Genomic DNA, 72,089 nt, shown 5'->3' with positions numbered 1-72,089 from the left:
TGCAAGTTTAATTTAATAAATCTAAATATATTGTAAGTATTTTGGGATGGCACACTGTGGAGAGTCTGGTGACATGTGGCTGTTGTTTAGGGCTCCCACACTGGACATCACCATAACATAGACACTTCTCATTTAGGTCACAGTACATTTGCTGTATGCCACTGCCAAGTCAATCATTGTGTCTTGCAAGATAAGATGTACATGCAAGTTAATAATAGGAACCTCCTTTGCGCTGTGGGTTGTAGTTTCAGACGACACTGAAACTGACAACCCTCCACAATCCTACCTGTACTTTCCATCTCTCTCACACACAAACACACACACACACACAAAGGTATGTATAATAAACTGAATTAAGTAATATTTGTGAATGCTTACTAAGAAAGATTTGGGAAAGAAACAGGTTTGGGGGGGGGGGAGTGTAGCCGCAGGAACAGTGAGTTAACCTCACACCCAGAGACTTTAAGAGATTTGCTTGCGACCAATGGGTAGTTGCTAGTATGCCCACCTTCCATGTCTGAGGTGGTGAGTTCGACTTCAGTGCAGTGCAGTCTACACAACGCAGGTTACACATACACAGCAGAACAATGGGCCTCATTCTCGAACGCAGTTGAGAAGAATTTAAGAAGGAATTTCTTCTGAACTGGATTTAGGAAAACATTTGGCATTCATAAAAGTTTTCTCATCTGGGATTTGTTCCGAACTTCAGAAGACTTTCCGAACTCGAAATAGCAGTCGTAACTCGGCCGAGTCGGCGGAATCGCATTCAAGAAAACTCTGGCCGAGTTACGACTGCTATTTTGAGTTCGGAAAGTGTTAATGAATTTGTGAGAAATCGTTGGTGATTTTGTTCACATCAACTCTACAGACATCCTCGGATTAAAATAATTATAATAATAATACATACGAGAATATTTGTATCATTAACAATTACGTTTCACATGTATAGTCATGATTCTACGAGGCACCGTGATGTCATAAAATAAATAAAAGGACTACACCAGAATGCTGCGCTCGTGTAGTGAGCGTCGTTTGGCACTGCCGTCTGTGCAAGTACGGCAATCCAGACTATTTTCATTTGTAGTTCCACAGTGGTGGAACGAACTGCCTAGCACTACCAGAGCAGGGGCGTCCCTCTCTACCTTTAAGAAGCTTTTGAAGACCCAACTCTTCAGAGAGCACATCCCTTCCTAACTGGCACTTCGACTAGTGCTTAACTTGCACTTACAGCAGTTACATACCTGCACTTCTTTTTTATTTTCTATTTTGTTTTTTCCATTTCTTATGTAAAGTAGTATTTATTGTTACACTAGGTCTCTATTGCTCGTAGCTTGACTGTTCTCTCCCTTGTACCTACGTCGCTTTGGACAAAAGCGTCTGCTAAATGACTAAATGTAAACGTGAATGTACACGAACACTGCAAATGTAAGTGAATAAATAAATCGCGTTAAAATAGCCATAGTGGAATAGAATGGACATCTACATCCTGCAGGCATGAAAATCCCTCACCTTTCGGCGAAATTCGCCGTTTTGAAACCAAAATAGGTGACCTACGTGAATCGTGTAGATTCGATGAGAAATGTTTTTTTGGGGGGGGGTGTAGGTATTCATATTCAGTGAACTGCGAACAGGTGCGCATGCCAGAAGGGAGCGCGAGATTCAGTGAATTGCGAACAGGTGCGCGTGCCAGAAGGGAGCGCTAGTGCATGGAAATATTAACGCGAAGTTGCCTTGCATCACCAGTGCAGACCACCATCACAAGCTGAAAGCCTGCTGAAGAAGAGAAAAGGGCGAGGCTGAGACGTGGCAAAACAGCGAAAGCGGGCCATGAAAACACTGGTGGTTCAGGCAAAGAAGAAAAAATGATCTGGTTCTGAGAGTATTACGAACTGTAATGTAAATAGTTATCTTTGCCAATAAAATGTATTAAAATTAGGGCTGTCAAAGTTAACGCGTTAATCTATGAGATTATTGTGGCCGAGATTAATGCGATAAAATATTTTAAGGCAGTTAACGCAACTTTGTTTACTTCCGATGTGCATTGACACGTGACACGAAACCGCGTGCCTGCAGTCAGGAATAGGAGAGACCGAGAAGGTAGTTGAAGATGGAGAGAGCAGAGGGATTGTTGGGCGGAAAGTTTCTGTTTAATAGGGAAAATGACGGAACAACCGACAAAACTAAAGTTGTATGTAGCATTTGTCAAGCTGAATTTAGCTATCACAGAAGCAGCTCGTCTTGAAGTTATCACCTTAATGCAAAGCACCCGACAGAAAGCAGTCCCAGGTTAGATGGTCGCCAACCCACACTCCACGACTTCACTAGGAAAATAACTAGACCAATCCGTGAAAAGGTTACCAACGCTTACGCAGTTTAGGTTGCTGGTGACTGTCGGCCCATCAACATAGTTGAGGACGGTGGGCTGTCTGAGGTGATTCGAATTGCTTCAGGGGACAATTACTCATGTGTTATTATTACCTCACTATCTAATCTAGATAACATATTAACATTGTACATATTAACATTGTAACATTGCCACACGTCCACACTGCCCAGATCACCATCAGGTTGCCAAGACAACATGCCACAGCGATCAGCACCTCCAGTACTGTGTAGACCAATTCTGCTCTTCGTGTCATGGAGAAAGAGAGAGGGACGACATTAAAAGTTTCACTCACACAGGCACTCAGCAAAAAGAGAAGTGGTGTTGAAATGTCTGACAGATTGACACACTCAAGCTTCACTCTGGTAAGGAACTGTATGGTGTGAATTTGTGGGTGTGTGTTTGTGTGCTTGCTAGTGTTGGATGGGGTGTTTGTGTGTATCTGTATGGGACTGCATGTGTGCATGCTAGTGGAGATGGTTTTGTGTGTGTAAGGCCCTTGAAGAAAATAATTTATTTTGTTAATGTCTTTTATTGATAATGCTATGTGGTTGAAATTCATACTGTGTGCTGTGTGTGCTTGAAGTAACTACAGTTACCATGATGCCTTTCCCCTTGTTTGGTAACAGTGTATGTTTCCCGCTGGAAGTTTTTTTTCTCCAATGTTGTACACTACGGTGCCTGATGAAGAGAGGCTCGGAGGAAGTTTGGGCGCTAGGTTCACCGTTACAGAGCTGGGAGCTGAAGCTAGTAAGTTAGCCTCCATGAACTTCATCCTGTCTGTGAAGCATTTTTCTTTGCCTTCTTTGTTTCTTTGCCTTCTTATTAGAGACCAGTCACGATTCAGGTTTAATCTTGAACAACGGCGGCCACACATTGTTGAGACAGAGGCTGAAGTTCCACACTCACTCACAGCGCTTCACCTAAGCTTATCTGATTTTCCATTTGAAGGAATGTCTGCTAAATACACTGAGTTTGAGGGGTGTTACCGTCTATTCAAATAGGCTTCGGAGACAAGGTACCTGGATTTGACCTGGGGGGGAAGGGAGTTGAGACCACTTGTCACACCATATTCCTTTCTCAGGTCAACCCATCAAAGTATATTCACCAAGAAATGCTTACATACTAGTTAAATCCACTAGGTATAAGAAAGATTGAATTATTGACTATGGCATATCATTATTAAATATAAATCAAATGCCGGTCCCTTCAGGTTGCAAGAGTTCTCTTGATACTTTTCAGTTTATCACACAAATGTGACCAAATTGAGGTGAAACTTCTATTTTCATATTGCAGGTTCCCTTATTTAGACAATTGACATTCATGTGACTTGTATACATTTTACACACATCCACACAAACACAATTTTTTTTATTTAATTTGTACATTAAAAGGAAAATAAATGTTGCCTATTTGTTTCATCAGACTGTGCCTTTGGATCACTATTGTTTAACTAGAAGAACTGGTAATAGAATCAGAATCAGAATCACGTTTGCACAAACAAGGAATTTGACTCCTGTTTAATTGGCTCTCAGGGTACTTACACAAAATATACAACACAACACAACAAAATACAACACAACAGCACAACGGTCTAAGAAATATAATAGGAGCTACTCTTTGCATTAACTTCTTCCATCGAAACTCTATCTGAGGATTTTCATATTTCCTTCCAGGTACACTGGTATAGCATTTCTTCAGAAGAGGCACCGCGCTATTTGCTTAATTTATTCACATGCTATTTATTAGTTTGTTATTACTTAGTGGCTATATAAAATACCATTTATAATGATATTGCTAAAATTCCTAAATGTATCGGTAGAAAGGAAGTCCAATCCACTCACCAACAATAGCTGGGAACACAGAATTCTGTTCTGTTTGATGTGAGTGACTCCTGCGTTTTATTTATAAAAAGAAAAGCTGTTACCAGAACGCTTTACAGCCAGAATTAAATAAGGTAAATCCCATACCATTACTTCTGGAATATTGTAATAGAACAATAGTCTCAGTAATGGAAGAAAACGGTAGGATGCTTGTTTTACTAACACGTGATTTCTCGAGCTTACTTTCCCTGAAGTAAATAGTTTGACCTTGTTATCTTCGGCACTTGTCTGTTGAACTATCAAAATTGTGAATCGTAAAAAAAAAGAATGAGATGCATTATCTATGGATATCCATATGGATCCATCCATGTAGCTAATGTGTGCGTTAAATGTTTAAGAGTTCCATACTGTATATTAAACTATAAAACAAATGATCAACCTTCCCTTGTTGTTTCAACACTTTTAGTATCCTTTTCATCTCTAGTTTTCCTGGGGTTGCTGCTGTTATCACTTCCTGATGTCTGGCTGCTCTGTGGTTCATCTTTGCACCGGAAGAACCTCCTCCATATCTTTTTCGAGGCAGCTCGTATATGCTGGATCTTGAGGGCGTATAAGACAGGGTTAATGGCTGAGTTTGCCTGAGAGAGTAGGATGCCCACATAAAGGGCCGGGCGGGGAACTGTGAACTTTGTCCCGTAAAAAGTAGCCATGTTCATTAACTGGATCGGGAGCCAGCAGACGGCGAACAACACCAACACCAGAACGAGGGAGCGGGCCAGGTTCCGCTCCTTGTGGTAGTAGGAGTGGGACACTACGGTGCTGGTGCTTCTCAGCTGGCGCTGGATAAGGATGAAGATGCAGCAGTAGACTATGGTCATGATTAGCATGGGGAGGAGGAAGCAGGTGTACAAGCTGAAGTAGACCAGGAAGGACATGGACATGACGTTCAGGAACTGGCACTCGGACCGGTTGCTCTGAGACATGCTGGTGTGGTTGTTCCAGCCCATGAGGGGAGTGAAGCCAACTGTAGCAGCCATTAGCCAGCATGCAGCCACCACCCACCAGCAGCGATGAAGGGTAACCGTGGTTTTGTACCTGTCAGGGAAATGCACAAGAATGAAAATGAACCACCATTATTTTAGGCTTTAACATGGAATTTGAACGATAAAAAAAAATCATCATCAAGTGTGGGCTTATGTCTTGAGCCACCCTTTTGGGCTGTTTTCGCCTCACTGACTCACTACCGCCTCTAGAGGCACAATGTGGTATTACGCGAGAGGCTGGACCAATGCTAGATGGTTAGCATGCTAACTTTAGTAGACGTCCCAGCAAGACACTACAGTACAAGTCGCTATTTCTTCCCCATTTTTAAGGAGAATTCTTACATATAGACCCTTTAAAAAACATACTACTGACAGATGCTAGCAGCTTCTGTGGGTTTTAGCTTAGCCTATAGCTTTGGTGTACCTGTGCCTAGGATGTAGCCGAATATAGATAGGCCTAAATTATTCAGAAAGGTACAAATAATGGACAACTTTCTAAATATTTTGATTATTATTTGTATCCAGATGTAAAAGTTTTCAGTTGTTTCTCATTCCTATTTGTTTCAAAGAAACTTTCTTTGCTTGTCCTCTCCTCCTCTTTCTCTCTCCTCAGTAGGCAGGCACGAGGCGTGGTGTGCTTTACTACAGCCACAATAAATGACAGTGTAATACAGAAACTTTTATAAATGTTTTGTAAGTATACATCTTTCACAGTGTTCTCTCTTCTGATATGGCAAAACCCATGTTGGGCCTGGGAAACACCAACGTCTGATTAACAAATGCAAATTCTATTATGTATCGCACAAATACCAATATAAATAGTAGTGTCTCTGAACATCCCTTAGTGCCTGTTTCCTTTGTCTGACCTCAGACTGTAATAAATAGCTGTAATAGAGGCTACTTATCATATACAGAGCAAATATCACAGATCAGGCTTGCGCAATGTTGTTATTAAAGGTGTTCCATCTGTCCCCCTGTTCCGACTGCACTATGTCTACCCTAATCAGACCTCCAACACTAGAATTGAATTATCAAACAAAAGAGGGTCGGTAGACATCTGCACATCAAAGACACATCTGTCAATATTACCTGAAGGGGATGATTACACGCAGGAAACGATCAAACGCCAGAGCCAGCTGGGAGAACACCGACACCTGAGTTAGGAATATCACCACACAGCAGAGGGTGAGGCAGCCATAGAAAGACATCTGGACCCGGCTGTCCGCTAGAACTCGCAACGGCGTGGCCACTGCCCCCACCAGAAAGTCGGCTGCGGCCAGAGAGGCGATGAGGCGGAAGGTGGGCTGCCGTCGCATCCCGCCACACGTCCACACTGCCCAGATCACCAGGAGGTTGCCAAGGCAACATGCCACAGCGATCAGCACTTCCAGAGAAGTATAGAGCACCACAATACTGTCCTTGGCCATTTAGGTAGATGACAGAAGAACATATAAAGACTGACGTGGCAACCGTGAATGAACGTTTTATCAGAGACAGAGGTTGTTCCCAGGGCACTCGCCTGTATGTGTGTGTCCATGGGTGTGTGTGTTCATCATCTTTTTTGAAATACACGCCACACTACAGAACTGTGCAATCATTTCTGTTCCACAGTGCAGGCGTGTCTCTCGCCTAAGTAAACATGATGCAAATACGTCTAAGATCTTCTCATAGCATGCAAAAAGGGGAAATGGCAGTGAGATAAGAGCATAGCGACCTATTGACACTTCCCCTGGCTTATTCTTCAAAACCACACAATGAAGGAAATAAAGACTGGATGTCATTGTTTTTAAATAACCAGTGGGTGAAAAAAGGTTGAATTTAAACCCTTTATTTTTTATCAATGCACACAAGAAATTATTATTAATAGGGATGCACGATATTGAATTTTAGCCGATATCCGATATGCCGATATTTACAAGCTCATTTTGGCCGATTGCCGATGCCGATATATACACCTCTGCTTTTTAATTATTGAAAAGTCTCTCCTGTACTAGAATTAATGTGTTATTATGATAGGGTATTGCTGTAGATACGGGACATTAAAAACTTGATTTGTATCATTTTAGAAATAGACATTCACTCATGAAACTATTGAAATGATTTAAAATATGGCATTTATTTATATTTTCACGTCACAATTTTCATACTTGAACAGTACCAACTTGAACAACTACACTCTGGAAATGCAACTTGGCAAGCTAACGTTGGTTAACTGACTTACAGTTTAATAACATCCCTTCTAGGATTTCTAGACTAATTTATGTAAGGTTATTGCCAAATTAGCTATATAAATTCCCTATATGCAAAAGTAAGCCATGTACAGATAGCGTGGGCTCGTGACATAACGTTTCACATCCCGTCAAATGAGATCATCAACTTCGCTGGTGTCACGTAGCATGCAAGCTAACTAGCTAGTGTTGTCTAGCTAACTAGCAACTTATTAACTTCTATTAGCGTGCAGGTAATGTTGCAAAGCGTTGCACGCGGGTGGTCTGCATCTATGCATGCAACCTACGTTACGGCCAAGCTGTCGTCTCCTCTTCCATCTCCTGGAAAGTTTCCTGACAAATAGCATGTCAACATCTTCTGATACTGTGAAGTACTGCCACACAGCCGACGTGTTGAATTACGTTGTTGACGCTCATAGTAACCAAAACATTTGCTTCGCGTGCGCATAATTTGAACGTCACTTTATCGGCCAGGTACATCGGCAGAAATGTTCATATCTGCCATAGGCGGAGATCCCGGGGGGGACGTGTCCCCCCCTACCATAAAGTTGTCCCCCCCAACAATAATTGGAAACAAAACAATTGTTTTTGAAAAATATAGTAATATGAAATAAATGCACGACGACACAAGCGGTGTATAAACGTAAAACAATGTGTTTTTTTAAGTGTTGAAAAATCATGATCCCCCTATTCCTTAAAGTGGTTTGGTTCACATGCTGTTACCAACGGGCGGGGCTACTGGCAGCTCCGTGTTTCAGTCAATCAGCCCAGTACACGGTCAGACAGTGAGACTGTTTCCTCCTCTCTCCCACTGACGCAGTTAAGAACATGTAATAAAGAAGTTTTTTCTAAACTCCTTTAACGAAGTTCCAATCGATATGCACAAGTATACATAAGTTTAATAATGGATTGACATGACAACGTGAACGTTTGCTGATAACACACGCATGCCGGTAATTAACACTGTTACTATAGCTAGCTAGACAGTTAGGACACTGTCCTGTCAGGGGCAGGTAATGCTAGTTAATAAAGGTAGGTCTACATCTCAGTGCCTCTCCAGATTAGTTAAATTAACTGAAGGTAAATTAATTTAATCTTTCCCTGCGGTGCATGAACAATGCTGGTATTGGATATATTTATCTGCAATCGTGATGACCGTGAGATGAGGCTTCTCCCTCTTGTATTGTGTAATCTGTAAATTCTCGCCTCAAATGTAAGCTTGTTATCCATCATATCTAGTTTTAAATGTTATGCATATCCCTCCATTGCAGTATGAAGGCCCTTTTGATGGCTTCTAGACGAAATCAGGTCTCTTGGGATATCGTTTTGACACTGATAGCTGCCATTGTAAACTCTAGTCAGCTCTGATAACTTGTCCGAGTTAGGAACAGTAAATATTGGTGGCGGGGCTTATTGATAGGTCAAATTGAACTGTTTTAGAACTTATTTTGAGCATCAAGTTCTCTTGAACTTTGGACATTATTTGTCTGTGAGTAGATATTTTGTGTTAGTATATTTAATGCCGTTTAGAGGATTTAAAAATGACTTCGAATTTCTGTGTGTAAATGTTATTGAGAATTCAGTATTTAGCAGCTAAGTTATGCTAGCTCTCGTGAAAGCAATTTTTTCATGTCCCCCCCCTGGAATTACTCTCCGAAATGTTACCATGTATTGTCCCCCCCCTACAATGAAATGGGATCTCCGCCCCTGAATCTGCAGATGCCGATAATTAAGTTTTGAAGCTTTTATCTGCAGATACCGATGTCGTGCCGATATTATCGTGCATCCCTAATTATTAAAGTTAATACAACTGTGCAAATACATGTTTAGATGTTTTCCTATAAGGCATTGCAGCTGAGGACCACTAAATTGTAGATTGTGATGAGACTTACTGACTGATGCACGCTTCATCCCAAACCAAGGCTGAACAGAAAGACTAGATGAAAGTGAAACCTAGTGAAAGGGTTTCTGTTACGACCGGCTCGTGGGTCGCAACATAAATACGGTAGAGACAGACAACGGTGTAGTTTGTAACAGCAAGATGATTTATTAACTACTGAGATTGATCCAAGGTAAAAGTCTAGGGGTTCTCAAAGATGCGTGGATGCGTGTCGTGGGTATGTAGGTGAGTAGGAGCGTTGCCAAAAGTGTGTGTGAGAGTAAGCAGCGTTCAGTGAGCAACTTTAGGCAAATGAGCTCGAGCGACTTCCGGTTACGATTTTTCTAAATAAAAGTCCCTTATTAGCCCCATGTTTTCTTAAACTATCAGAGATATTAATTTCATAGTAACATCAAAATGGGTTAAAAACGATTCACTGATGTTACAAAAGTATGGTTTTCTTGTTTTAATATAATGAACAATGACTAAACAGACAATATTGTATTAAGAAAAAGTAAAACACACCCCAATATGCTGATAAAAGGATTATGCCTTCATTAAAGTTGGTTGAACTTGTTCAGAACTGTAAAGAAAGGGTAAAATATGTTTAGCAGTCATTATTCTGGTCATTCACTGTGAAAAAACACTTGACACACAGATCACACAGGTGAAAAGGGATTATCTCCAATGCCAGGGTATTGCCATGTGACACGTATCACACTTTGCTGATGAAACTAAAGATTGTGTCTCAATAAAAGTGGGGTGGAATATGTTCAGGACACTCCAAACATTAAATAAAATGTGTGAAGTAGTTGAGATTTACGTCCCTGAATGCTCCACAATACTTTAAACATAGGCCTACACACAGGCGAAAATGCATTATCTTCAATGGCAGGGCCATGTGACATGTATCACTCTTTGCTGAAAAAACTAAAGATTGTGTCTCAATGAAAGGGGGGTGGAATATGTTCAGGACACTCCAAACATTAAATAAAATGTGTGAAGTAGTTCAGATTTACGTCCCTGAAGGCTCCACAATACTTTAAACATAGGCCTACACACAGGCGAAAATGCATTAACTTCAATGGCAGGGCCATGTGACATGTATCACTCTTTGCTGAAAAAACTAAAGATTGTGTCTCAATGAAAGGGGGGTGGAATATGTTCAGGACACTCCAAACATTAAATAAAATGTGTGAAGTAGTTGAGATTTACGTCCCTGAAGGCTCCACAATACTTTAAACATAGGCCTACACACAGGCGAAAATGCATTAACTTCAATGGCAGGGCCATGTGACATGTATCACTCTTTGCTGAAAAAACTAAAGATTGTGTCTCAATGAAAGGGGGGTGGAATATGTTCAGGACACTCCAAACATTAAATAAAATGTGTGAAGTAGTTGAGATTTACGTCCCTGAATGCTCCACAATACTTTAAACATAGGCCTACATACAGGCGAAAATGCATTATCTTCAATGGCAGGGCCATGTGACATGTATCACTCTTTGCGGAAAAAACTAAAGATTGTGTCTCAATGAAAGGGGGGTGGAATATGTTCAGGACACTCCAAACATTAAATAAAATGTGTGAAGTAGTTGAGATTTACGTCCCTGAAGGCTCCACAATACTTTAAACATAGGCCTACACACAGGCGAAAATGCATTAACTTCAATGGCAGGGCCATGTGACATGTATCACTCTTTGCTGAAAAAACTAAAGATTGTGTCTCAATGAAAGGGGGGTGGAATATGTTCAGGACACTCCAAACATTAAATAAAATGTGTGAAGTAGTTGAGATTTACGTCCCTGAATGCTCCACAATACTTTAAACATAGGCCTACATACAGGCGAAAATGCATTATCTTCAATGGCAGGGCCATGTGACATGTATCACTCTTTGCGGAAAAAACTAAAGATTGTGTCTCAATGAAAGGGGGGTGGAATATGTTCAGGACACTCCAAACATTAAATAAAATGTGTGAAGTAGTTCAGATTTACGTCCCTGAATGCTCCACAATACTTTAAACATAGGCCTACACACAGGCGAAAATGCATTATCTTCAATGGCAGGGCCATGTGACATGTATCACTCTTTGCTGAAAAAACTAAAGATTGTGTCTCAATGAAAGGGGGGTGGAATATGTTCAGGACACTCCAAACATTAAATAAAATGTGTGAAGTAGTTCAGATTTACGTCCCTGAAGGCTCCACAATACTTTAAACATAGGTGATCAGACAGGAGAAAATGCATTAACTTCAATGGCAGGGCCATGTGACATGTATCGCTCTTTGCTATAAAAACTAAAGATTGTGTCTCAATGAAAGGGGGGTGGAATATGTTCAGGACACTCCAAACATTAAATAAAATGTGTGAAGTAGTTCAGATTTACGTCCCTGAAGGCTCCACAATACTTTAAACATAGGCCTACACACAGGCGAAAATGCATTAACTTCAATGGCAGGGCCATGTGACATGTATCACTCTTTGCTGAAAAAACTAAAGATTGTGTCTCAATGAAAGGGGGGTGGAATATGTTCAGGACACTCCAAACATTAAATAAAATGTGTGAAGTAGTTGAGATTTACGTCCCTGAAGGCTCCACAATACTTTAAACATAGGCCTACACACAGGCGAAAATGCATTATCTTCAATGGCAGGGCCATGTGACATGTATCACTCTTTGCTGAAAAAACTAAAGATTGTGTCTCAATGAAAGGGGGGTGGAATATGTTCAGGACACTCCAAACATTAAATAAAATGTGTGAAGTAGTTGAGATTTACGTCCCTGAATGCTCCACAATACTTTAAACATAGGCCTACACACAGGCGAAAATGCATTATCTTCAAAGGCAGGGCCATGTGACATGTATCACTCTTTGCTGAAAAAACTAAAGATTGTGTCTCAATGAAAGGGGGGTGGAATATGTTCAGGACACTCCAAACATTAAATAAAATGTGTGAAGTAGTTCAGATTTACGTCCCTGAAGGCTCCACAATACTTTAAACATAGGTGATCAGACAGGAGAAAATGCATTAACTTCAATGGCAGGGCCATGTGACATGTATCGCTCTTTGCTATAAAAACTAAAGATTGTGTCTCAATGAAAGGGGGGTGGAATATGTTCAGGACACTCCAAACATTAAATAAAATGTGTGAAGTAGTTCAGATTTACGTCCCTGAAGGCTCCACAATACTTTAAACATAGGCCTACACACAGGCGAAAATGCATTAACTTCAATGGCAGGGCCATGTGACATGTATCACTCTTTGCTGAAAAAACTAAAGATTGTGTCTCAATGAAAGGGGGGTGGAATATGTTCAGGACACTCCAAACATTAAATAAAATGTGTGAAGTAGTTGAGATTTACGTCCCTGAAGGCTCCACAATACTTTAAACATAGGCCTACACACAGGCGAAAATGCATTATCTTCAATGGCAGGGCCATGTGACATGTATCACTCTTTGCTGAAAAAACTAAAGATTGTGTCTCAATGAAAGGGGGGTGGAATATGTTCAGGACACTCCAAACATTAAATAAAATGTGTGAAGTAGTTGAGATTTACGTCCCTGAATGCTCCACAATACTTTAAACATAGGCCTACACACAGGCGAAAATGCATTATCTTCAATGGCAGGGCCATGTGACATGTATCACTCTTTGCGGAAAAAACTAAAGATTGTGTCTCAATGAAAGGGGGGTGGAATATGTTCAGGACACTCCAAACATTAAATAAAATGTGTGAAGTAGTTCAGATTTACTTCCCTGAATGCTCCACAATACTTTAAACATAGGCCTACACACAGGCGAAAATGCATTATCTTCAATGGCAGGGCCATGTGACATGTATCACTCTTTGCTGAAAAAACTAAAGATTGTGTCTCAATGAAAGGGGGGTGGAATATGTTCAGGACACTCCAAACATTAAATAAAATGTGTGAAGTAGTTCAGATTTACGTCCCTGAAGGCTCCACAATACTTTAAACATAGGTGATCAGACAGGAGAAAATGCATTAACTTCAATGGCAGGGCCATGTGACATGTATCGCTCTTTGCTATAAAAACTAAAGATTGTGTCTCAATGAAAGGGGGGTGGAATATGTTCAGGACACTCCAAACATTAAATAAAATGTGTGAAGTAGTTCAGATTTACGTCCCTGAAGGCTCCACAATACTTTAAACATAGGCCTACACACAGGCGAAAATGCATTAACTTCAATGGCAGGGCCATGTGACATGTATCACTCTTTGCTGAAAAAACTAAAGATTGTGTCTCAATGAAAGGGGGGTGGAATATGTTCAGGACACTCCAAACATTAAATAAAATGTGTGAAGTAGTTGAGATTTACGTCCCTGAAGGCTCCACAATACTTTAAACATAGGCCTACACACAGGCGAAAATGCATTATCTTCAATGGCAGGGCCATGTGACATGTATCACTCTTTGCTGAAAAAACTAAAGATTGTGTCTCAATGAAAGGGGGGTGGAATATGTTCAGGACACTCCAAACATTAAATAAAATGTGTGAAGTAGTTGAGATTTACGTCCCTGAATGCTCCACAATACTTTAAACATAGGCCTACACACAGGCGAAAATGCATTATCTTCAATGGCAGGGCCATGTGACACGTATCACTCTTTGCGGAAAAAACTAAAGATTGTGTCTCAATGAAAGGGGGGTGGAATATGTTCAGGACACTCCAAACATTAAATAAAATGTGTGAAGTAGTTCAGATTTACGTCCCTGAATGCTCCACAATACTTTAAACATAGGCCTACACACAGGCGAAAATGCATTATCTTCAATGGCAGGGCCATGTGACATGTATCACTCTTTGCTGAAAAAACTAAAGATTGTGTCTCAATGAAAGGGGGGTGGAATATGTTCAGGACACTCCAAACATTAAATAAAATGTGTGAAGTAGTTCAGATTTACGTCCCTGAAGGCTCCACAATACTTTAAACATAGGTGATAAGACAGGCGGAAATGCATTAACTTCAATGGCAGGGCCATGTGACATGTATCGCTCTTTGCTGAAAAAACTAAAGATTGTGTCTCAATGAAAGGGGGGTGGAATATGTTCAGGACACTCCAAACATAAAATAAAATGTGTGAAGTAGTTGAGATTTACGTCCCTGAAGGCTCCACAATACTTTAAACATAGGCCTACACACAGGCGAAAATGCATTAACTTCAATGGCAGGGCCATGTGACATGTATCACTCTTTGCTGAAAAAACTAAAGATTGTGTCTCAATGAAAGGGGGGTGGAATATGTTCAGGACACTCCAAACATTAAATAAAATGTGTGAAGTAGTTGAGATTTACGTCCCTGAATGCTCCACAATACTTTAAACATAGGTGATCAGACAGGCGAAAATGCATTAACTTCAATGGCAGGGCCATGTGACATGTATCGCTCTTTGCTGAAAAAACTAAAGATTGTGTCTCAATGAAAGGGGGGTGGAATATGTTCAGGACACTCCAAACATTAAATAAAATGTGTGAAGTAGTTGAGATTTACGTCCCTGAAGGCTCCACAATACTTTAAACATAGGCCTACACACAGGCGAAAATGCATTAACTTCAATGGCAGGGCCATGTGATACGTATGACACTTTGCTGATTAAACTAAAGATTGTGTCTCAATGAAAGGGGGGTGGAATATGTTCAGGACACTCCAAACATTAAATAAAATGTGTGAAGTAGTTGAGATTTACGTCCCTGAATGCTCCACAATACTTTAAACATAGGTGATCAGACAGGCGAAAATGCATTATGTTCAATGGCAGGGCCATGTGACACGTACGTTTAAAGTATTGTGGAGCACTCAGGGACGTAAATCTCAACTACTTCACACATTTTATTTAATGTTTGGAGTGTCCTGAACATATTCCACCCCCCTTTCATTGAGACACAATCTTTAGTTTTTTCAGCAAAGTGTCATACGTATCACATGGCCCTGCCATTGAAGGTAATGCATTTTCGCCTGTGTGTAGGCCTATGTTTAAAGTATTGTGGAGCATTCAGGGACGTAAATCTCAACTACTTCACACATTTTATTTAATGTTTGGAGTGTCCTGAACATATTCCACCCCCCTTTCATTCAGACACAATCTTTAGTTTCATCAGCATAGAGTGATACGTGTCACATGGCCCTGTCATTGAATAAATGCATTTTCGCCTGTGTGTAGGCCTATGTTTAAAGTATTGTGGAGCATTCAGGGACGTAATTCTCCACTACTTCACACATTTTATTTAATGTTTGGAATGTCCTGAACATTTTCCACCCCCCTTTCATTGAGACACAATGTTTAGTTTCATCAGCAAACTGTCATAGGTATCACATGGCCCTACCAATGAAGACAATACATTTTCGCCTGTGTTTAGGCCTATGTTTAAAGTATTGTGGAGCCTTCAGGGACGTAAATCTCAACTACTTCACACATTTTATTTAATGTTTGGAGTGTCCTGAACATATTCCACCCCCCTTTCATTGAGACACAATCTTTAGTTTTTTCAGCAAAGAGTGATACATGTCACATGGCCCTACCATTGAAGATAATGCATTATCGCCTGTCTGATCACCTATGTTTAAAGTATTGTGGAGCATTCAGGGACGTAAATCTCAACTACTTCACACATTTTATTTAATGTTTGGAGTGTCCTGAACATATTCCACCCCCCTTTCATTGAGACACAATCTTTAGTTTCATCAGCAAACTGTCATAGGTATCACATGGCCCTACCAATGAAGACAATACATTTTCGCCTGTGTTTAGGCCTATGTTTAAAGTATTGTGGAGCCTTCAGGGACGTAAATCTCAACTACTTCACACATTTTATTTAATGTTTGGAGTGTCCTGAACATTTTCCACCCCCCTTTCATTCAGACACAATCTTTAGTTTTTTCAGCAAAGAGTGATACATGTCACATGGCCCTGCCATTGAAGACAATGCATTTTCGCCTGTCTGATCACCTATGTTTAAAGTATTGTGGAGCATTCAAGGACGTAAATCTCAACTACTTCACACATTTTATTTAATGTTTGGAGTGTCCTGAACATATTCCACCCCCCTTTCATTGAGACACAATCTTTAGTTTTTTCAGCAAAGAGTGATACATGTCACATGGCCCTACCATTGAAGATAATGCATTATCGCCTGTCTGATCACCTATGTTTAAAGTATTGTGGAGCATTCAGGGACGTAAATCTCAACTACTTCACACATTTTATTTAATGTTTGGAGTGTCCTGAACATATTCCACCCCCCTTTCATTGAGACACAATCTTTAGTTTCATCAGCAAACTGTCATAGGTATCACATGGCCCTACCAATGAAGACAATACATTTTCGCCTGTGTTTAGGCCTATGTTTAAAGTATTGTGGAGCCTTCAGGGACGTAAATCTCAACTACTTCACACATTTTATTTAATGTTTGGAGTGTCCTGAACATTTTCCACCCCCCTTTCATTCAGACACAATCTTTAGTTTTTTCAGCAAAGAGTGATACATGTCACATGGCCCTGCCATTGAAGACAATGCATTTTCGCCTGTCTGATCACCTATGTTTAAAGTATTGTGGAGCATTCAAGGACGTAAATCTCAACTACTTCACACATTTTATTTAATGTTTGGAGTGTCCTGAACATATTCCACCCCCCTTTCATTGAGACACAATCTTTAGTTTTTTCAGCAAAGAGTGATACATGTCACATGGCCCTACCATTGAAGATAATGCATTATCGCCTGTCTGATCACCTATGTTTAAAGTATTGTGGAGCATTCAGGGACGTAAATCTCAACTACTTCACACATTTTATTTAATGTTTGGAGTGTCCTGAACATATTCCACCCCCCTTTCATTGAGACACAATCTTTAGTTTCATCAGCAAAGAGTGATACATGTCACATGGCCCTACCATTGAAGATAATGCATTTTCGCCTGTCTGATCACCTATGTTTAAAGTATTGTGGAGCATTCAGGGACGTAAATCTGAACTACTTCACACATTTTATTTAATGTTTGGAATGTCCTAAACATATTCCACCCCCCTTTCATTGAGACACAATCTTTAGTTTCATCAGCAAAGTTTGATACGTGTCACATGGCAATACCCTGGCATTGGAGATAATCCCTTTTCACCTGTGTGATCTGTGTGTCAAGTGTTTTTTCACAGTGAATGGCCAGATTAATTACTGCTAAACATTTTTTACCCTTTCTTTACAGTGTTCTGAACATGTTCAACCAACTTTATTGAAGACATAATCCTTTTATCAGCAGATTGTTGTGTGTTTTACTGTTTCTTACTACAATATTTGCAATGATGCCTGTTTAGTCAGTGTTCCCTATATTTAAACAAGAAAATCATACTTTTGTAACATCAGTGAATCGTTTTTAACCCATTTTGATGTTACTATGAAAGTAATATTAATTGTCAATTTTCAGCTACATCTTAGTTATTATCAAAGTATCCTGTACGCTTAAAATGAACTCACTATATCTTACCTTGTTTTAAAGCAAGTTAATATAATGCACAGTTAACAAAATACCATTATAAAGTCTGATCTAGCGAGTAGACAGATTAGGACTTTATAATGACAAATAGGCTACTATAACTTTCAAACACGCTTTTAACTATTTTCCCGATCATTAGGACAAATGGAACAATAAAACTCGTTGCATATAAAAGGTTTTTATATTACCCAGTCGATTAACAGGGTTGTTTGTTGTAAAAACCTTTCATTTGATACAACAAACTCATTTTACTTCCTCGTTTCGTTTTACTTCCTGGGGTTATTGTGGGTTATCGTTGCTAGCAGAACGGAACTGTGAGAGTAGCGGAAGCTGAGAAGGGGACTCCATCAGACGTAGCAGTGCTTTTATATTCTGGCACCAGGTGTGGATAATCACTGCTCATCATGCTGGTTGTAGGTCCACAGCCTGCTCCCTCCATATGGCCAGTATAGGGACTGCAGGCAGGGTGCGCAGGGCACAGGGGGTCGTAACAGTTTCTATCAGTAAAGGAAAAGGAAAAAAGGGGTTCATGCACTGGACTCTGTAAAGCGCCTTGAGACAATAATATTGTTTTGTCACTATATAAATAAAATTTAATCGAATTGAATTGAAATGAAAACTAGTGGAACAGGGGTTTTATATTGATGGTGAGGTGATTCCTTCTATTGTTGAAAAACCTGTGAAGAGTTTAGACAGGCGGTACTATTCCACATTGAGTGATCGCGGACAGGTTTCAGAGCTTGGAGAATTAATTAAGGCTATCAGTACTATTGCTTGCCCGGTAGACCGAAATTGTGGTGTTTGCGGTTTGTCCTTTTGCCCGTGAATGTGGCCTTTGACTGTGCAGGAAGTTGCTATTTCAGCGGTGGAGAACTTTGAGGTAGTAATGAATGAGGCAGTTAGGTAATGGCTTGGGGTGCCACGTTGTCTAACTGCTGTTGCTTTACACTAGCTGCTCGGGAGGAGGGAGGAGATAAGAACTCAGAAACTCAGGGTTTGTTAAAGAAAGTTAATTTCACAGAGTCAGTTACCATGGTATCTGAACCAAAGTTAGGTTACTATGGTATCTGACCAAAAGTTTGAGTCACCTCTCTTTCTAGAATGGACAACCCAGAGTTTCCCTCATCTCAAGGTGAACAACCAGAGTTTGAACAAAACCCGGACCTCCCAGGTCCCATAGTTGGGCAGTCATGTTGTTGTGGGCTACAGACAGCTCATGTTGTGCTGTGAAGGAGGACCTATATGGATCCAAGGTGCAACAAGCGGTATGTGTTGAAGGGAAATGAACAAAGTCCCGGAAGTTGACCAAACAAGGTAAGGGGCGGGGCAACAAACACATGGAAACCAAAACAAAAGCACATGTCAGAATATAAACACATAGCACATGGAACAAAATGAGGAGATGGCCACCTTGGAAATTATTTTTCTACATAAACAAGTAGGCTACTAACAAACGTTGTGAGACTAATGTGTGCTAGATAACTCCACGTGGCTACCGAGTTTCTGTCACATCAACAATAGCTGAAGTCATATTTATTTATATAGCACATTTGAAAACCAAATCAGTTGGACCAAAGTGCTTCCCAGTTGAGGTGTATCAGTTGACAGTAAAAATAAACAAGATGAGAGTAAGAGATTAAAAATATAGACATTATAAAAAGATATGTAATAAGTATATTAATAAGGTATGTAATATTTATAATATTGTCCCCAGTTATTAAACAGCCAAGGCTATAATGTCTATTACAGCTAATAAGCTAACGTTAGCTACTTACTGCCAGGCTAACATTAGGCTACCTAAGAAGCTAATGTTACATTCCAATGAATGTATTCACAATCACTTATTTATTATTATAACAACTAACTATTGCAATAACTTATTATCAATTCATGACATTTTTTAATACAACAAAATAATTCAAGAATAAATAATCGAATTAAATTAAATAATTCATTAAAAAAAACATCACAGAAACAGTTAATGTAACTTGCACAGGTCTTAAAACTACTGTTTTGTAGTGTTGTAAATGTAGGTGGCTGACTTGGCTGCCCTAAGTGTTTTTTTTAGATGGGGTGTACTTTGAAGCAGGCTTAGTAAAGTTAATTTTGCAAGATAAGAGAGCACACAAAGTGCTGTTATTCAAACTAGTTCTATTTTCTGTAACAATTTTTTTTACCATACTGAAAGTCCTCTCTGAGGAGGCATTGCTGTGTGGAATGCAAAGTAATGCCTTCATAAGCCTAGCCAGCTGAATGAAGCGCTCATCTTTACCTACAAGGCCCCAGAATCTGTCCACTCTCTGTTCCTGAGGTAACTCCTTGCTGTCTGCAACCTGGTAGATAGTCAGTTCCTCTCTCAGCTTATCAGGATCAAGTCTCAGTTGAGGAAACAAGCACCCTAGCCTTGTCACTACACAGTATGAACAAATTTGCAAACATCTTATTAGTAGGGTTACTTACAAAATGCTGAATGTACTTAATTCTTATAAAAAAATCTTTGCTCAGTTAGGTGACTTAAAAGTCTGAAAGTTTTTTTTTTTACAAAAACATGATAATTTGAAGGGCAATGATAAAACAAGAAAGTCAACCTGTTTCAGGAGAGAGGTCTAGGCGAGAGGCTCGGTCCAGCACGTCCAGGTCTTTAAGCAGTGGAGAATCTAGGGGGAAAGCCTTAAGCATCTTCCTTCTTTCAGTCTGCCCCAGGGCAGCTGTGGCTACTGAGGTAGCTTACCACCACCGGTATGACTGTGTATGAATGACTGCTGGACTCTGGACTCTGTAAAGCGACTTCGGGTATATAGAGAAGCGCTATATAAGATTGAACTGATTGATTGATTGATTATGACTTCAACGTAGAAGGCCCTGACTGTCCTAAAAACACAATTGTGACAGGATAACACAATATATTAACCAGGAATCCCCAAAAAATACAAATGAAGCATCAAGGTATCGTTATAACTGAAGCTATAACTTACTGATATATTTTCGTCATTGTAACCGAGGGCAGTTCCTCTTTTTCAAGGAATGCTCTGGCCTCAGCTCCAATGAAGAGATCCTCATTTTTCAGCTGGTGTTCCTGACTGAGTGACACCTCTCTGACTGGAATATTTGCAATTAATCTTGCTGGGAGAATGTAGCCCAAATACCTCTTCACCAGTCTTGTCATTTCATTGTGTAGTTTGTGTATCAGCACCCCCTCTCCCTTTTGGTAAAAATGGGTAACATGGATTAGAAATGTAATGTGAAAGAACAATTTCATGTATATATAATGCTAGATGTCCAACATTCATCTTACCTACCTGGAAGGCAGTGTTGAATGTAACCAATGGCTTGAGAGCAGCACTCAGAAACAGGAAATCGAATTTGATCTCAGGATCATTGAGGTAGTCTGCCAGATCCCTAACTTTAACACTCGTCTCATCCTCATAGCTGTTGAAGTAGGCCTGAAGAGCTGGCCACTGATTTAACATTCTTTGAATGCACGTGTGGAGGCTGAGCCATCGCGTTGTGCAGTATCTGAGCAGCTTAAGTTTGTCTGTGTCTGTGAACTCCACAAACTCTTTGTAAAGCTCATTTCTCTTTGCACTATACCAGGAAACACAAATAAACAAATATGGACAATAGTAAGATGTGATGATAAAATAGCCTAGTAAAGATAAACCAGGTCATTAAATACTCCAAGTAAAATTACCAAGAATAGCCTCTCAAGCTTCCTTTTTTTCTTTTAAACTCACCTTTTGTCCTAGCGCTAGCCATTATAAACTGTTCCCTGCTTACAGGTATTTTCCCATCAGAACTTAAAACTGCCCTGGTGAGACCCCTCCTGAAGAAAAGCAATTTAGACTCTTCAGTTCTAAATAATTTTAGACCCATCTCTAACCTTCCCTTTCTAAGCAAAATCCTGGAAAAATTGTCTTTAAACAGTTAAATAGTTTCCTAGATGCTAACTGTGCATTTGACACCTTCCAATCTGGTTTTCGTTCCAATCATAGCACAGAAACGGCATTAGTCAAGGTTGTAAATTATCTCAGGATTAATGCTGACTCCAAAAAACTATCTGTCTTGGCCCTTCTGGATCTGAGCGCAGCCTTTGATACTGTTGATCACAATATCCTTATTGATAGACTTGAAAATTGGGTTGGCCTCACTGGTCCGGTCCTAAACTGGTTTAGGACCTATCTAACTGGCCGGGAATACTTTGTCGCCCTCGGAGACCACAGCTCAAAAAACATTTGTATGACCTGTGGGGTCCCTCAAGGATCCATTTTAGGGCCCTTACTTTTCAGTCTATACATGCTACCCCTTGGTAGTGTAATTAGGAGGCACAACATCGACTATCATAGCTATGCATATGACACCCAGCTCTATATTTCTGTAACACCCAACAACTACAGCTCTATTGATTGTTTGGTAAATTGCATTTCTGATATAAATGTATGGATGTCACAAAACTTTCTCCAGCTAAACCAAGATAAAACAGAGGTATTAGTCATTGGTGAAAAAAACGAAAGAGAGAAACTATCTGCACACTTAAAAACACTAGCACTTGACACCAAGCACCAAGCCAGAAACCTAGGCGTCATACTTGACTCAGATCTCAACTTTGAAACCCATATCAAAAATATAATTAAAACATCTTTTTATCACTTAAGAAACATTGCTAAGGTGCAACCATTTCTCGCTCAGGCTGACACCGAAAGACTGATGCACGCGTTTATCACGAGCAGGCTAGACTACTGTAACTCGCTTTTGTCTGGTCTACCAAAAAAATGTTGAAACCTTTAAACATGCACTTAAGACATACCTCTTTGATCTCGCTTATCACTCACTGTAAAATGTATTTAACATTTATGGAACATTTATTAATTTACTTATTTCTGTCTCTTTTCAAGTGTTTGTACCTGCCCCCCCCCCCAGCAGCTGTCTCTTAGTTTGACGATAACTGTGCTGAGCAGTCCTTTATGGTGCCAGTGCGGTTAGTACGTCATTTCCTGTTTATTTATCTCTGGCATAATCTGTGTCTCTTTATAAGTGTTTTGTAACCTGTAAAATGTATTTATTTAACATTTATGTAACATTTATTTATTTACTTATCTGTGTCTCTTTACAAGTGTTTGTAACCCCCCCCCCCCCCCCCCCCCCAGCAGCTGTCTCTTAGTTTGACGATGACCGTGCTGAGTAGTCCTTTACGGTGCCAGTGCGGTTAGTACGTTTATTTTATTTTATTTATTTATCTCTAGAAAATCTGTGTGTTTTTTACAAGTGTTTGTAAACCCCCCCCCTTTTCTTTCCTACTGTGAGGCGCATTGTGTTACCTCCTTGTATGAAATGCGCCATACAAATAAAGTTTGATTTGATTTGATTTGATGATTTTGTCAAAGTGGGAGTATACCCCGACCAGCAAATTTTCCACTGGGGCCTTCATGGCCTTGATGCCACAGCCTGTGGCAAGTTGTGCGAGGTGGCATACACAGCCCACATCCTGGATGTGAGGTTGCTTGGCTTTTAATTTAGTGATTACTGAATTGTGCCTTCCTTTCATAACATTGCAGTTGTCTGAGTTGAAGGCCACCAGGTTATCCCATGGAATTCCTCTGGTTCTGTCATTAGACAAATGCATTTGTTGAAAACATAGGATACAAAGAAATTGAACTGAGCCTTAAGTGCATTCCACATCATTCCCTTGCTGAACTTTTAACTTGTTCAGTGACAATAAAGATGAATCTGATGTTATATAAATCTAAATCGCCAATAAACTTACGTCAAAGAGGTTGCCAGCTTCTCAAAAACGCTGTCTGCTGTTCCCACGTTGCAGACTGGCATATCAATAAATTTGGTGACAACCTCAAGACTTATCTCGTCATATTGTCGAGCCAAAATTACAAGTTCCTTTTCTTTTTGAAGTGTGGTGGACTCATCACATAGCAGACCAAATGGCTGGGTCTGGCAGGTGTCTGTCACCTCATCATTGAGCTCTGGGGCAATGGCACCTAAAAAAAGAAATAAGTAACAGTGACTTTCAAATACTACTACTAATGTTTTGTTTTAATTATGCTGGTGCTTTGGGACTATCTGCAACCAAACAGGGGCGTAACTATAGGGGGTGCAGCAGGTGCGGTTGCACCTGGGCCCGTGGGTATTGGGGGCCCGTAGTTGTGGGCATTAGACATATCTACGTCAATCTAAATAGTCTGAAGGCGAAATATGTGGGCGGGGCGAGGGGGCGTGGCAGCGGCGGTTAGTGATCCACCCTGTGTCAACTTCACAGTTTCAAGTGTTATAGGCAGAATATGTGTGCGGTATGAGGGGGCGTGGCGGCGGTTATAAACATGAAAAAGGGTAAACTGTAAAATGTTTGGGAAGCACTGCCTTATGCCACTGACTAGGGCCCGTCGTAACTACGGTATGCCACTGAACCAATAAAGGAATACACCACCGTTTTATGGAAATTGTGAGAAAAAAATGATAACTTACCTTTAAGAAGTTGGGTGGTCTTCGTTCTCCCAGACGAATACTTTTTGGCAATTGCGGAGTCCGGGAACATCGTTGCCACAGTGGCTGAATATTCGTCACAAAATGAAAATGAGAGGTTGTTTTTGGCAACCAACATTGCCATTTTGAGTTCAGCCTGGAGCACTTGGTCTTGTTCGATCTGTCCCTCGTTGATAAAACCCGAGATTGCCTGAGTGCCCTTTTGTGCCTCGGCAGCACGGACATGTTTCTGAGACTTTAAATGTTGACAGACGTCATTCCTACCGCCGTGCCCTATGTTAAAATTAACACGACAGGCTTTACAAAAAGCATGACTATTATTCAGGTGACTATTTGATATGCCTTCAAACTCTTTTGTCCAACACGACTTAAATGTACACATATATTTAACCTTCTTCGCTGGTACACCTGCTTCTGCCATTTTTCGTCACTTTGAAAATATCAACTGAAATATCAACTTTTCGCGGCAATAGCCTGCGCAGAAAGATCACCTGCGCAATAGAATGTAGGTTGTCAGATTGACAAATTGGTTGAAAATGGTATAGTGTGTTTATTGTACACAGAATGCGTTGATCGGTCAAACCTGACGGATCCCCATTCAAAGTGAATGGGAGGGGGCATAGACACTTCGCAAATCCTCTCAGACGTATTTTTCAGTTACAATAATTGGGTTTTTACATTGTACAGTGTCTATTTCTCGGTAACTTTCTAAAAATATAATCAAAGAAAAGTCAAACAAACAACTTTTGGGTACAAATACGACCATCTACGGATCTTTTTTTTTGAGCTTCGCGCTCTTGAGAAGTGACCATAAACGTGATCTGATTGGCTACAGCCTGTGCTGTCGTATTTGCATGAAAGGCATTTGATTGGCTGACGCTTGTGTTGCCTATCATGATTGCGTTGCCTCTCATGATTGCGTTTCATACATGATCTGGCAACTTTAGAACATTGGACACACATTTTGATTTGATTATGAATAAAATAAGTTTGGACATCCTGAAATACGGGAGATTACGGGGAGAAATGACAAAACGGGAGGGCGGCGGGAGATGGATCAGAAAACGGGAGAAACCCGGGGAAAACGGGAGAGTTGGCAGCTCAGCTTTACTGTGGACGTGTTGATTATAATGTAACAAAGATATTATCAATGCTAGACAATCACTCACCTGTTCACACCAGAGTTATATATAGGCACTAAATACCTAAATATATATAATATGGGACTAATACAAATAATCATTCACCATATAGCACAGATAACTATTTACTTAGCAAAATGTATATACATATGTACACAAGTATCAATTAACACAATTACGGTCTTTGACAGTTCCACAACCAGAATAGCAATCAATTTAAACACACACAGTATCAACAATTCTAATCCTATAGCCGGCATTAATAAATAAATACTTAGGGTACCCAAAATGTTGCAGGGGTCTTACGTTGCAAGCTTGATTCGTCGCTCGTGTTCGTAGTAGCCAAAAACTCAACAGCTATTTCGCGCCAATTGCACTGAGGAAAATAAAACACTTAGCTTGCAACAATGGCCGCCGCCTCCGCGAGCGTGCCGAGTGGATGTAGAGGAAGATGTTGTCCTTGGTAGCTCACCCACGATGTCGACCAGAGTTGTCTACTGCCTGGACTCCGCTGTCTCTTTCCCGTTGGGGTTTGCTGGGCAGTAGGGACGCTGTGATGTGTAGGTTGCCGAATAAGCCACCCTTGTCCAACGACCGTTAATGCTAGGCTAGCTGTAGCCAAGTTAGCAGGGGCGTGGCCATGTGGTGGCCAGGGGGGGCCACGGCCACCATTGGTCAGAGAATGACCACCCTGCCGGCCCCCCCAACCTCACGGCACGGCAAAAAAAAAAAAATACAAAAAACCCACCTGAATAGAAACGGTATAAAGCTGAAATAAATGCATTCATATTTTTTTTATCAAGTCGTCTTATATTGTCATTTGCCATATTTGCAACATGTTGGGCCACGCCTCCATCAACAGCGCAAGACACAAACCAACGGGCCGGCATTCTGACTGCGCTTCAATGGAGACTAGCAGCTAACCACTGGATACCACTGTAACTAACAGGTGAGTAAGTTGGTGATACTTGAAAGGATCATTGAAATGATAAGATCATAAAGTTATCTTCACACTCAATTTAATGTGTAAGAATGTGTCAACATTGAGGAATTGTGGCAGAGTGAGTTGAGTTAGGCTGCTGCTGTTATTTTTGCAAACTTGTAAGATTATCTCTGGCTAGCGAGCTAGCGCTAGCTAGTTAGCTTATTTCCATTCCCAGGTGTCACTTAGTCATAGATAACACACTGTCGCTAGTTTACACTTGAAATTGAAATAAAAGCAGTCTATAGTTAATGTTGTGTAAAACTTTTCTTTAAAGATGACACAATGAAAAGGATAAGTGCCTCAGGGGGAGACAGGAAAATCCATGCTTATTTTGCCAGCACGCGTAGCTGAAGAATGGGACAGGGTCGGTCGGGTTATGGCAAACAAAAATAATTTTAAGGCTGGCCACATATTAAACATGTATTTATTCAATCTGTAAAATGTTAATGATTGCATGTTTAGTCTTAAAAAAACAACAAAAGAACAACATGTAATTGGAAGTGGATAGCACTAAAAGCTGATACTAATGGGCTTCTTTGGTGTTTTACAGACATTTCCAAGTCCAGGGGTGAAGCTCCAGCGCAACCTCAACTAAATTTCCCCAAGACACTCCAGGGAAACCGAAACAGGAGCTTCAAGGGTGACTGGTATGTAGTCCACCCCTGGTTAGAATACTCCATAAGTGAAGACTCTACCTCTAACAAACAAAAAAGAGAATTATGTAAAATGATTTACATGGATCTACCTACACTCACTGACTCACTCACTCACACACACACACACACACACAAGCAAACAAAGCGTGCCCCTTGTAGACCTGGTTTGTCAGTGCTCTGTTTTCATTCAGCACCACAATCTGTTTGATGTAGTAAGCTAGTGATATTGTTCACTGTTTGTAGTGATACTGTTCAATGTACATTATACATATTGTTGATATTTTTTTTCTTTATGTATTATGTGTGTGGGATGTAATGTTTTTGCTTTTCTTTCTCTTTATATATTGTGGCATCACGGTGGGCCAGCTAGCAGAGGGGTGTGGTGTCCGTGTGGAGGTCTGGCTGCCACACCACAAGATGGCTGCCAGTGGCACTACATCTCCCAGAATGCAGCAGCACCCAACCAGGTGTAGGTGCTTAAGGCACCTGATGGAAGGGGCATTTAAGACAGGTGGTGCCTGTTGTGAAAGAGCGAGCCACGAGAGCAGAAAGAGCCAGGAGGGAGAACAGAGAGCACTTGACGTGCGGGTGAAGCCGTTGTGGAAACGCTTGCTAAAGCGCATCCGGAAGGGGGAAGGCTAGCCCCAAGCCGGGAAAGACCTGGACGGAGAAACTTTAAACTGCAACTACAGTGGGCAGGATGTAAGTGAGGAGCAACTTTATGAAGCCTATGTTTTGCCTTTGAAGAACTTTTATGTTTGCTTCCTGAAAGACTTTGTGTTTGGTGAATAAACCTGATCCTCGTTTGAAAGCACTTTTGCCGGCTCTGTCCTGTTAATTACGCACTGCCCTACACCCAGCTCAGTGGTAAAGCCTCTCATGATACCACATATGGTGGAGAATGCGGGCATAGGGCGTAAGTGCGAATGAGCAGAAGTGAAGGAATCGACGACTTGGTGGAACTTTTTTCAGGACATGCAAAGGAGCACCAAACACAAAATGGAGGAACTGGTGATGATGCTGTGGGAGAGCCAGAGGGCCCAGCAGGAGACCAGTGCAGCCTTGCTGCAGATGCAGCAGAAGGACAATCCAACTAGGGATGACCTAGAGGAGGCCGAGAAGAAGCACACCCGGTCTGGTGAGATGTTCGAGAGGGCCCAGGAAAAGCTAAGCCAGATGCGCAGTGCAACAGTGGTGGTCCTAGCTGCCGGTGGTGAAGAGTGGGACGATGATGATGGCGATGATGATGATGTCTATGGTGAAGATGTCAGTGATGAAGAGGTCGGTGATGTCGATGATGATGAAGATGATGCCGATGATGAAGCTGACGATGGTGATGATGAAGATGATGACGAAGGTGATGATGAAGGTGACGATGATGAAGGTGAAGATGATGAAGGTGAAGATGATGTCGATGAGGAAGATGAAGGTGATACTGATGGTGAGGAAGATGATGAATATGATGTTGATGATGAAATTGCTGAGGAAGAGGTGGAGGATGAAGATCCTGCGGAAAACGAAGATCCTGCTGATGACGAAGATCCTGTGGATGATAACAAAGCAGGTGAAGATGACTCTGAGTCAGAGGTCCCACCAGGTAAAAAAGGCAGCTCCAGCCAAGTCTGCTGCCAAGGCAGCCCCCTGCTAAAGAAGAGCCTGGGGAAGACCACAACGGTAAAGAGGCAGATGACCCAGACGATTGGTGCCGAAGGCGACAACGACCTCGGAGAAGAGGGGGATGTCTTGACCAGCACCAAACGTGTCGACTTCTGCCCAAACAAACGTGTCTGACTCTGCCCAGAGGAGAAAGATGTGTGCCGGCTACCAGCGCAAGGTGGTAGTAGTGTGCCGCACAAACGAGGCCTACAAGGAGAAGACTCCTAAAAAGACGGAGACGGATGGCAAAGATGTCCCCGAACGCGCCGTGCTCAAGAGGAAGGGACTCTACGCCCTGCCAGAGGTGGGCGATTACTTCCCTGAGGTGACGTATGTGGAGCGGAAGAAGCTGGAAGCAAAGGCGCATTTGAATTGGCAACTTTCGGTGAATTGTCAGGAGATGGCGACTGAGGAGACGGCAGAAGATGGGAAAGACACTGGCATGGTCCCCAGTGCACAACAGGAGCAGAAAGAGAAACCAGGGGAGATGGAAACAAACGGCAGGGTGAGTAGATGGTTTCTAAGCCACCATCCGGTTAATGTCTCTGTCGTTCACAGGCCAGGAGAGCGCCGTGGAAAAGCAGATGTCCTGTCCCACTGTGATGCCTTTTGGACCTGGGTTATCCTGCCGAGGGCGTCAGGTCCGGGGAGAGGGATGTGTGGCATCACGGTGGGCCAGCTAGCAGAGGGGTGTGGTGTCCGTGTGGAGGTCTGGCTGCCACACCACAAGATGGCTGCCAGTGGCACTACATCTCCCAGAATGCAGCAGCACCCAACCAGGTGTAGGTGCTTAAGGCACCTGATGGAAGGGGCATTTAAGACAGGTGGTGCCTGTTGTGAAAGAGCGAGCCACGAGAGCAGAAAGAGCCAGGAGGGAGAACAGAGAGCACTTGACGTGCGGGTGAAGCCGTTGTGGAAACGCTTGCTAAAGCGCATCCGGAAGGGGGAAGGCTAGCCCCAAGCCGGGAAAGACCTGGACGGAGAAACTTTAAACTGCAACTACAGTGGGCAGGATGTAAGTGAGGAGCAACTTTATGAAGCCTATGTTTTTGCCTTTGAAGAACTTTTATGTTTGCTTCCTGAAAGACTTTGTGTTTGGTGAATAAACCTGATCCTCGTTTGAAAGCACTTTTGCCGGCTCTGTCCTGTTAATTACGCACTGCCCTACACCCAGCTCAGTGGTAAAGCCTCTCATGATACCACAATATACATATGTATATGTATATATTATCGCAAATGAATGGAATATTGCACTTAAAATGCTACAGTTTACCTAAATAAATTATCGCCTAAAATGACAATTCATATTGTGTCTGTCACTTGCACTAAAAACATCCCTGTCTCGAACCCCCTCACATAATCATGACACATCGCACTCGCACATTATCTAAGCACCCATTCCAATAACATGGGATTATCAATAAGACATCATTAGTGTCCATAAGAAGGTTCAATCCATTGTTTATGGCTAGATGAGCCGTTAGAAAACTGCTGCTCTGAGTGATGCAGTGTGTGAGTTTTAAAATAGTAGTTTTGACAATCAAGTGCCACCCCAAATAAAAGACTGGCCAGAGCTGGCCCCCCCAGAAATAATGTCCTGGCTACGCCCCTGCAAGTTAGCCTTCAGAGCTAAGTGGTTGCTAGGTCCTCCTAATAGTTTTCTGAACTATAACTCAACCCCGACTAAATAACTGTCACTGTCATATACGGTTAACTATTAGTTAGTCTAACTCACAATGATAATTATTGGCTTAATGGAGTGTAGTTCTCACATTAAATGTAGTCAGTGTTAGTTAAGTGTTACAGAGCAAATCTCCAATACATCTTCTCTTGTTCGTTGACTCCTCGTTCTCTCCCGTTTCCTCTCCGTTCCCCTTGCCTTACCCTTCACCCCTGACCTACAACTACGATCTCATTGGCTTACAAATTAAAACATCATATAAACTCTTACATTTCAATTTCTTATTATATAGTAATCAAAATAAAATACCTTGAAAACATTTACAGCATCAGGAACTTAGAAAAGAAAATATATATTCACATGGGTGTATAACAATACATGACCTTAGCCAGGAAACATATGCAATAAAACCGTATTAATAGTTTTTAATCTTTTAAATCCTATTTATTCTATTTATTAACTTATTCTATTTATACTATTTATAACCCTATTCTATTTATACTACTAATGAACTTTAATCATCTAGCCTACTTTTCCAAAGGGCTACAATTAGACTACCTAATAAGCTAATGCTAGCTACTTACTGTCAGGCTAACATTAGGCTACCTGTTGTGTGTGATGTATGGTTATGATGAAGCATAGACTAAATGGTTCTCAAACTTTTTCTGTCATTCCCCACCTTGAACAAGGGGGCCTTTTCAAGCCCCACCCGTCCCTCATCGCTCCAATAAAATGGTAGGCCAAGCTTAAAATTGTCAAATTTATTGAAATAACGATAAGTTCTAAATCTTAATCAATAACAAATAACATCAGTTCAAAAATAGAGAAAATCAATAACAAATAACATCAGTTCAGAAATAGAGAAAATAAAAGTGCAATAGTGTCAAATAGTGTCGAGTTCCAAAAATAAAGAAAAAGGACCTAGGCTACTATGCAATTGTGTTATCAATGGTAGGCCAAGCTTAAAATCTCCCTTGTACATCAGCTGTCTTTTTCACCACTGGTACTGAATCGCCAACCTTTGTATTTCGTGTCACAAATGTATTCATAACGTCAATATTAGCCCACTACACTTTCATGCTCTTGCTTGATTCATTATCCCGCTGCAATTAATACGCAGACGTCAATCAAAATGTTCATCCCGGTCCCCCATCTAATGTTAATACAGTGTTGTAAAATGGTGCGGCTGCTATAATGTATTATGGAGCAACACGTAGGCTACAGGGTGGGTGTGGTAGAGCGAAAGACAGAAAGATGCACACGGATAATTCAGATGTAGCGACCGGAGCAAAGTTATGTTGCTGTAACGTTGAACTCTGTGTAACCAGTGTGGAGAATAAATCTTTGGGCCAAATCAAGTTGCCATTAATTTGCTCATCAGCCGCAGACCGAAGGGAAAGGGAGATAACCCTGTAGTTATATAGAACACTTTGGCCCTGGAGCAGTACACAAAAGTCTCCCCTGTAATCTCCGACTACGACTAGCAGGAAAGGTTAACAACAGGCTAATTAATACAATACAATACTATACTTAATAGGCTAATAATTTCTTTGTTTGAGTCTGGTTGTTTAGTGCGATGGGGTATATGATTGTTATTGTCTATAAAGGAAGGCATTGCAACGGGAAAATCTCCCGTTCATTGCGTCCATTCGATCCTCACCTGTCACGTCTCTGCGCCCCACCTGTCACGTCTCTGTGTGTCGCGCCCCACACTATCTTAATCTAATATATTGCAATAAAAAGTTTTACGATGACACACGTTGTGAGTTCATGCTCGTGTTGAGCAGCACACATTCAATCATTGACGTGAACGGTGGTTTCCGCTAACGTAATCAAATTGGACTTAGAGCATCATGTCTCTGTTTCACTCTATTTAGCTACATCAGCTAATTGTGGTGCCACTGTCAGTGTTTTCTTTACAATTATTGAGGTAAGCAGACACAGGTTGTAGGAATATTTTTTCTATAAGATTGTCTTTGCAATTATTATAAGTAAGTTGTCAGTTGTCTTGAAATACACGGCACACTACACAACTGTGCAATCATTTGTGTTCCACAGTGCAGGCGTGTCTCTCCTAAGTAAACATGATGCAAGATCGTAAAAATGTTTTAATGACAGCGATCAGCACTTTTGGTTCTGTGTAGACCAGTCCTGTTCTTTGTGCCATGAAAAGAGAGAGAGGGGGACGGAAAGAGAAACAGAGAGAGGAGGAAGAGATCGCTCACTTGGTAGGAAACAGTAAAGATGTGAAACGGTGAGATGACAGATATGCAAGTGTGATAAATATGAAACTTTCCTTAACGTTGCTTGGTGTCATTAACAGGAAGTTCACACTACAGTTAATCTGGAGACCACACTTACAGTTGCTGAATAATAAACACAGGAAGTTTACACATTCATAGACTGGCTACGTGATTTGCTAATTGGGTGGTTTAAATTTTCACAGCGAAAGGGCTTTGTACATCAGCAACAGGCAGGGACATACATTTTCTTATTCCATTGACACAAAGCAGACAGCAATCAAGCATAAATGGGTTGAGTAATTAGTGGACATGGCAATGAAGCATTGATTCAACCATACCTTATTAATGTTCACACAGAGCTCAGTAATTGTGCTACCATAGAGCAAACAAGTTTGTTTTTGTTGGAGATGGTCAGCATGGTCTACAAACAGGGGAACAGCGCAACAGGATGGAGTTGGATGCTGCTTTTGTAACAGCGGGTGGAGGCCAACAGAGAGTGCTTTGAGTGATGTTGAGTCTTGAGTGACAGAGAGTGCTTTGAGTGACGTAGAGTCTTTGAGTGACAGAGAGTGCTTTGAGTGATGTGGAGTCTTTGAGTGATGTTGAGTGTTTGAGTGACAGAGAGTGCTTTGAGTGATGTTGAGTCTTTGAGTGACAGAGAGTGCTTTGATTGATGTTCTGTCTTTGAGTGACAGAGAGTGCTTTGAGTGACAGAGAGTGCTTTGAGTGATGTTGAGTCTTTGCTGGGATCGTTTAAGAATATCAGCGATATGTTGATCAAAGCTGAGTTTATGAGTGCAAGATATTTGAAGTTGTTGACCTGTTCTGCTCTTTTTGCTGTGGGTGGAGATGGGGTTCGGCCCAATGAGGAGTGTGTTTGGTGTGTAGATGACCCACCCAGAGATGTCTCAATCATGTCGAATACAGAATCCTAAAGCCTGAAGCATCCGTACTAAGAATTTTGAGACATTTTATACAGATAAAAAAAATGTGGTCAATAAATATTAAGTTACAAATCTTGCAGAGACAGGGCACTGGTAGTCTTAATTGATGTACTGGCCGCTATCCAAGAGACAGGATCTAACAGACAGAAGTGATGCTGGCGATATACTTTATCATACAGTGTATTGCATTACACACAGATGCAGTGACACACACAGATGCAGTGACACACACAGATGCAGTGACACACACAGATGCAGTGACACACACAGATGCAGTGTTTAATACGAGGTAACAGGTGCATGTCTGTTCAATATACGAGGTAACAGGTGCATGTCTGTTTTTGGTGGATGTATTTTCTTTGTCTTCTGTTTTGTTCCATTAGAAGTCTTTGCATCATTGCATTTCAAAAATGCACACAAGGCTGAATAAAATACATCCAGTATGGACACTTAATACAAACGAATGTATTGACTGTTATTACTTCTGTGTCCGCAGCAATCTCTTTCAAATCCAATTGATCTTTTTCAAGACTTTTGTGTGGGTGGGAGAACTGAGACAATCTAAACAATGCACACAAGGCTGGATCAAATACATCCAGTTTGGACACTCAATACAAACAAATGCATTAACTGCTATTACTTCTTTTTCAAGACTTTTGTCTCAGTGTGGTTAGGAGTACTGAAACATTCTAAACCAATCCGATGCCCTATTGAAGGCAGATATGCTAGAGGGGCAGACCTAAAGCAGAAAAGAGCAAAGGTGATTGGTGCCTTTGCTTAAGCTGTGGGCAGGTTTAATGGGAACAGCTAGCTTTGTCACCCTAAGCTCTTGACAGCAACTACTGCCACAACTTCCCAGAGCTTTCGAGAGAGCAAGAGAGAGTGTGTGTGTGTGTCACGAAAGGCTGAATGTATGTCATGTATCACCCTGTGAGACAATGGTCCTGGCAGACCCCCTATAGCAACTACTGCCACAACTTCACAGAGCTTTTGAAAGAGACAGAGCAAGAGAGAGAGAGAGAGAGTGTGTGTGTGTGTGTCACGAAGCGCTGAAGTCATCTATCTCCCTGTTAGGCAGAGCCCCTATAGCTCTCTATGCAAATAGTGAAGTCACTCTGAGAGACAGGATTCCTTAGGCTTTTCAGCAACTCTGAAGTCCCAACCATCCCTCTGAGACAAGGTGTCGGATCCCAGCCAGGACATCAACATCAGTCTCCCAACAATCCCTCTGAGTAGACAAGGTGTCGAACCCCCAGCCATAAAATACACGTATCTTATAAATAAGAGTGATGCCTGAAGTGAGTTTTATTTGGCTGCGAGTGTAAGTGTATGTAAGACTTGGAACAGGGAAGACTCTTACCTAATTAACTTCAGGGTGTTAAGGGCTGTCAGAGACTTGGAGGATTTGGGGACACTCTTTAAATTAAACAAAAGTGCACACTGCTTTTTCGCATGACTTCAAAAAAATCAATGACTCCCTCAAGCATACCGATATGGAGGGACTCATTTGTTTTTTATGTGCGTGAGGTTGGCCATACATCCAGATCTGAGTGCTCTCTACACCGCTGGTCATGGTCACCAGCTTCATATCATAACTCTACTCCAGAGCCAACTCATTAAGCTGGAACAGCCTGTTATGCACAGGCAGCGATTGCCTTGGGTTTCCACAGCCTTGGGTTTCCACAGCCTTGGTCCACTGCTGCTCCTGCAGCTCCTGCAGCTCCTGCAGGTGGAATCCGGTGAAAATATTTATTTTAATTGCATCCGGTAATTTCCCCATATCACATTATGAGCGCTGGCACACGTCGCAGCGGAACCCTGTGCTTCGTTAACACGATTCAATTCCAACCTTTGCACTGCCCCCATCTCTCCAGGGCTCAGCCACATGACAACCAGGACAGACCAGTGTGTGTGTGTGTGTGTGTACATGTGTTTGTTTGTGACAGTGTTTGGTCTGGTTGTTTGTGTGTGTGTGTGTGTGTGTGTGTGTGTGTGTGTGTGTGTGTGTGTGTGTGTGTGTGTGTGTGTGTGTGTGTGTGTGTGTGTGTGTGTGTGTGTATGAGAAAGAGGGAGAGAAAATGTTCATGTTTATTTCTGTCAGCTCAATTATCTTTAAAATGAATCTCCTGAACAAGTCATATCTTCACTATTCCCTGGTGCATGATATGACCATGTATATTCCCTGGTGCATGATATGACCTTGTCGATGGATTGAACACAGCAATCCTGGACTATATATGTACACAGCCTTTTCTGTTGGTTGTGTTAGTTTGTGTTTGTTGGTTGTGTCTGTCCATGGCCCATGTCATTGCACAGTCACTTACCCTGCCCATCACTTACCCTGCCCACGCACACACACACACACACACACACACACACACACACACACACACACACACACACACACACACACACACAGACACACACACTCACACTCACACACACACACACACACACTCACACACACACACACACACACACACAAGAATCCCACTGGGCTCCGCTAATGACATCTTGTCCCCAGACTCATAAATCTCTGAGCTCATGTGTGTCATGTTCGCAGTTTGCCTTTTTTATGAATGCGCTGCGTTATGTGTAGTCATGTATATCGGATAATCTGGGTGTGCGGTCTGCTCTACACGCACATAAATGAAAACTACAAGTTTATTTTGTAACCCATCTTAGGAAATAATAAGATTGCATTTGTCCCATCATGTTTTTTGTTCTGTATCTCACATTTTCAGCGAATAAAGCATTATTCACTGTTTTTTGGGGGGGTGGGGGGTGGGGAGGGGAGTCCTAGTATCTGCCCTTGCATCTCTCTGTGTGTTTCTGATGTCTCTCTGTGGAGATGGATGATGTAAGTGTTATTAAACTGACTCAGCGCTTCATACCGCGCTATGCTGTGTCATATAGAGAATGTCTGTGTCAGGCGGCATATGACAGCCTTTAAACTGGACATAACGGCTCTTTCTGCTAGAGAAAATAATGCATTTATTAGATGACATTTACATGTCTGCTTCTTCTTCAAACTGCTTGATAGCTTCACTAGCATTGCCCTTTCAACAGTACAATTTTTAAGCACTTAAAATGTTTACAATACACACGCATATGTCACAGGAACTCAAAAGCTTATGCCTGTGTATGCCAAGTGCATGGATGTGTTTGCTTCACAACAAGTGGTTGTAGTCAAATAAGCAATTAGCAGTGACTCTGCTGTAATGAAATTGATAGATGATCGACTGACAAGGACATCGCTCATTGATTTCAGGATGAGGCGAAAACTCGTTGTTACTTCCGAAATGAGTTGGAAACGACTAATCCGTGGAATATGAGTTCTAACCTTATTATATAAAATCCTGGAGCATCCTTGCTTAAGGGCTGCAGATCAGCAGCCGTCCATCCTGGCTAATGATGCAATCTGACTGGTAGGGCAGAGCTTGACGCCGGGCTAGTTGAATCTGGCTGGTAGGAGAGAGCTTGACACTGGGGCTGGTTGAATGGAGATGGTTTTGGAGGGGCCCTTCATGTTTATTGGATGGAAATTGGATTGCTAAAAGAATATTGTATGTTTTAGAAGCTTGTCACTCTGATTTGCCTTTAACAGGGGAAAGTTATTATATTGAGTTAAATAAAATACAATTCAATTCAATTAGATTACATTATATTACTATTTTTATTATTATATCATTAAGGAAGTATGTCTGAAGATGGCATACTTAGAGCCACCAGGAAATGGGCCTATCTTAAGAACTCGTTGGACTGGCAGTCGGTCATGGTTGCTGTGAAGAAGGTCTCTCATTATTGTTTGAGGTGTATCTTGAGGTGTGTCTGTTGTTGGCTCTGGTGTTGACATGTGCCCTAACCCACTGTGAGTATGGAGGGGTGTGGGCCTGGGGGTGTTGCCCTAACCCATCGTGAGTATGGAGGGGTGTGGGCCTGGGACTGTTGAGCCTTCTGGATGTGTTGTGGGCCTAATTCAATGGAACACTGAAGAAGGAAGGAACCCACTGGACAACCCCAGTGAAATGCTCACAAAGGCGTCTTTGTTATTGTTGCTGTTGTTGTTGTTGTTAAGTATTGGTATGATGGTTGTCATGCACCCTGTTGTGTTATAATGCTTAGGCTAGGTGGTTGGGTTTGAGTACTTGCATGTGACAGTGAGAGGTTTGTCCGGTGTGGGAAGTCCCCAACCAATAGCACAAGGAATTTAACATCTTTTCCTGTGTGAAACTAAAACTACAGGGACAGGCTGTCGGGGATGCCTGAGACCATCAACGACCCTATGCAAAATCCACTCTTGACTGACTGACCTGAAGTTAGTTGTATATCACTACAGGAGTTTGCACACTGCACTAACCTATATATGAGTGATAACATATCTCACTACAGGAGTTTGCACACTGCACTAACCTGTAAATGAGCGATAATGCACCTCACTACAGGAGTTTGCACACGGCACTAACCTATATTTAAGCAATAAGGTACGAGAGGCAGTACTGTATCGTCAATAATGTACTGTTCAAGGGTGTTGTTAGGCCCGACGCGAAGCGGAGGGCCGGCAAACCCTTGCACAGTACATTATTGACGATACAGTACTGCCTCGAGTACCTTATTGCTTTTATAATACGGTTGCCAGCAACATTATAAATAGTAACTAAATAGTAAGCTGCCTTTCAGCACGAAATAGTTGTAATAGCCACCAAACGTTGTGTATCGCATTTCAGTAGCCTAGACTCTAGAGAAAATAGTCCCCGAATGTGTGGCTGTTGCTATGCAACAGACAAACAGCATTGGGAACGTCACGTTTGTTAGCCTGTACTCTCCTGAGCAAGCTAAAGTGGTAATAGCTAGCGAGCTGTTTACGGTCACAACCCACAGAAAGTTCAAAATGCCCGGGATATGTTGTGCTGATGGATGAGACAACAGTCGCCAGAGAAAACCTAGATATACCAATCGTGAATAATTGCTGTGTCTTATTAGAGCTAAACTCCCCTGAGCGAGCTAGAGTGCTAATAACTAGCGAGCTGTTTAGCCCTTTGGGATTTGGCTACAACTCGTTAGCCCATATTGGCACTCTTGATTGCTCAAGAACGGTTAGCTTTGATAAGATCCAGGATACATGTCCTGTGATCTCATACATATTGTTTTTGTCTCCAAATGCCATATCTTGGTGTCGTTCACCCATCCTGCAACTGCATATTGAAAGGCATCTCTACTCTTGAAATCTCCAGTTTATGGGGATGGAATATGTACAAGATAAATGTAAATGTCGGGAAAAGAAAGTTGGGGCAGATGCTTTGCAAAAACACAGAGGAATTGCTAATCGCTAACGGCTAGTAGCATGCTAACCTTTGATAGGTGGCTAATACACCTCGCAAATCCTCTTAGACATATTTTTCAGTTACAATAATGGCGTTTTTATATTGTACAGTGTCTATTTCTCGGTAACTTTCTAAAAATCTAAGCAAAAAAAAGTAAAACTTAAAACTTTTAGGTAGAAATACGATGATCTACGGAGATTTGGTCCGCCATTGTTTTTCGAACTAAGGTAGTATATTTTGAGTGCGCACTGATATGGAACGCTCAGGTAAATGTAAACAGCTGTACAGTACATTATGGCTCAATACAGTACACCCCGTGACCTCCTTTCAACCAATCAGAATGCTTGATTTCATCTACCCGTATTATAAATGAGTGATAACATACCTCACTACAGGAGTTTGCACACGGCACTAACCTATATATGAGTGATAACATATCTCACTACAGGAGTTTGCACACTGCACTAACCTGTAAATGAGCGATAATGCACCTCACTACAGGAGTTTGCACACGGCACTAACCTATATATGAGTGATAACATACCTCACTACAGGAGTTTGCACACGGCACTAACCTATATATGAGTGATAACATACCTCACTACAGGAGTTTGCACACGGCACTAACCTGTATACGAGTGATAACATACCTCACTACAGGAGTTTGCACACGGCACTAACCTATATATGAGTGATAACATACCTCACTACAGGAGTTTGCATACTGCACTAACCTGCATATGAGTGATAACATACCTCACTACAGGAGTTTGCACACTGCACGGTTTAGGCCATTTATACATCCTCAATGCCTATTTCCAAACTGTGACCAGATGTCTTAACTGATTTAAAATGGAAGACATCAAATAAGCTCTGCTGGTGTTGTGCGTCATTGGAGCTAAATTGATTGATAGAGACACATTCATTAAGCTATCGTTAAGTGGGATTCTTCTCTTGGGAATTTCCTGTTTTGGAGAAATGAATGTGCCCACATGTCAACCCGGAAGGTCTTCTCAGCATTTGCCATGTTAGATTTATAGATGCTCATCAAAACCACATCCTGATAAAGGAAAACCTTGGAAGAGGTATAGCCATAGAGCAGTTAACCTTTTAAAAAAACATTTGTATTGATTTCATTGACCTGCAGTTCTTGAATTGGTTCTCAAATGACTCTGCAAATTGGGATGAGCAAACCTAACACCTCCAATCACGCACCCTCCAATCCAATCACTCACCCTCCCGTCCAATCACGCCCCCTCCCTCAGAAGGAAGTCAATAACATCAATGCAAGTAGAACGCAAGGCAGTGTCACAGAGATATATATCTGTGTGAGTGTGTGTGTGTGTGTGTTTTATTATCATTATTTGTATATGTAACACTATTTGTAAGGTTGATGACACCTTGGACAATAGGCAGGGTCCTGGCCCATTCACATACAGTAGTTCTAGTTGGAAAAATCTGGCTGTCATGTAAAAGTGAATTTTGTCATTAAAAGGTTGATCATAAAAATACACCGTCATATTTCATACTGATCATATTTCCTCCCACATCCTCATGAAAATGTAGCAAATGTACAGTAAAAAAATATAGATATTGTTCCAGATGTATTGGACCTTAATTCAGGGTTGTACCAACCAGTCAGTATTTCTAAAAAGGGACAGAGTCGTATTGCCTCAGTACATTTGAATTCAAGTGACATCTAGTCCAAGTACCTGAGTGCCTGGAAGGAATGCAACCGTCCAACTTTAGATTTTACAGTCACTTATCTGAAAATGGCTATGGTCCAAAACCACCTACCCATAACACACACACAGCTGCACACAAACTCACATGTGCACACACTCACACACACACACACACACACACGGACACACACATACACACACACACACAAACACACACACACACACACACGGACACACACACACACGGGGACACACACACACACACACACACACACACACACTGGGGGTGTGGGCGGGAGCTGCTGCAGCAGCAGCAGGGAGAGATTGCCTCCTCTTCCGGACTGGCGTGCGTCTCTGGTCTCTTCATCAGAGAGGTGGTGAAGCTGAGCTGAGACTGAGACTGAGACTGAGGGTGGAGGTGAAGGTGGAGGTGGAGGTGGAGGGGAGGCATTGGCAGAGCAGTCATCCATCCCATCCCATCCATCTCATCCCACGGACCTCCCAGCTGACATCTCACCAGAGGAGGGGGCAAGCATAGAGAACTGGTGCTGGTGAAAGAGTTCTGTCCTTTTCTCTTTGTCTTTCTTTTTTTCTCTGTCACTCACACACAAATACATCTCCCCCTCTCTCTTTCTCTCTCTCATTCTGCTACTCTCATCCTCGAATTGGTCCTTCTGTCTTTGTTTTACTTACTCGCTACTTTATTTTTCTCTCTCGTTCACTCACTCACTCTCTCATTCACTCACCCTCTCATTCACTCACTCTCTCATTCACTCACTCTCTCATTCACTCTCTCATTCACTCACTCTCTCATTAAATCACTCACTCACTCTCTCTCTCCCACACTCAGTCTCTACCACACCCACTCTCTCATTCACTCACTCTGTGTCATTCACTCACTCTCTCTCCCACACTCACTCTCTCATTCATTCACTCACTCTCTCATTCACTCACTCTCTCATTGATTCACTCACTCACTTACTCTCTCTCCCACACCCACTCTCTCATTCACTCACTCTCTCATTCACTCACTCTCTCTCCCACACTCTCATTCACTCACTCTGTGTCATTCACTCACTCTCTCATTCACTCACTCTGTGTCATTCACTCACTCTCTCTATTGCATCGTCTCTCTCTTACCCCTTATTCTCTCTTTAACTTATTCATTCTAACAGTCACCCTTTTCTCTCTCCCTTTTCTCTCTCCCTTCTCTCTCTCTCTTCTCCCCTCCCACTCTCACTCACTCTCTCACTCACATTCAGTCACTTACTCTCTCTCTCTCTGTCTTCCCCTCCCACACTCTCTCACTCACATACACCCCTCCCCTTTTTTCCCTCTCTCTGTTCATTTCTCCACTTCTCTCTTTTCTCCAGCAGAGAGATTGAGAGCTCCCAGCTGCAGTGTGAAGCAGGCAGACGAGGACACCATGCTGCCCTATGCGGAGCCCCAGCACACGTTTGCTGCGACCGACCTCTGACCCGATGGAGGAGCCTTCCACACTTCTCCCCGACCCCCGGCCCCCGCCTCCGGGAGCCGTCGCGGGGGCCGAGATGTCCTCCTCCCTGGGCATGATGCGGTGGGAGCACGTGGACATGATGTACATCTCGGTGGAGAGCACCATCGCGCTGGCCTCGGTGCTGGGCAACGTGCTGGTGGTCCTGGTGGTGGGCGTAAACCGGACGCTGCGCGACCCCACCTTCTGCTTCATCGTGTCGTTGGCGCTGGCGGACATCGCCGTGGGCGTGCTGGTCATCCCCCTGGCCGTGGTGATCAGCCTGGGCCTGGAGACGCAGTTCTACACCTGCCTCTTCCTCTCCTGCCTCCTCCTCATCATCACCCAGAGCTCCATCCTCTCGCTGCTCGCCATCGCCATCGACCGCTACCTCAGGGTCAAGATCCCCACCAGGTGAGCCCCCCGCGTGCATGTGCCTCTGTCTGATACCCCACCAGGTGAGACACCGGTGTAATGCACATCTGCCTGTCTTTGACATCCTTGCAAAAACACAGCTGAGACTCCAACAGTGAGCGTTGTGTTGTAGATAGTTGATTGTTTCCTCCTTTGTACGTCGCTTTGGATAAAAGCGTCTGCTAAATGACTAAATGACGTGAATAAATGAGAATACCCCACTAGAGAGGTGGCAATGTGTTAAATTAGTTTGAGGTGCCATTGAAAAGTAATTACCATCACATAGAAATGTGGATTACATTACAGATCTCGTTTTTTAGATTGAAAATCACAGCAGTTGTCTTAAAACATGTTCAGTGAAATTTCTTTAAAAAAAAAAGATCAGAAAACAGTTCCTGTGTGTCATGTAAATGCAGTGTGTTTGATCTCAGGGGCTTGGAGCGTACAGCCTGCTCTGTGTGTGTTTCTGCCCGGCTGCTGGGAATCCATTGCTCTCCTCGGTTTAATGTGAATCAATGAGTCGGACATCAGGGGCTTTTAAGTAAATTAAAATGTCTCTCTGGCTATCCAAGGAAGTCGTTTCTATGGTCAGCGTGTTTGTGTTTTGGCATGGTGTTCTGCTTGTGAAGTCAAATGAGAACAAGACACGTTCCTAATACAAAGGCATCTGACAAGAGACCTTCATTTAACTAATTTTAACTGTATGGGGAATCAAACAGAGTGAACCATTAAGAGACTGATCGGTATTAAGAGCCCCTAAAACTGCAGTAATTATGGTCCACACCTCTTGTATGAAGCACAATACATTGTGTAAATAATAATTTTTAGATTTAACAATGATATAAAAATAAAGACCATAAACTCGAGTTGAATAAGTTCATTAGCAATATGTAAAATTCATGGCGTTCTTCCATATGCCAAATACACAAGTAAATTAATCTCATCAATTAAAATCATTACAATCTCACAACCACAAAAGACTGCAACTTACAGGTACAGGTTACAGGTATAGTTTAGTACAGGTCAATCTCTCTTGTGTTATTTTGCATGTGCTTCCTGGCTGTCAATCCCATACCCCTGGTGTAGCACCTAGCTCTACCAGTGCTCAACAGACCAGGATCACTGTTAGTAATACAACGCTATTAGTATCGTATACTAGTGTAGTATTACTAACCCTATACACACTTGCACATACTTGGACACACAGTAAGACATTGTAATACAACAACAACAACAGAAATTAAATTAATGGAACTTCTCTTTTTATCCCTTTTCCCATCCACTCTGCTCATATAACCCCCCCCCCCCCCCCCCCCCACACACACACACACACACACACACACACACACTCCTGTCTGTAGGTACAGCAGCATCGTGACTCAGCGTCGGGCGTGGCTGGGTGTGTGTGCGTGCTGGCTCGTCTCGGCCCTGACTGGCGTGGTGCCCATGTTCGGCTGGCACGAGCCCCTGCAGGGCAACCTGACCTCCGACCTGATCAGGTGCCAGTTCACCTCTGTCATGAGCATGGACTACATGGTCTACTTCAACTTCTTCGGCTGGGTGGTGGCGCCGCTCATCATCATGATCCTAATGTACGCCGAGATCTTCCGCGTGATTCGCCGGCAGCTGAACCGCCGCGCCGAGGCCACAGCCGACGCCAGCAGGTACTACCGCAAGGAGCTGAAGCTGGCCAAGTCGCTGGCACTGGTGCTATTCCTGTTTGCCCTTTGCTGGCTGCCCCTGCACATCATGAACTGCGTGCTCTTCTTCTGCCAGACTGCCCTATGCCCAAAAGTGCCATGTATGTGGGTATCTTCATGTCGCACGTCAACTCTGCCCTCAACCCGCTGGTGTACGCCTTCCGGATGCAGCGCTTCCGTGCCACGCTGGTCCAGATCGGCCGCAGGTGCATGCTGTGCAAGGCTACCAGTGCCAGCTCGTGCCAGCCCAGCCCGTGCCATCCCAGCCCCCCGCCGTTCACAGAGAAAACCACAGGAAACCTGTTGAAACACCACCCATGTACTCAGACTCTATCTGGTACACAGCTCTAATGCCCATTCCCAGGACACCACAGGATGCATTCAGACCATATGCTTCAGGTTGGAGGGGTTATGCATCATGCTTACTCTGCAAAGGACACTCACACGCACTGAGATCATTCTGCTAAGATCTTTTTTTTTTATCAATCTCTCCATTTTCTCATCTATGACAAAAAAAAAAAAAAAAAAAAAAACGGAATATCCATCAAAGTGCCAAATACACTATTCACTATTCAGCCAACATTTGGAAAATTCTTGTCTTTTTTCATCCATTTCAGATGTGTACCATGACATAACACAGTATTTCCAGTGGATTATTCCATGTACATTTCAACAATTGTGAAGAATACATTTAAAATACCTCAAATGTCCCTAGTTCTAACACATTTACATTCTTTACATTGAATGGCCGTACCATCAACAAAATCCAAATGTGTTAGATATGTAAAGATAAGAGATAAGAGACTGGAAAAGATACTTCTGCATCTGTGGCCCAAGGGTAAACTATAGGAATATCCCCAGGGGCACCAAGGGAGGCATTACTGTAAATTGCCCTCTTATGTTTATGGGAAGACAAAGGCATCAGCAATTGCGATGCGTCATTATGCCTAGAGCATAGTAGTTATGGACGTGATGAAGCCATGAAAGTGCTAGAGATGATTCAGGATCGCATTTCCTTTTAATTGTCCAACAGTTCTCTAATATTGATCCGCATCCGGTAACTTGCCGTCTTCATCTTAACGACTAAATCATCTGTCTCTGATGCCAAGGGCGTAAACGAAACGCTAATATGTGGAAGAAACCTTACAGGACTCCTGGACACGCAACCAGTGAGAACCAAAGTAAAGAGATCAATTATTACAAAATAAACATGCGCTAATTCAATGTATCAAAAAAGATCCCATTAGCAAATACATACATATCTAATTACCAGCATGTATTTGCATTACCAGACCAAAGCACTTTGTTCGAGAGAAAATTTCTGAGTGTTTGAGTTCACAGTTGCTATAATATACTACATATGGTTATGGTTCAATCCTCATCCTTTCCAGGAAATGCTGGAATGCTCTCCCCTCTGGCCAGTGAGACTGGCATAGCCTTCACACCTGTGACTGGCATAGCCTTCACACCTGTGACTGGGATTGAAGAGGCTCCAGCGTTGTTGGAGTCAAGCCTGGGTCCATTTTCATTTTGGACTGAATTGAACACAGGGCATTTGGCTTCTGATTTACAGAGGCCTTAAAAACAGCTCTGGTTTGTTGTGGTTTATCACTTCGCTGCTTCGTGTGTCCCTCTCACCGTGTATCTTAGCAAAAGGCACAGTGATTATGTTTTAATACAGTATATATGCTAGACCGAGTGGACTATAAAGTAAGTATGATAATAAAACATTAAAGGAAAACACAATAATAGTACATTATGTCACATGTCATTGTGAATAAGTGATGTCTTAAAACAGCTCTGGTTTGTTCTGGTTTATCACTTCTGCACAGTCATCGCACCGCTGCTTCGACTGGCCAGTATTTCACACAGGCCAGCAGTGCCCTGCTCTAGTGTGTCCCTCTCACCACAGGCTAGCAGTGCCCTGCTTTAGTGTGTCCCTCTCACCACAGGCTAGCAGTGCCCTGCTCTAGTGTGTCCACCCTCTCATTTACATTTACATTTAGTCATTTGGCAGACGCTTTTGTCCAAAGCGACATACAAGGGAGAGAATAGTCAAGCTGCGAGCAGTAGAACCTGGTGTAACAATAAATAAAAACTACTTTACATAAGAAATATAACAAAATGAAAGAAAAAAAGAAAAAGAAGTGCAGAATGTAACTGCTGTAATTGCAAGTTACGCACTAGTCGAAGTGCCAGTTAGGACGGGAAGTGCTCTCTGAAGAGTTGGGTCTTCAAAAGCTTCTTAAAGGTAGAGAGGGACGCCCCTGCTCTGGTAGTGCTGGGTAGTTCAGTCCACCAACGTGGAACTACAAATGAGAATAGTCCCTCTCACCGTGTATCCTAGCAAAAGGCACAGTGATTATGTTTTACTACAGTATATATGCTAGACCGAGTGGACTATAAAGTAAGTATGATAATAAAACATTAAAGGAAAACACAATAATAGTACATTATGTCACATGTCATTGTGAATAAGTGATGTTAGAGAACAAAATAGCCATGTCTATCTGATGCAGCCAGTATGTGCAAGTTGTACTGTATTTCAGTTACCTTTCTGTTAAATTTGGTGAAAAAATCAAGCTCCTGCTGAATCAGTTATTGTTCTGTCAACATGTTTCTGAGGTTCACTGGACATTTAATGACTACATCTCTGTTTCTGGTCTGAAAAATGTTTTGTAAGGAGGGACACGTTCAATAGAATGATAGCCTGTAGGACAAATGTGTTGTTTTGATTTAATTACAGCATGTGGCCAGCAGATGAAGCTTAGCTGAAGCTATCCAGTAAAACAAAACCTTGCTCCCCTACTGTATTTACCAGCCCCCCAGACTCTAAATGAAACACTATAAGAGGCTTATCAATGACCCCCCCCCCAATGGATAGAGGAGGAGAGAAGAAGGGATATGCCCCCCCCCCCCCCATTTCTGAAAGATCTGCAGTACAAAGACCTGGATCAGCACTGTTGAAGGGGTTCCAGAGACAAGACTAGTATAACCCCCACACACACACTCACACACAGGCGCACACACACACACACACACTCACACACAGGCGCACACACACACACACACACACAGGCACACACGCACACGCACACACACACACACACACACACACACACACACACACACACACACACACACACACACACACACACACACCTACTCCAGAGTGTCCAGGGAAGAGAATGGGAGCAACTCAGCTATAATGAGTCTTGACATGCAGTGTCCACCAACACCTCAAATACCAGTCTTATTCTATGGGTTTAAGTTACCAGTCTTATTCTATTGGTTTAAGTTACCAGTCTTATTCTATGGATTTAAGTTAATTACATGAGTTTAAATACCAGTCTTATTTTATGGATTTAAGTTAATTACACGAGATTAAATACCAGTCTTATTCTATAGATTTAAGGTACTTACATGATATTGAATATTAGGATAAACATTTGTATTACAAAAGAGGTGTTCAAAACTAACTCAATGACAAGAAATATGCCACATAATCTGAGAAGTTCTTATCTTCATTCACTAACCCACAACCTCAACTTCCGAACATGCACACACACACACACGCGTACATACACACTTGGGAAGTAAGGACCCATTTCATACTGTAATGGTACAATCCAGTTCAAACTCACTTAACACACACACACACACACACACACACACGCGTACATACACACTTGGGAAGTAGGGGCCCATTTCATACTGTAATGTTAGGATCCAGTTCAACGCCTCTTCACCTCACTTGCTTGGGATTTGAAAAGCCTGCTGGTGTGCAAATCCTCCTCATCTTCTTAGTGCGTCAGGACCTAATCAGTCTGTCCATCTCTCCCACTCACACACACACACACACACACACACTCAGACACACACACACACATACACACACACACACTCACAGATTACCTCCACACGGCTACGCTCTGACACAAAGGCAGCAGCACACGCCGTGCCATAGCCACTGCTGGTGGCAGCGAGAACGTTTGATTCTGCAGAGAGTCGTCTACTGAACACAGCCGGTATCTGGACAAACTATCACCGAAAAAAAGAGCAGCGAAGGATAAGTCCAGTTAATCCTCTGAATGAACACCTGCAGTGAAACAGCTCGCGCCTCCTTCTGACGCCACCCGGACCAAAACAAGAGAACACAGAAATTCACATCAGAAGGACTCCGGTCATCACCACTCCAGTGTTCCTCAATCTAGGTGCATTTCTCTCTTTTTTTACCTCAAATCTCAACAGGCCACAAGCTCCTGTCCACCAGGGGGGGCTCTGCAGAGATGACAGAGAACGAGAAGCTGATGAGGTGCGGACAGAGGAACAGGACGAGTTTGAGGACGAGGAGGACCCCATGCTGCGCTTTGAGCGCTACGCTGAATCCCGAGCCGCTCTGCCCTGGAATGAACGCTCTCGGAGAGAGAGGGTGTCCTGGTACCTGGACCGGCTCTTCATCCTTTTCCTTTGCGTAGTCTTGCTGGTGTTTGCGGGAGAGGCCATCTATAAGTTTTGGTATGTGACCAACCTGAAGGCGATTTACAAGTTTGTGGCAGACATCGTGACCTACTTCCTCACGCAAGAGGAAGGAGAAGAATTAATTGAACTATAATGTCAGCAGGATCTGGTGATTAACAAGTGATTAACACTGATATAATGTTAAGAAGCAACTGCATTCTACTGTATACATTCATTGTCAGTGTACGATTCAACTCAATCGATTGTATGACTCACTGCTAATTAAAATATCTTTTTTAAATCCAAGAGGAAGTTTAAGGCTTCCAGACATGAGGTCCTTATTTGACAGATGTGCACAGCGGGTCATTACAAGCAACAAAGGGCATTGTGTAAAGCTATTTTGATTACTAGGGCACTTTATTTGGTAATTTCATAACATGTGCAAAGACTTCAGCGCCTTCAAAGGTGGACCGATGCCTCATTGGGGTCTGTGTGTCTGATCAAAATGATAGTTGTTGCACGTAAAGTGTTTTGAGAAAGGCACTTTCTTCTTTGAAATGAAATCAACTAAGAGGGGTAGAAGTAACAAAAATGAAAATCTTAATTAATGACACCCCTCATATTCAATGTCTGGCAGGCGCATCTAATCTTATCTCTACACAGTTTGACAGCATAACATTGACCACTTAGTTACTCAATTGACTGATTAACTCAACCAAATATTATTACTGTTTCCTGAAAATGATTAAATTATAGCAAGTCACTCGATCAACTGTAGTTGTGCGATTATTGCTTTTCTTTCGTTCTTCTGTTGGAATGTGGCTGGGACTGTTTTGCCATTAAACTGTGAGTATTTAGTTACTATGTGAAAATGCTTTGAGGACAACATTGATGTTTTCGATTTATCGATTGATAAAGGTGTGTTCTTTTCTCCACCGCCTAAGCAGTGACATTACAACTCATGATGCTTGAACCACTTACATTGAAACACGCTTAGGCTAATACCACAAACACAACTTTAAACTTTTTGAGCCATTTTGAAACTCAACAGCCAAAATATACCACAAACCTTATTGATGTCTTTGAAGAGGACAGAGTACTGCGTGGAAAATGCAGGCTACTACATGAGGGATGGAGAGCAAGGCGGCTAAGACTGGATATCTTGCACTAGATTAGCAAAATCCACTTCCCGTGTTGGTAACATAACCAATATTTTTGTATAAGAAGAACAAGGATGAACTTATAAGATATTAATTGATTTATTTACATTTACATTTACATTTAGTCATTTAGCAGACGCTTTTGTCCAAAGGGAGAGAACAGTCAAGCTAGGAGCAATAAAAAAAAAGACGGGACTGCGGCAACCACCGTTACTTTTTGAAATTGGAAGGGGTGTATTAGGACGACCAGGTCTTAGAAAATGGGCGGGGTGCCACACAGGTAACACGTTCTGATTGAGTAAGGGTCAGACAGTGGGGTTAAATCTAATTGGCTGTAGGGGTCAACCAAAAAAAGATAGGTGGGAGGTGACAGGTAACTTTAAAAAGGGTGAGTGCACTAATATTGAGATGAGATTCATCCTTGGGACATCTTCTTATTGTGGCCTAAATACTGCAATAAAATGGGTGAGAGCAACGCATCTGAGCTTTTGACTTCTGATTGAGACGGTCGTAGGGAATCTGCGAATCTGCGAATCTGTGACAAACACGACACCAACATTTTCACTCTAACTGAATGTTACCCCATGGTGTTGTTGCCATGGCTACCACAGGCACAGCTCATTCATGTTCTTGTGTTATGGCCAAAACTGTCTTTTTGCCTTATTTCAGCCAAATTACAAGTTTGTAAAAAAAAAAAAAGGTAACGTTTTTCTTTTGCCATTTTTGTCTGAGCGGACCAAATGTGTGTTTGACCATAAGCTGTGTAGTTAGGTTTATACACCTTTGTACTTTGTATGATGATGTAGCTTTAGCTAGTGCCCAGAGGCATTATCTTGATAAAGCAGAGTGGACAATACACCCCATGAATGTTCTCCCTTGAGCTGCCCTCTTCCCTGGATATCAGACAGATTATTCTCTCTCACGTGCACACTTTCTTTACTATTTTCTTAACAGAGATATATTTTTGAGATTGCTTCCCATATCAAGTGTAATGCCAGGAGAATGTCTCCAAATATTTTGAAGCGTGTCTAAAATTCAACTTTAGGAAGATGCTGCATTTCCATGTCAAAATAATTTCCTGGCAAGCCAAATATCACCCTTTATTGACTCAGTCTGCCTTGGACATCATATCTAGTTAACAGGGGCGACTAGAGGAAACCAGTCTATGTCAGTAACAAATTAACTAAGTGCTGAAAAACTAAAACAAACTTCAGTGGTAAGTCACTACCAGTGGTCAACTCGCTGCTGCCTCTAGTGGCGCTCTACCTTTTGATGAGCAGGCATGTTGAAAACAATGACCAATCGGATCATTTGAAGGAAACCTCTTTGAAGACGTCACTTCCACAGCAAACCCTCTCCCATCCGGAAATCGCAAGCGTGACCGTCGTTTCGTGTCTGTAATAGGCTTAAAGTAAGTTTATTCTTACTAATTTGTGGTTGAAGCATGTGTTATCCATTAATGAATTAATACTGAACCTGAAATGTTATATTAATAATCTAATTTTTAGTTTGAGATAGGTATAGTCTTCAAACACACGATGTCTCAACAGCTTAGGAGTGACAAACACCATTTTGTTCGTCCTCAGTTACCTTTGGAGCTCAATATTAAATACTGGTTGGAAAAAATAAAGAAATGCGTCAAGTAATACATTCTATGTTGACCTGCAATGTTTGTATATATAAATGCTTTAGCACTTTTCATGTACACCCTAACGTTAGGTGTCTCAAATTGGCTAGTTAGGCAGCTCGCTAACGATAGCTGTACTAGATAGATATGCTTACAGTATTGGACAAGACCTTATAAGGCGGACTGAAGTAGACAGGCGGTCCTTACCTCTTCACGTCATCAATCAGATTGCACGTTGCTAACTCTTGCATGACCGGAGTTTGACGTTGTTGTTTACATGTTATGTGCATATTCAATGACAGGTTGATCTTATATAAGTCCCTAGCTGAGTTTACTAGCAGTTTGATATGCCAGGCTAATGATTTTGTGTGCACCTAGCCAGTTAAGAGAGTATCACATAATTTTCCACGATAATGTGTAGTGTTGAGTCAATTTCAGTCATCCTAAATATTGTCATCCCCCTCCTGACAGAATGCGTTACGTGGCCGCTTACCTCCTGGCAGTGCTCGGTGGCAACGCCAGCCCCTCCTCCAAGGATATCAAGCACATCCTCGGGAGTGTTGGGATAGAGGCCGATGATGAGCGTCTTGACAAGGTAAACTTCAAGGTTGTAACCCGGTTTTTATTTCGACCTCGTGTGCACCAGGGCCGACAATCTACACCAAATATAAATATGAAAGCAGCTTAATATTATTTCTCCCAAATTCTGTGCACAATTCATGTCTAGCCATTGGCATGCAGAATCGATAGTTCACAGCCTAATACAGTGGCTGATAATAATTATCTATGGTTAACTGTTAACTATGTTAAATTACTGTGTTGTGCACTGTTTCATGGCTAAATTGTTTCAACAGGTTATCGGTGAACTGAATGGAAAAGACATCAATGAAGTCATGAACGCAGGTAAGAACGTGTCACAGATGTGTTGGACATTGACAAGTTTCCTTTGTCAGTTATGACCATTAGATGTCAAATATGTGTAATAAATCTGTCATTAGCATATGGTCAGCCATGGCTCGTCCATCTGGGCAGGTGGGGCAGTGCCCTACCAAAAATGAATCCACTCTAAAATATAGATCCTGAAAATAAATGTTTATTGAATTAAATGCTGAAAAGTAGTGAAGCCTTTTTCTTTAGTGGTATGTTTATAAGTTGCGAAACAACTCTTTGGTGTTTAAATATTTGCATATGAGGTTCACCTCACACATAACTTGCCTCTTAGGTTTCTTAGGAAGTCCCTGCCCCCAGCAGTTAGATCTACGATATTAATATTAGTCTGCAGGCCTAGGCCTATCACCGTGGTAGTCATCGCGTGTATCATCCAACAACCAACACATTAGAGTTTCAAATTCAAGAAAGAAGCCCCAGTGGTGTTAAATGCCCACTGTGGCAAATAAGATCTTTATTTTGTGGTAGTGTATAGAAAGGGTAGGCATGGCTTTTTACAAACTGTTGAAAACGTAGCTGCTGGCGTAATTTGTTTGATGGCTGAGGCTGATGGATGGTTTTGAGAGGGCTGTGTGTTTTATTTTTAAATTTTTATATATATTAAATAAGAAAATGTATCAATTTAGGATTCAATTTGGCGTTTTGCAAAAGCCCCTAGCTAAACCACCAGAAGTGGAAAAAATATGTACATCAACACACAAACATCTGTTGAAAAACCACATTTAGCGTTTGACAATATGCCTTACAAAACACCTGCGACCCTGGAACTTAAATTATTCGCATAGGTGTTGCTAATCAATATTTGAGTAACACCCAATGGCCAAATGAAGCAAGAACACATAGCATTCTGTTTAGCAGCGCATATGTTTGTGCCGCGTGTTGCTAAATGTCAAACTTGTGTTCGATTAAACTTGGAAGCCCCACTTATTCCTCTGGTCACAAGCTACATATGAGGAAGAAACCTATGACGCCAAACCTTCTGCCTTTCCATTTTCATTTGTACTGAAAATGTTCTTTCCCATTCCTTTCATTTTTATTTAGATCAACAGGTTCCACATTCTAATGACATCAGTGGTGGGTAGTGATCTCAGTCTGGTGTCTTCCTGTTTTTCAGGTCTCTCAAAGTTAACCTCCGTGCCAGCAGGTGGTGCTGTCGTGGCCACTGCCGCAGCTGCAGCTTCAGGTGGAGGTGGAGCTTCTGCAGCTGGGGAAACCCCTGCCGGTCAGAATCACCATGTTTACCTTTCTTTTACGACCACTGAGTTTGCTTGTCTTTCATATTTGCATATGAATGATTAAGAGAGTATTACTGAAGATGTGTATGTCAATATTGAAGATCAGAAAGTGTAGTAAATGAGATTGATAATAGGCATCCACATTTTATCAGGTGGATAAAATTGTATTCTTTTTTTTTGCAAGATTATTGTGTGAATACTTGGCAGTATTTTAGGCAATACTTGTGTGAATAATTGGCAGTGTTTTAGATTAGTCATGAGCTGATTTTTTTTTCTTCTCCACAGCGGAAGAGAAAAAGGAGGAGAAGAAAGAGGAATCAGAGGAGTCGGATGAAGACATGGGATTCGGGCTCTTTGATTAATCTCTCTTTTTTGATAAAAAATAAAAAACAAAAATAGGAAACTTCAAACTGTCTCTTGCCACTTTTATTTATTTATTCATGATTGTTTTTGCAGATTAGATGAATCTGCTGATATGATGAATTAGTCTGTAATAAGTATTGGAGGCCATATTACCTTTTTATTGTGACCCTAAACTTAAAAGCATACAAGTTATAAATGATAATTATTAACTTTTGTTGCATAACATGGGTTTTATGCGTAGGTAGTGCATTAGATGCCTCATGGAGGTCAATCTAAAAGGTAACGTTACATGTTCTAGAGAGGAGCTGTGGTGTTTATTGGATATCAGTTTCTAATTCAATAATATGTTCGACAGCTTTGTACGGTTTGCGTTTGCAGACTATTGGATAGGTGGTAGTGGTGGGAGTGCAGATCTAATGTTCAGGTTGTAGGGCCTGCAAGTTGTCCTCAAAAACGGGTCACAGTTATCTTGGTTATCTGGTTATCTTTTATCTGTCCGAATCTGTATAGAAACCGCAACCAGCCCCAGAATAGCAGCACAGCGGAGAACAAGGAATCGTTCCTCTTAAGTGAGTACTTAATGTGCCCAGGCCACTGCATTCATGTCGTTAATCAGCTGTCCTGCGACATGCTGTACCAAAATAGACAGGCCTTGCGACACGGCATGCCCTTGGCAACGGAGAGGTACACTGACCACTGCAGTGCCCATCGCCCCTGAGCACAAAGCCTGCCCTCACCAGACAGACAGCAGTCGAAAGGCAGGCGACACTCACGGTGCCAGCGGACCTCTTCTCCTGTCTCCTCGTGCCCTCTCCCAGGACAATGAAGTACAGAAACTACACAGGCGAGTAACAGACACTGAACTGGTCTTCTGTGTTCACAACAAACATTGTAACCTTCTTACATAACTCAAAAACAATGTTATGAATCTACTATAATAACCATTGGCATGTAGATACTGTTAGTCGAACTAAAATCACCGTCTGATCAGACCATAAATAGAAAGCGATTGCTGTAACTATCCTCAATACCTTTTGTGATGGCTTTATGGAATACAAATTTCTATTTATGTACTGAAATAAGAATGTTCCGTGATCCAACTTTCCCACAAGTATACTTTAAGGGTGGTTGCCGAGCAAACAGGACAGATTTTCTCAAGCATATTTCATGTCTCCCATCCCCTGGTTTGTAAGAGACTGAACGTGTGTGTTCCACAGACCATATAAATGTAAGAGACTGAACGTGTGTGTTCCACAGACCATATCAAATCCCCAGCAGCGCTGATCAGGCATCTGCACTCCTGTGTCTTTTTGGATGGAGAGATGGATCTACAAGGACCCCTGGAAGAGGAGGTGGAGGTGGGGGAGCAGGAGGAGAGGGAGGAGGTGAAAGACAAGCACACAGTAGGAGACACTGATCGCCCCCCAGAGGGAGTGGAAATGGACTTCGGTGTGCCACAGGAGTGCTACTGCGGTCTGAAGGACCTGCCCCGGAGGGTCTCTGCCCTGGAGCGGTCCTTGTACCTCAGCCTGCCGTCCTGGGTACATGCAGGTGTGTGCTCTACCCTCTCACTGCTATGTGCCAGCCTGGGTACATGCAGGTGTGTGCCAGCCTGGTTACATGCAGGTGTGTGCCAGCCTGGGTACATGCAGGTGTGTCCCAGCCTGGGTCCATGTAGGTGTGTGTGCTACCCTCTCATGTTTGTGGCACACTGGGCAACCATCCACCACCTCTGCCCTCATTTCAGTGCCTGCCAGGTCTCCCCTGAGATGTAGCGCAACATGTGCCATATCTCTTTCTCTGATGAATTGGCACATTATACCCCAAGTACTATATACATATTAAGCATATTGCATTCAAGTATATGTTTATTTGAAGTGGAATAGCGGGGGGGAAGGAATTGTTACACTAACATACTACATAAACACTTTATGTTTATGGTTTAATGGTTAATATGGTTTAAACTACAACTAAAAGCTTTGAATTTGAATACAGATGACCACGTTTCCCTTGTTTTTATGTGTCACTTCAGCCTTGTTTTTTAACTTCTTTGGGCACGTGGGCAAGTCAAGTCTGCCAGACCTTTCCCTCCCAATGCGACTGATGTCCTATCTCCTGCTCCCTTACACGCTACCTGCCGCCGCCATCTTCCACCTCAACTACAGGTGATGGCTGCTTTCTCACTCTTCTATTAGAAGTCTATGACTAGCAACATTTCAGATAACGGTCACTATAAGACAAGTAAGACTGCATTTTAAGGTGAGACTTCATACAAGTGATCGAGTACGTTCTTAAAATGAAGACCCAACAATACGTTGATAATGAATTCTCCTTGTGCTCCACGGTCCTTCATTCTTCATTCCAACAGAGTTTAATATTCATATCACTGTGTGCTTCAGCAGATATCTACGGCATGTGTCTGACTAAAAAGCATGTACCACCAACCTGCAATAGATGTAAATGGCGGATAATGTATCTTTGCTTGTACTCTAAAGATTCATGTGCTTGGCACACTGGGAGAAAACCAATTTGCTAAAGTGGTTCAGAGGAGTCCAAGAGAAAGACCATTGGCAGAGGTGGAACAGAACATTCACGGAGAAATCCCATTGGCTGATCTGGATCACAGGGCTCCAGGTGAATGCCCATTGGCCGATGTGGATCACAGGGCTCCAGGAGAATGCCCATTGGCCGATGTGGATCACAGGGCTCCAGGAGAAAGCCCATTGGCTGTGGCGGGACGTGAGGCTGGTTGTGCGATTTCTCCTCAGAGCCTCTGTCTCCAGTCTAAAGACAGTCCTGCCCACCAGGTGAGGCCTCCTCGTCATTCTAAGCACAGTCTTATCACATTCCTGGCTCTGACACAAGTGAAATGCTGTTTCCATTCTGACTCCTGCCAAATGCAGTGCATGTTAATCTGAGCATGTTTTTTTTTTCTTTCAGTCCCAGCTTGCAGACAGCCTCGGCTCCTCCCATTTTAATTGCCAAACCGACACAATTTCCGAGCTAGTTATGGCTTGCTTTGTGTCTTGAAAACTCATTGCCATTTACGTTCCTTTTTTTCTCCGTCGTCTTGAGTCTCACTTCTGTCTTCATTCCAGGTTGCCCTCTCTTCGATTTTCTTCGCTGCGTTTCCCAGCCGTGAGGCTCCGGTCGCTCCAGTCCATCCTTCTCCCGTCACTCCTGTCCCCATCTCTGTGTTCTGTCTCTTTCCCCGCTCTTTCTCTTTTGCTGCGGATTCTCCCCTTACGGTGCCTCAGCTTCGGATCAGCACCACAGACAGAACCCGTCCCAGCGAGGGGGACCGTCCTGAGGCATCGCCGTTCTGTGCTGCGGTTCCACCTCTCCACCACCTCCAGTTCGTCCACCTCTGACTCCGTGGACGCTGCCTCGTACGCCCCCTCCCCCCCTGAGCCCTCCAGGGCTGTCTCCTTCCTCTTCAACCTGCAGCTGGAGGTGAAGGAGCAACCAGACCTGGACATCTACCCTGCACCTCCTCTGCTGCCTGCTCCTCCAGAGCTCAGCTCAGAGGAGGAGGTGGAGGACGAGGGCCTCTGCTCCCCCTACATCTCCTTCCTGGCTGTCAAAGAGGAGGACGGGAGAGACGAGGACAGTGATGTGGAGGATGTGTGGGATAGCTCCTCTTCACGGTCCTCCAGTGATTTCTCTCACCAGCGAGCAGTCTCCGAATAGTGAATGATTACATGAACATAACAGCGCTGAAGAAGCACTTCTGGCATATTCAAAACTAAGACACAATAAACACCCCTCTGCCTAAATTTGAATATTATGTGTGTACATTGTTTCCCTTTCGTTTAAAGAAACACCAAGCAGAATGAGGAACACATTTGAGACATTGATTTGCAGTGTTAAGAGGTGCTTTTCACAAAATGGAGAAATACAATGTCACAATTACCATCACAAGCGGAAAAAAACAGATTTGATATTATTCTTTTATTTGTACATTCTGTCGTTGCTCATCACTGTCTGATTGTTTTTGTTTGTTTCAGTTTACCATCACACACTTAGTCATAATCACTGGGAAAAAATTGTTTTCATATTATTCTTTCATTTGTACATTCTGTCGTTGCTCATCACCGCCTGATTGTTATTGTCTGTTTCAGTCTAACAGGGGAGCCAAACATTGCACAAGAGGTTGCCCGAGGGACAGGCGTCTATGACAACCTGCCAGTTCAGATGTGTTTCATGTCATAGAAATATGGGATGTGCTGTGGAGGTTTTCTCTTAACTGGAAATACAGTGGTATGCTGTGATATAACCTGACAATCTAGCACATGAGTGACACGAATGGGGTGAACATTTGAATTTTAGCCATTGTGGGTTCGATGTGGGGGAACTTGTAGAGAAATCTGTGATTGCAAAAACAGAGCCAGTGATTGTTTTAGGTCTTATTGTGGACATAGGTGTTGGATTTCAGGTGCTGTGTTTGCCAGGTTGGAGTGTAACCTTTCACACAACCACACAAAAGGCTTATGAGAATCATTACGGTGATTTGCGTTCTACCATGGGTGTGCTCCCACCCCACATGCGAACACTACCAAGCCAGCTTCCTCTGAGAGTAACTGATAGAGATAATTTCTTAATGTTAATGACTTAAGAATATTTTAATCAAGTGCCTTGCTAATTACCTTGTATGAATCATGTGCTTATGTAAGCAGGAACATGGTTTTTCTGTGTTTCTGTTTGTGTGTTTGTGTGTAACTGATTATTAAGTGCCGACGCCATGTAGTCTGCATATGTTTGGGTGAGCTCAGAGGTGATAAGAAGGGTCGAACTGTGCTTGTTCAACCCTGCGTAAAACTGACATCCTTGCATCTCAGGAAGCGCAGTTGGTATGACACAAAAGTACTTTTAGTCGAGCGTGGCCATTCTTGCTGACGTTAGAAACAATTATGGCGTTAGAGTTAGATAAATTGGATAAATTCTAAGTATATAAACCCTGTGCGATGTTAGGGAAATTGCTTCACTTTCATCCCGATTGCAATTGTTGTTTGTAATAAATATACTGATCTTCAGCTCTGGAGTCCTGAGATAACTTGAATGTGAATTTTCACCTAACAGTAACTTCATTCATTCATTCATTCATTCATTAGTTACAGTATTTAGTTAGTTAGTTATACCTTAGTTCATCAACTTTTGTTTATGGGTAACATACCAACTTGAACATGAGATTTAATGAAGTAGAAAAAATATATATTTATTGACTTACAGGATATGTATGCCAGCATACATATACACAATTATTCACATTTTAAAAGTATATAAATTAGGGAGTAATGCATACTGCATCTAAAATCTTGGATTTTCAAACAGTATTTTCACCAAATTGATATTTGATGGTTGTCGAACATTAGGTCATAACTCATAGCTGTTAAAGTGCTGGATTTGCTGAGCTTCATCAGGCATCCTTGTTCTTAGTGAAGGTTTAGGTTCTTCAGCCTTCCCCAGACCATGTTCCTCAGGTTCTCCGCTCTCTACCAGGAGGGAATTCCCATAGTTTATCCCAATTTCCTGAAAGAAAATAAAAAGAACATGTTTTTCTTTACTTATAGATAATAACCATGGAGCTTGTTGACTCTAGTTGCAATAACAGATATGTATTTCTACATGTTTACCTAAAACCGAACAAACTGTTTAGGTCAAAAAACTTCTTTAGTGCAGACCAGTTTGTCAAGCTTTTTACTATGTCATGTGACAAGTGAGTCACCAGTGTGTCTGTTAACAGATCATTTAAGAGAAATCATGCCTCACCATCGACCCCTTCCAGGCCGTTCTCATCATCAGCGGACTCGTGGGCTCGACCTCGGGCTGGGCCTCGTAGGTGAAGCGCTCCTGCAGGTAGCATTTCCCGTGGCCCATGATGTGGCTCGGGCTCTGGCGGGACAGGCCGGCCAGCCGGGCAGTGAAGTCCAGGGTGAAGGCCAGCCTGACTAGCTCCGGCGCCACCACCGGGTCCTGGGCGGGCTCTGCGGGTATCTCGGACAGCACATACTGGTCAGCCAGCTGCTGGAAGGAGCCGTATGTGAGCCCCTGGAAGAAGTTACTGAGGCTGGGACTCTCCTTCATCTGAGAGGAGGAGGAGGAGGAGGAGGAAGGACGAGGAAGGACAGGGTAAGTATTAGTCTAGAGATGGCTCAGTAAAAGATCAGACACATCCCCTTAACTGCAGTTTCTAACTTCACCTAATCTGTTTTGATTCAACTGGTGAGGGTAGTATGAATGTAATAAATCAGTAAGGTTGTAGTGGCACTCAACCATACTTTCTTTCTAACAACTTTCTCTGTCTTATCAATTTATCAATAACAGAGTCATAAAATTCAAAAATGAATAGCAAATATTATAAGAACGACATAGATGTAAACACCTTCTACAACTATAGCATTAGCAGCTCTTCATTTGAATCTGCTGTAGCATTTTAGAAACACAAACCTTTGCATCCATGAAATCCCCTTCCTGTTTGATTAGAGCTATAAGCCTCTCTGTCAACTCATCTGTTGACACTGTGAAGAGAGAAAAAAAGACAATTTTCACTAACTTTTACACAACACCTGTGCTGTTATAGGACAGAAATGCACAGACAAGACATAGGGGAAGTCAAGTATAGCAGCCTGTGCAGGTATAGAAATGTAGGTTATCTCCATTATTTGTTCTTCATACGCTGGTGAACTCAGTGCAGTGCAAACATCTCTCACTACTCACACCCGTCCTGATGGAATGTTGCACAAGCAGGAACATGTTGTGTTAGCGCTGGCTGACTCATTAAGTGTTTCCGTATTCAGGACTTTTTACACGTCTCAGATGTGAGCATTTTCTTTTTAACTCTGCGGTTATGGATATGAGTCTCAACGATGTTTATGGCGCAGTTTTACAAGCCACGGCTCCTGCATGTGGAACGTGAACGACGAGGAGCTCAAGGCTATAATGATGAGGTAAATATTCCCAGAACAATACTGTATCACACAAAGCCATAAATACTCCTGTAATGTAACATTCAAACAGTGTATCACACAAAGCCATAAATGTTGACATAATAATAATGTAACAGAGTGTAACACACAAAACCATAAATACTCACAGCTTTGACTGTCCAGTGTGTCAGTGGGTGGTACGTCTGGAGGAACCACCACCTGCTCATCAGAAGGACTATCCATCACCTCAGTCACAATCCTCTTCAGCTCATCAGACACGTTCTCGTAGTATGAGTCTGTGGGCTCCACTCTCTCGATGGCTGAAATTAAAGCACATGCGTCTCTCATTCAGTAACATTACATTCAACTGGTGTGCAGAGAAGGTACAGAGGTGTGGGCATCACTTTAGTCCATTGACAATGTATCAGTTATGGAGGATGCAGTCAAATCCTCAGTGTCCCTAGGGTAAATAATGCCTTTGTATATAAGAAGGCTCTCCATGAGAGAGAACGAATGATAGAAAGATATCACGCATTTCTGCAATAAAGACAAATGATCCACTTGCGGTGGTGTCATGAGGGTCAGTTTGATGTTGGTCAATAACAGCACCCCTACCTTCCACTATGGACAGGCGCCTGTCCTTCTTCTGAGAGAGTCTCCTTATTAGGGAACGCCGTCTCCTGGAGGACTTCCTGCGGCGCGTGACTTCCTCTCCCTCGGAGAAGGGTTTGGAGATGGAGAGGCACGTGGCCTCTGGGGGCTGGGGGGGGCACACCGTTCTCACAGGGCTGAGGTCACGTTCGTCCGTGTCGCTGTCACCCCGTGAGAAGAAGCCAACTATGCTCCTCCAGATGGAGGACTTCTTGCCCTTCTTTCTCCTCTGTTTTTTCTTCTTCTGCTTCTCCGTGGAGGACTCTAGGCCTGAGGCCATGGTGTCGTGGTCCTCTGCTGGTCTGTCATCAGAAGGAGCTGGCTTGCCCTTCTTGCTCTCACGTTTTTTCTTCTTCGGCTTCTCCGTGGAGGACTCTAGGTCTGAGGGCATGGTGTCATGGTACTCTGTTGGTCTGTCATCAGAAGGAGCTGGCTTGCCCTTCTTGCTCTCACGTTTTTTCTTCTTCGGCTTCTCCGTGGAGGACTCTAGGTCTGAGGGCATGGTGTCATGGTACTCTGTTGGTCTGTCATCAGAAGGAGCTGGCTTGACCACCAAAGAAGGTTTGGAGAGTTTGCTGGGCCTCTTGCTCTTGTCCCTGAAGCTCATCCACTTCTTCCTCAGCGTGCTCTTCTTTGGATCGCTGTTTTTTTCGCTTACAGGGTTGTAACTGTATGCCATGTCCACTGGCAGGTGCAGAGACGTGTCACTGGAGTGCCTGCGATCCCTCTTGTTCCTCTCCGCCAGGCTGATCCACTTGCGGTGCTCCCTGGCGGGTCTCCCGTCATTGAGTGGGCTGTCATTGAGGCTCAGGCTGCGTTTCACATACACCTCTAGCAGACGGGAGGGTCGCCCCACAAACAGCAGCTGTGGGTCAGGAGCGCTGTTCTGATCTGTCCCAGACATTCTGATGAAACACAAAGGGGACAGCAACAACACAATCACTTATTTGTCAATCACTTTAAACAAGTGTCTGTCAGAGAGACCGATGCCCTGGGCATGGCATGACACAGCCAAAGAGCATTAGATATGAAGCATGCATTAGTAGGCCACATACATATGTAATACACACACATCCACACACACACCAAATGTAATAACATTAATATCTACATTTGTTCAGCAATGATGAGAAATGAGACGACAGTTAAAATTACAAATTTCCGGTTGCCAATCTTCCACCTATAAATACAAGCTTCTTTGTAACTGGTTTCTGTTGCTGAACCAAAGAAAGAACCATAGGGAGACTATTATTTTGACACCAAACAACATGTAGCCTTAACGCACGGATCTCATTTAAGTGTGAGTAACTTAATGGTGCCTCACTGAGCTCCTAACTCACAGCTTACATTCTGCACAATTCCTTTCATTTCAGACTTTTCGCTACACGTTAAAACGTTTTTTTTTTCGCTACACGTTTTAAATCCGAGTCGAAAAAACATAAAATAGGCATATATTCTTATATAACTTATATAACTTGTAATAACATAATACTGTGTCCCACCTTTTTCTCGTCTTCTCTCTTTCACCTTCCTTCCTCGATATCTGTTTATCTTGCTATGCTTGCTATGTGGTTGACGCAAGCACAACTTGACACGGACTGAGCTTGAAGTTCACCTGCTCAACAGGTATGCCTCTCGCTACACCTCTGTACCAAGTTTGGACATACCCCGCACTGAAGGCACGCCCTCTGATGGTTAGATTTTCACTTTTTCATTTAGGAGAAGGAGGCGTAGGAGAAGCTCGCCGTAGTGCGCATGTGAGAAAGAGATGTCACGTCCCAGGTGAGCAGCAGGTCAGCTGATAACATGCTCTCTATTGCTGGTTGTTTACGGTTTCTGTTGAAGAGGCTTTACAGGAAGGAAATACACGGATAATGCTCACACGCACAGTATACCAGCCTCTTGGATTTTTTCCGGTCCATTCGTACGCCCATCGAGTGGAAAGTTAGCTCTGTTGTCATGTGACTTTTAATAAACAGTTTCATAAGCCATTTCCCATAAATCCTTTCCTGGAAATCCTTAGCATAGGTAAAGACTGATACATTTTTTATCTCTAGGGACATAATCTGTCTCATTAGTGTCTCATTTGTGGAGTGTAAACCTTTCAAAAAATTATATAAAAGCTAGGCAAAGCTAGTAAATACACAATTAACTAATGAGGCCATTCACTGACATAACTCTGTAGGGTACTTTATTAAACTCTAACATTTTTATTTAACACTGACTCACTGGCTCTCTCCTATGTACAAATCACTACTATACTTAATGATGTATGATGCGTCACCTTGTTTTTGTGGTACTGCTCATAATCCACCTGACCCACAAGGTGTCATTAGGAAAGGTTTTTGTCCTAATGTACTGACACATGACACGAGGCAGGGGACATGCTTCACTGACTCATTTAATAATAAGCAGTGTTTATACTCAGTCTGATCAGCTCTGCCCAGATCAGTGATCAGCCTCAGGTCACGACACACAAGTGGGGCCACGGGGAGGATACTTCAGCTGAAGCCACTCATCAGTTTGTTACATTAACTTTGATTGATCATCATTATTATAGCTAAATAATAGATTTATTCATAGTAAACGTATCGATTAATTATATCTGTGGTTGGCCCTTCTGACTGTTATCTTCCTCATTGTGTCCTTTTTTCTCTCAATTTTACAAATTTTTACCAAGCATTTTCAGCCAATGATTTGAATTATTAATTCTTAATGTCTAATTCCTTTTAGATTTCTTTAGTAGATTGTCATATTTTGCATTGCTCTTTTTTCACTGTGTTTTGATCCCACACAATAAATCATTCTTACTTGGCCTTACTTGACTTGGTGTCTGGGATTCCCCTCCAGCTCTCATTGTGATTGGTTAGACTGCTCTTATCGCTTCCTCTCCAGCTTTCCCCATTCCTGAGGACTATCATAAACCTGCCTAAAGACCACAGGCTTCCCCCAGCACTGCGATGACTCACAGGGCACTAAAGGACCATGTTGCATGAAGGCTACTGTATAGTGAAAGTCAAAAACGTATGTGCATCTCTCCTATTATTCTCTTTGATATTTACTGTGGTACTGTGGTCTGTAGTGGCTCTGTAACACATGTGTATGTGCTTGTAACCCCCCCCCCCCCTCCATGAAATTCGCTGTATAAGTGAAGTTTGATTTGCGCTAACTTCCTCAGTAGACATTCTGTCATATTGTCAGAGACTAGGTAGCGACTGGAGAAACCTGAAAGAGAGACTAGAGTCACTTAATTTGCATGGCCCCACATAGACTATCTGCAGATGCTCAGATTAGATATTATCTAGCTGTTAGATAGAAAACCATCTGTTGAAATTCTGTTAACTACAAGTTATGGTTAGGTGTTGTGGTTCAGGTGATGTTCAGCACATTAAAGTATGTGCACCATCCAAAGTAAGTGTTACCGAAACTAGCCTTTTCATAGTGTGGCACTGAGGCCTACAGGTTTTTACAGCTTAATTTGTTTATTGTCTTTATCATTTTACTCTTTATGGTTTTACAACTGAGCCTACCCCTGTAGAGTCTCCTTGTGTTTTCTGAAGCGTTGCTAGGTTATTTGTATTGCATTGCTTCAGTATATTCTCCTCTTTAGCTCAATATGAGAATACTATTTAAAATACTAAATATAGGAAAGCATAACCCCTTATGGTGTTAGATTCCAAATCTTGATGTGTATCAACCACTAGAGGTCAGAAAAGCACAATAAAGAACAAAGTGGGTAATACGCGTTAACTTAACCTCTTGCCATCTCTCCGCTGCCTGGCAGACAGTCATGTAACCCTGTTATAAACTCTGGTTGTTTGTCTTTTCATACCTATTAGATTGTCTCAGTTGTATGAACCAAGACTTTCAAGACCAGCTGTTAACAACATTTAGTTGTTTTAATGTATGCCATAATTCAAAGACATTATATTATAGACAAAAAAAATATGAGCTATGAGCCAGGACATAAAGACATAGACAAAACTTCATCCATCCGTTTCAAAGAGTTGCATGATTATGCTGCTTCCAGCACTCATACAGAGTAGGAACTAGGGGATTATGCTGCTTCCAGCACTCATACAGAGTAGGAACTAGGGGATTATGCTGCTTCAAGCACTCATACAGAGTAGGAACTAGGGGATTATGCTGCTTCAAGCACTCATACAGAGTAGGAACTAGGGGATTATGCTGCTTCCAGCACTCATACAGAGTAGGAACTAGGGGATTATGCTGCTTCCAGCACTCATACAGAGTAGGAACTAGGGGACGTGACCTGCCTGGCAGAGGAACAAATTACATAACAGACAGCAGTGTTTATTAATTTACCTTTAGGGAAATGGCTGTGGATTGCGTGAGGGGGGGGGGGGGGGGGGGGGGGGGGGATACTTACTGCAGTATCAAACAATTATGATGGAGGCAGGTGTGGAAATCTGTGTAGAAATAGACACCCTCTTTCTCCTCTCACTGTGTAAGAAAATGTTCATGAGACTTAGACGGTCAAAATACTGTAAGCGATATAGAGAGGACAAAGAGTAGGCCTTTCATGACTGATCCCAGACTGAATGGGGCTGAACCTTCACCACCGATAACACGCCTTTCAGCAGTTATATGCTCAAGAGTGTGACTTCATTAAGGAACTGGTATACATATAAGGCAACTGGAATATATTGCTCAAACAGTGCACATTTTCCAGCTCTTGTTCATGTTGAAGGATTACCGTTCAGTGTCATGGAAACAACTCTTCAGATATATACTATATATATCTGTTCTTGTCTGGTATGTAATTCAATATATTTGTCAGACAGTCCAAAGAAGTCCCCTAACAGTATGTACTGCTGCGGTGATGTCACCTCCTGGCATGTAAAAAAGGGGAGGTGATTCATGGCAGAACAGGTTATTCAGAGGAACGCCTGTAATTACACAGACCTCTCACAAGGGGGCAGCTTAGGTAAGAGAGAGCAGTTCGACAGTAAGGGCCTTGTATGCACTAGAAGTCATTCAAATCTCATCCAGTTACACATATTTGCACCCCTGCATCTCATCTCTTTTGTTCACATTGAGATGCACCCTTCATGATATCATATTTGGTGAGCACATCAGGACTTCAAATTCTGCTTCCCTTCTTTTGCACTCCAGAGCCCTTGAATACTTACATACCTAACTAATAACCTATTGTTGCTAGTCTGCTGCCACAGAAGTAAGCACTTCAAGGTAGACTTGCAAGGGCGCAAGGGCACAAGTGTGCATATTGGGTCAAGGAAAAGCTTTCATGATACTCATCTGATACCAGAGGGGACCTAGACAGTGGCTGAGTAACATACTGTAAGCTTCCGAGTGAGATCTTAAATGAGCCTACATGGTGTTAAATTGGCTGTATACACCTCTGTGATGCTGGTGGAGAGGGCACTGTGTTGGTATTGATTAGCTGTCAGCTGTGTTCCTGTCCTGTGTTCCTGTGGTAGCCCTGTTCTTTTATGGTAAGGCACCAGCGTAGCCCAAGCTTAACAAGCCCTGAATGTATTTATTTGATGGTGCTGCTGTTTTCTTGCGTGTCACTTTTGATCTGTTGGAGCGGTTGGTCTAAATGGGCTCTATCGGCCTCCAGTAGAGCCCCACCAGTGTGGCCTTGGCGTGATGTATGGCCACAGGCCCGAAAACAGCACAGTGTGAACAGCCAGCAGCTGAAGGTCATCCATTCTCACTTGCACTTGTGTAGTAGGGTGTTGATTTAGAAGCATTTACAGGCAAATCACAAGGTCAGGGTGGCCTCTTACTTGATAAGTGACAAATGACTGCGTTCATGGAAGCGCTCGGCAGCACGGCAGCCAGGGCTCAGACCACAGAGGGGATGAGCTGACACTCTCCGAGACGCAAACGCAATTCATTTATATCAATTTGCACTCGGAAAACAGCTTCTGCCAGAGGCAAAATGAATACGTCAATCCTAAGTGTATCGGAGAACATTAGGCTAATCCCATCAGTGTTCGCTCAGCGCTCTGCACCAGTCAGAGGACTCTCTAGAGGAAGGCATGAAGAGTGATGTAAGCACTGCCACAGCCAAGGCCCAAGGAGAGGGTGCGGCATGAAACCGGTTCTTGAGAAGTATGTCTTTCAGATCCAACTTCACACTATTAGTATTGTACAGCTTTATCATTGCTGTCATTCTTGGTCCCTTGTGTGGTCTGACACCCAGACAGAAGGAGAGGAAGTGAAAGAGCGAGAGAAAGAGAGAGAGAGAGAGAGAGAGAGAGAGAGGGGGGAGGTAGAAGGAGAGAGAGAGGTAGAAGGAGAGAAAGAGAGAGAGAGGAAGAGGGAAAGAAACACTGTGTTTTCCAAAGTGAGTGCATTAATCCTCCGCCGTATCAAAAATGGCCTTAGAGTCTTCCCTTTTGCACTCTGGCTGTCCAATTTATTTCCTTGAAGTTTGTTCTATTGTTTATTTAATGTTTATTACGTTTTCTTAACATTTAATGTTAAGTTTTCTTAACATTACTGTTTTTCTCGATTGCTTTGGCACATTTTTCCATTCACTTCACTCCATCCTTTACTTTTTCAAAACAGCTCACACACAGCCCTTAACAGAAGATGAAATAACCAAAACATTATTTGATGTTTGCAGAATGACACCACCTTCTCAAAACCCATCAAAACCTACAATTTGTGCTCAATTTTCTCATTTATTTAACAATGGATAACAAAATTCAAACTACAGCTATCGATATAAACCTATGAAACCATCACGTCAACTTGTGTGCAACACCCTCACAGTTTTAACTATTTTACCACTGACAACATACTACAATTTGGGTTTTGTACTGAGCACTCTTACTTAGGGAATATACTGTCAGAAAGTATTTGAAATCTGAAAATTTGTATACAGTAAAATATTGTAGTTCTGTTTTTGTATTGCTAAATACTATAAAATATATTATAAACAAGGACCTGTCAACACCATTGATTTTACATTTGTTCTCCTGTGTACAAAATGGCAAAGATTCTGACACAAAAATATTTATTGCAGTCATTTTTCCACATTACATTGGATACTGTAAGAAGTCAAAATGACAGGTTTCAATATACAGTAAAAAGGTAAAATCTGTTCTGCAGTGAACATTCTCCCCCTGCCACCAGTGTGGGCCAGTATGTTGATTCTGTAAAAATAGTGCAATAGGCTGTAAATACTGTAAATATACAGTAATCAGAATTCTACCGTATATGTTGTAAATTACTTTAGTGAAACTACGGTACTACATTGTATTGTGGCAACACACTTTACAAAAGTATAGAAATGGTTGTTGCCAAGAGTGCAAATACAATGAAACACAGTACAGTAAATTGACTGTAAAGGCCAGCAAAGTGTCATTGTCATTGCCGAATGTACAAGCAATTGATGCCACAGTATGACGGCTCAGGATTGGCTGAACCCTTTGGCCAGCCTCTCTCATGGAGAGGTCATGATTGACTACGTGATCAATGACTGTTGCCCTAATTTCATTAGAGCATCTTACACGAATGCCACGTCCCCTCACAGGGGCCCCTCTACCTCTACCACGGCCGCTTCCTTGTCCTCGTCCTAGTCCTTGCTGAGGTTGTTGGTGGCGGCCTCCTCGATCCATGCTTGGTATCAAAATCAATCTATTGACCTCGTTTAGAGGTTGAGAACTACTTGATTAGTTGTGCACAGAGAGTTCACACAGGTGCTGACGATATTTAGAATATAGAGAGCAGTTTCAGTAGGCTGCTACTAAGTGTCTGCAATGTGTTGACATGGTTATTCAATTAGGTTTTGTGTCTTTCTTTGAGAAGTGTGTCAACTGTTCTGTAAAGTGTGTTAAAACTCAAAGAAATTTGTATGAAAGCAATGAGAAATAGTTAACCCATTCGCCAGAGAAGACTCTTGCTGTGCAAAGAAGATGTGAGCATAGATGACCCGTGACCAATGATTCGCTAAATGTGTAAAAAGCAATCGAGAAAAACTGTAATATTACCCAAATATTATTGGGTAAATCTTTGTGTTTAATTTTCATAGAATTTACCTCTACCGACCAACACTTTTTGCAGTGTAGAGTAAAGTATCTGTATTCATCCAAGAAAATGCAATATAATTCATCTATTTGACACTATACTCACTGCTCTCTGAGAAGCTCATCAGATAATCAGAAGTATCTTTCTGTTTTGTCATATCTTCTTCTTCCTGTTTTGTCATACCTTCTTACAGTTTTTCTCAATTGCTTACACACATTTTTTGAAAGCATACCTCATTTTCTCAAAACTCTAAACACAAATCCAAAAACCACACACACAAAGTGCAAAACCCTACATATCGCCTGCAAAATGCTACTTTGCCTTCAAAACAATGTTATGTCTCCTCAAAATGGTATTTTGTGTTAAAATGACACGCAGACCATCATATGAGTAGACATTTCTAAGAACCAATTGAACACAATGGAAAACCAGTATGAAGGCCTTATCAGGCTCTTGCACTCCTCTGACTATACCCACTCTAGTGGACATATCTTACTTACTGTGAACAGGAGACTGCATTAGTCAATATGGTTGTGGAAAATAATGCTATAACAATCAAACAAATACAAAATGTTGTTGACTGTACTGGCCTATTTTCTATTGTTTGTTCTGTGCAAATCATTTACACATCCAGTTGCTGTGATGTATAGGCTACAGCACTTTTAGAAAAAATAAAGAAATATTTTTGTTGTTACCATATATTTGTGTGTTGTTTTATATTTCAGTAAAAACATTATACAGTTATATTTTACAACAGAAGTAAGCGTACAGTAACACTGAACATGAAAAAGCATAATACTCCTGATAAGGCCTTCATAATGGTGTTTTCCCATTCATAGTAGTGTTTTCCTTTTAGCACATCAGTGTTCAATAGGTGCTTAGAAGTGTCTACTCATATGATGGTCTGTGTGTGTCATTTGAGCACAAAATACCATTTTGAGGAGACATAACGTTGTTTTGAAGGCAAAGTAGCATTTTGCAGGAGATATGTAGGGTTTTGCATTTTGTGTGTGTGGTTATGGGATTTGTGTTTAGAGTTTTGAGAAAATTAAAATGTGCGTAAGCAATTGAGAAAAACTGTAATAACCTTCAATGTGCACAGGCTGGTGGAAGAGAGATAAGGATGAAATATTTCTATTCACAGAAATACTCGCACATTACAGAGGAAAATATATAACTTCATTGGTCATTAATCAATGTTTTGAATTATAGATTACTGTAGTGTTGCATTGAAAAAAAGAGAAAAAACACACACAGACAAACACTTCTTTGGACTGTAGTAATAAAGTTTGTAATATTACAGTAAACAAATAATTCTAAAATGCTGCAATATGTTTCATTACAGCCATATGTAAAAATTGCACGTGTTACTGCACTACTACATTACAACAAAAAGGCATGAATATGTTACGCATTTACTGCAGTATTTCCAATGCAGTAAATTACATACATCAACACAAGATACAATCTATCAAAGTACTGTAATACCACTAGAAGTCTGCTGTAGCCCTACAGTAATGCTGATCCATTCTGTCCTCTGCATTTGGTGTCAAACTTTTACATGTTTGAACTTCGCATTTACGGTAACAATCTCCTCTGCATTGCATCTTGGAAATACGTCAATCCAAGCCAAGTATCTGAAGACAGTGTTCATATGTCGGTTTGCCTCTCAAAATAGATGTCCCAATTGAGTGTGGCAAATTTACTGTAATTGCATTCTTCAATCACTGTCTTTCACTGATAGCCTATGACTTACATATAGAGCAGTACTGTAATAGTGGAAACAACTCTTCAGGAACAGTTACATCTTTGTTTGCCTTCTGTAGACTCTATTACTATTAGAGATAGTAAGAAGTCTGCAAGCCAAAAAAAACTAAATAATCTAAATAAACTTTCTGCTAAAATAAGAATACTTTTTCTTATTCAAGCATATAACTTCATTTGTCTGTCCAAACACAGCATCTTTCCATCTACAGTGATCTAAATTACTGTAAGTTAGCTTTTGAACTGAAAGTTAACTGTTTTGAACAGAGTCTCTAAACATTGGCAAAAAATGCTGTAGTGTGTGTGTGTAGTAAACATTGACTGGGACAGGTATCCATGAATTTTGGAAGAAGGTGTCATTGACTGCATTTGTATCTAAGCATAGGGGCAAGTATCCACAGTTTGGTTCACATGGTCTACTGGTATGCTCAATGTGTTAAGTGTTTTGGGAATGTGTACATGGTATTGGTACAAGAGTTAAAATGATTGGAAAAAACTGTAAACTGAATTTACAGTTTTTCTCAATTGCTAACACACATTTTTTGAAAGCATGCCTCGTTTCCTCAAAACTCTAAACACAAATCCCAAAACCACTCACACAAAATGCAAAACCCTTTATACATCCTGCAAAAGGC

At 42.0% G+C, this 72,089-nt stretch overlaps 4 protein-coding genes, 1 long non-coding RNA gene and 1 pseudogene across 5 annotated transcripts; 4 read left to right on the top strand and 2 right to left on the bottom strand.

The window, feature by feature from the left end:
• Window positions 1-4,489: 4,489 nt before the first annotated feature.
• Window positions 4,490-6,676, bottom strand: LOC105907348 (adenosine receptor A1-like). The gene is made up of 2 exons (XM_012835664.2): window positions 6,339-6,676; window positions 4,490-5,301 (listed from the first exon to the last, which is right to left on the bottom strand). Exons 1-2 carry the CDS (start codon window positions 6,674-6,676, stop codon window positions 4,641-4,643), a joined length of 999 nt encoding a protein of 332 aa, XP_012691118.1. The 3' UTR covers window positions 4,490-4,640.
• Window positions 6,677-25,368: 18,692 nt separating this feature from the next.
• Window positions 25,369-27,448, top strand: LOC122132888. Its single transcript, XR_006152400.1, has 2 exons — window positions 25,369-26,463; window positions 27,050-27,448. It is a non-coding gene; the product is annotated as an uncharacterized LOC122132888 (long non-coding RNA).
• Window positions 27,449-41,733: 14,285 nt separating this feature from the next.
• Window positions 41,734-44,816, top strand: LOC105907338 (annotated as a pseudogene).
• Window positions 44,817-51,217: 6,401 nt separating this feature from the next.
• On the top strand, window positions 51,218-54,135 carry rplp2 (ribosomal protein, large P2). Its single transcript, XM_012835914.2, has 5 exons — window positions 51,218-51,326; window positions 52,014-52,137; window positions 52,397-52,445; window positions 53,605-53,712; window positions 54,011-54,135. The coding sequence occupies exons 2-5, from the start codon at window positions 52,015-52,017 to the stop codon at window positions 54,085-54,087; spliced, it is 357 nt and encodes a 118-aa protein (XP_012691368.1). The 5' UTR covers window positions 51,218-51,326; window position 52,014; the 3' UTR covers window positions 54,088-54,135.
• Window positions 54,136-54,268: 133 nt separating this feature from the next.
• LOC105907097 lies at window positions 54,269-57,870 on the top strand. Its single transcript, XM_012835378.3, has 5 exons — window positions 54,269-54,932; window positions 55,346-55,639; window positions 56,121-56,253; window positions 56,584-56,895; window positions 57,187-57,870. The coding sequence occupies exons 1-5, from the start codon at window positions 54,911-54,913 to the stop codon at window positions 57,776-57,778; spliced, it is 1,353 nt and encodes a 450-aa protein (XP_012690832.1). The 5' UTR covers window positions 54,269-54,910; the 3' UTR covers window positions 57,779-57,870.
• Window positions 57,871-59,282: 1,412 nt separating this feature from the next.
• On the bottom strand, window positions 59,283-63,336 carry LOC116220518 (F-actin-monooxygenase Mical). Its single transcript, XM_031567767.2, has 6 exons — window positions 63,168-63,336; window positions 61,630-62,570; window positions 61,182-61,334; window positions 60,536-60,606; window positions 59,858-60,172; window positions 59,283-59,617 (listed from the first exon to the last, which is right to left on the bottom strand). The coding sequence occupies exons 2-6, from the start codon at window positions 62,567-62,569 to the stop codon at window positions 59,462-59,464; spliced, it is 1,635 nt and encodes a 544-aa protein (XP_031423627.1). The 5' UTR covers window position 62,570; window positions 63,168-63,336; the 3' UTR covers window positions 59,283-59,461.
• Window positions 63,337-72,089: the final 8,753 nt, after the last annotated feature.

This window comes from Clupea harengus, chromosome 5 (assembly GCF_900700415.2).
Source record: "Clupea harengus chromosome 5, Ch_v2.0.2, whole genome shotgun sequence".
Taxonomy (NCBI): Eukaryota; Metazoa; Chordata; class Actinopteri; order Clupeiformes; family Clupeidae; genus Clupea; species Clupea harengus.
The sequence above is the reverse complement of the archived record's forward strand: the minus strand, read 5'-3'. Positions and strand labels throughout refer to the sequence as shown.

What these genes read in the sequence shown, in the direction of transcription:
- LOC105907348 (XM_012835664.2), bottom strand. Translation starts at nt 6,676, where the DNA reads ATGGCCAAGGACAGTATTGTGGTGCTCTATACTTCTCTGGAAGTGCTG. An exon ending in CGTGTAATCATCCCCTTCAG is followed by an intron (nt 5,302 to 6,338) that starts GTAATATTGACA and finishes TTTCCCTGACAG; the next exon opens with GTACAAAACCACGGTTACCC.
- rplp2 (XM_012835914.2), top strand. Translation starts at nt 52,015, where the DNA reads ATGCGTTACGTGGCCGCTTACCTCCTGGCAGTGCTCGGTGGCAACGCC. An exon ending in ATGATGAGCGTCTTGACAAG is followed by an intron (nt 52,138 to 52,396) that starts GTAAACTTCAAG and finishes TTGTTTCAACAG; the next exon opens with GTTATCGGTGAACTGAATGG. An exon ending in CAATGAAGTCATGAACGCAG is followed by an intron (nt 52,446 to 53,604) that starts GTAAGAACGTGT and finishes CCTGTTTTTCAG; the next exon opens with GTCTCTCAAAGTTAACCTCC.
- LOC105907097 (XM_012835378.3), top strand. Translation starts at nt 54,911, where the DNA reads ATGAAGTACAGAAACTACACAG. An exon ending in GAAGTACAGAAACTACACAG is followed by an intron (nt 54,933 to 55,345) that starts GCGAGTAACAGA and finishes TGTGTTCCACAG; the next exon opens with ACCATATCAAATCCCCAGCA. An exon ending in ATCTTCCACCTCAACTACAG is followed by an intron (nt 56,254 to 56,583) that starts GTGATGGCTGCT and finishes TGTACTCTAAAG; the next exon opens with ATTCATGTGCTTGGCACACT.
- LOC116220518 (XM_031567767.2), bottom strand. Translation starts at nt 62,569, where the DNA reads ATGTCTGGGACAGATCAGAACAGCGCTCCTGACCCACAGCTGCTGTTT. An exon ending in GGGATTTCATGGATGCAAAG is followed by an intron (nt 60,173 to 60,535) that starts GTTTGTGTTTCT and finishes TCCTCCTCTCAG; the next exon opens with ATGAAGGAGAGTCCCAGCCT. An exon ending in CGGCCTGGAAGGGGTCGATG is followed by an intron (nt 59,618 to 59,857) that starts GTGAGGCATGAT and finishes ATTTTCTTTCAG; the next exon opens with GAAATTGGGATAAACTATGG.